At 40.9% G+C, this 72,089-nt stretch overlaps 1 protein-coding gene across 2 annotated transcripts; it reads right to left on the bottom strand.

Moving 5' to 3' along the window:
- Positions 1 to 21,145: 21,145 nt before the first annotated feature.
- PLP1 (proteolipid protein 1) lies at positions 21,146 to 61,015 on the bottom strand. Of its 2 annotated transcripts, none has more exons than XM_075184605.1 (7): positions 60,855 to 61,015; positions 42,195 to 42,381; positions 38,287 to 38,551; positions 33,088 to 33,256; positions 32,602 to 32,675; positions 27,593 to 27,658; positions 21,146 to 22,723 (listed from the first exon to the last, which is right to left on the bottom strand). In XM_075184605.1, exons 1-7 carry the CDS (start codon positions 60,856 to 60,858, stop codon positions 22,571 to 22,573), a joined length of 918 nt encoding a protein of 305 aa, XP_075040706.1. In that variant the 5' UTR covers positions 60,859 to 61,015; the 3' UTR covers positions 21,146 to 22,570. The 2 variants fall into 2 exon arrangements, with proteins under 2 accessions (XP_075040706.1, XP_075040708.1); XM_075184607.1 differs by lacking the exon at positions 21,146 to 22,723 and adding an exon at positions 23,960 to 26,382 and having other exon boundaries at positions 60,855 to 61,009.
- Between the last annotated feature and the right edge of the window lie 11,074 nt (positions 61,016 to 72,089).

Raw genomic sequence — 72,089 nt, 5'->3', positions numbered from 1 at the left:
TCCTGCCATTTTACTATACAGTCTCTTTTGGAACCTGTTATCCGTGGATTTGAGTTATCTTTGTTAATATATTTACCTGAATAAAGACACTTTGCCTCACTCTTCCGTTGCACTTTGTGAATGCACTGGGATTCATAACACACATGTGCAGATTCAGTGTGTCAGTGCAGGGTGGTGGAGTGAGGTGATGGCTCCACTTACTTCCTGACTTCCTTTACAGGAAGAAATGTACAGCACATAGCAGGTATGTTAAATCTGGCACCAATCACATACTAGAACCATATGTACACTATAAATGCATATTTTATACCAGGCTATACAGTCATGGCACAGAATGACACAAGTATTGGTTTTCACAAAGTTTTCTGCTTCAGTGTTTTTAGACCTTTTTGTCAGATGTTGCTATGGTATACTGAAGTAAAATTACAAGTATTTCATAAGTGTCAAAGGCTTTTATTGACAATTACATTAAATTTATGCAAAGAGTCAATATTTGCAGTGTTGACCCTTCTTTTTGAACACCTCTGCAATTCGCCCTGGCATGCTGTCAATCAAATTCTGGGCCACATACTGACTGGTGGCCGCCCATTCTTGCCTAATTATTGCTTGGAGTTTGTCAGAATTTGTGCATTTTTGTTTGTCCACCTGCCTCTTGAGGATTGACCACAATTTTTCAATGGGATTAAGGTCTTGGGGAGTTTCCTGGCCATAGACCAAAAAATTTAATGTTTTGATCCCCAAGCCACTTAGTTATCACTTTTGCCTTATGGCAAGGTGTTTCCTCATGCGGCCAATGACAGCGCTGCCGCCTCCCTCCTTCCTATTGGCTGCCCAGGGTTTATAAGGCAGCTCCTGTCATCCCTCTGTGCCAGAGTATCAGGTATTCCTCCTGCTCCAGCGTTCCTGTGACCAATTGGCTAGTTTGACTACTCTGCTTTCCTGTGCCCTTATTACTCGGATTGAGACGACTCAGGCCCACCTACTTCAGTGCGCCTATGGAATGGTTACCCGCTTTGACGCTCTGCAGAGTTCTCCCCGCTTGTAAACCTCCTCTGCGGCAGCATCCTCCAGTGTGGACACAGTCTCCACTTCCTCTTCCAGTCTGCGCATTGCCGCTCCAGAGAAATTCGATGGAGACCCCAAACGGTGCAAAGGCTTTCTGAATCAGTGCACCATCCGGTTAGAATGTAACCCCGGGGCATTCCCTTCTGAACGGACCAAAGTGGCTTTCATAATTTCCCTTTTAAGCGGTCAAGCCCTTGCCTGGGCCTCCCCCCCTCTGGGAACAGAATGACGCCCTTCTTGGTAGTTCCGCATCTTTCATTGAAGCCTTCAGAAAGGTTTTTGACGAGCCTGGGAGAGTGTCTTCTGCTGCCGCAAGTCTGCTAAGTTTTCGCCAAGGTAATCTTTCCGTGGGACAATACGCGGTACAGTTCCGGACCCTGGCATCAGAATTAAAGTGGAATAATGAGGCTCTGGTAGCAACTTTTTGGCAAGGCCTGGCTGAACGGATCAAGGACGAACTTGTTTCTAGGGATCTCCCTCCAGACCTTGATACCCTCATTTCCCTATGTATCAAGGTGCATTTGCGTTATCAAGAACGCACCCAAGAACGCTCTTCTACCAGGCGTTTTTGTTCCACGATTGGCACCCCAATTTAAAAATCCCGTCCTGCCCCAGGAGGAACCCATGCAAATTGGATGTTCCCGGCTGTCGCAAGAAGAGCAGGAGAGACATTTCAAGCAGCGACTCTGCCTCTACTGTGGAGATTCTGGTCACCTTCACAGGGCATGTGCTATGGGACAGGGAAACCCCTCTTCCTAAACGGTGGTAGGGAGGCCGCTTTACGGTACAGTTGCTCCCTATTCGAAAAACACTTCAGAACTCCTCATGATTTTACCCTTAGCACCCCTAAAGGATCCTTCCCCACCACGGCCTTTGTGGATTCTGGCTCCTCCGGGAACTTTATCTCGACAGTTCTCGCTTCCTGGCTCCGAATTCCTTTAATATCTTTGCCTCAGCAGCTGTCGCTTACGGCAGTAGACGGCAATCGTGTCAGCAATGGTTCCATCTCCTTTGTCACTTCACTAGTCCGGCTGATGGTAGGAGCTCTACACAGTGAGACTATTCAGTTCCTAGTATTGCCTAAATCCATTAACCACCTAGTCTTGGGGTTACCATGGCTCTGGATACATTTGCCACAATTGGATTGGGATCGTGCTCAGGTTACAGTTTGTGGTTCAGATTGTCATCATAGATGTATGTCCAGGGTTCCTTCCCTATGCCTGGTAGTAGGCCATTCCACGTTGACTGAATATACTCTTCCTTCTGTGTATGCAGATTTCCAGGATGTTTTTAGTAAGGTTGAAGCTGAAAGTCTGCCTCCTCATCGTTCCTGGGATTGCTCAATCTTATTAACACCTGGCAATCCCATTCCCAAGGGTCGGACCTACCCGTTGTCTCGACCTGAGACATTGACCGTGTCCCAAATATTGCGGAGAATTTAATTTGAATCGTGGTTTCATTCACAAGTCTTCTTCTGCAGCTGGGGCAGGGTTTTTCTTTGTCAAGAAGAAGGATGGTTCACTACGCCCATGTATTGATATCCGTACCCTCAACCGCATCACCATCAAGAATCGTTACCCACTACCCTTTGTCTCTGACCTGTTTGATATTTACCAAACTCGACCTTCGAGGAGCCTACAATTTGATTCGTATTAAGAGTGGTGATGAATGGAAGACGGCTTTCAATACCAGGGACTCCCATCGTGAACAAGTCAAAGAAGTCTTATTCTGATTATGAGAATACCATCTTTACTGCAAACTATAAAAATGTGTCTTTGAAGTGTCACAAGTATCTTTTCTTGGGTTCATTGTGTCTGGCGAGGGGCTGCGGATGGATCCCACGAATGTATCTGCCATCATGGAGTAGCCCCAACCTCAGGGTCTTAAAGCTATTCAGAGATTCATATCACGGCATTAACTAGGAAATCCGCTAACCCCAAAGTTTGGTCTCCGGAGGCCATTGCCGCCTTTGCCACTTTAAAAAAGGCATTTTCCTCTGCACCAGTCCTTGCCCAACCAGATCAGGAGCGACCCTTCTTCTTAGAAGTTGATGCCTCCTCTGTTGGTATCGGAGATGTGCTTTTTCAAAAATCCTCCTCTGGTACTCACAGCCCTTGTGGGGTTTTCTCCAGACGGTTCCATCCTAGTGAAAGCATCTATGGAATTGGAAATAAGGAGCTTCTTGCCATTAAAGCCGCACTTGAGGAATGGCGCCATTTACTGGAGGGTGCTCTTTACCCCTTTATTGTATTTACGGATCATCGAAACCTGGTGTTAATCCAAGGCTCATTGCCTCAACCCCCGGCAAGCCCGATGAGCATCCTTTTTTGCACAGTTCAATATGACCCTTACATTCTGTCCAGGCGCCAAGAATGTGCAGGCTGATGCCTTATCTCGGTCCTTTGATTATTCAGATCACCTAGCCCTGTTGGTACCTCAATGCATCATTGACCCCTCCAGTATTGTAGCTCTCATCAGAATGGAGACCCGTACTCCTCCACCTGGTCGAACCTTTGCGGAACCCCACTTATGACTTAAAACCTTACATTGGGCCCACTCCTCTTGCATTGCTGGACATGCCAGGATTAAGAAGACCACTGCACTACTTTGTCGCCGGTTCTGGTGGCCCACTGTCCGTACTGACATTTGTAAATTCATTGCGTCCTGTACCATCTGTGCACAACACAAATCTTCCAGAAGAGATCCCGCTGCTCTGCTTCGCCTTCTACCTATTCCCAACGCTCCCTGGGAGAGTATTGCCATAGATTTTATCACCCACCTTCCCTCGACTACTGGATTTAACACCATCTGGGTCGTCATTGACAGATTTTCCAAAATGGCGCACATTGTCCCCCTCTGTATTTTACCTACTGCCAGTGGCCTAGCTGACATTTTCATCAAAGAAATTTTCAATATCCATGGCTGTCCTAAAGAGATCATCTCAGACTGAGGGGTCCACTTCACTTCCCGCTTCTGGAGAGCCTTTTGTAAGAACCTAGGTACTGATTTAAAATTCTCCTCTGGGTACCACCCCAAAACTAATGGTCAGACCGAATGAGTAAACCAAGACCTGGAGACCTTCCTTCAGTGTTTCCTGCAACCAATTGGCTAGTTTGACTTCTCTGCTTTCCTGTGCCCTTATTACCTGGATTGTCTTGACCACTCTTTTGGATCTCTCACGTGTATTATTGTTCTGACTGTTACCGACCTGGCTCATCTGACATCTAAATTTTTCGCTTTTACCTCGTTGCCAGCACCCTACCGAACCAGCTAGTCTGACAATTCTCATCTATGCCTTACTATACGACTCGGGGACAGTGACCTGCGTGTCTCCTGCGGCAGAGTCCAATCCTCCTTGCTGGGGTCCCTGTTGAAAACCAGGGGCACATTAGATTCCGCACCTTCCTTCTAAGTTGTGCCAATGTTTAGCAGGTACTCAACATTCAGTTGTGACACTCTTGGAGGATGTTTTGGTACCATTTTTTATTCATGGCTGTGTTTTTAGGCAAAATTTTGAGTGAGCCCACTACCTTGGCTTAGAGGCAACACCACACATGAATAGTCTCAGGATGCTTTACTGTTGGCATGACACAGGACTGATGGTAGCGCTCACCTTTCCTTCTCTGGACAAGCATTTTTCCAGATGCCCCAAACAATCTGAAAAAGGATTCATCAGAGAAAATGACTTTACCTCAGTCCTCAGCATTCCAATCCCTGTACCTTTTGGAGAATATCAGTCTGTCCCTGATGTTTTTCCTGGAGAGAAGTGGCTTCTCTGCTGACCTTCTTGACACCAGGCCATCCTCCTAAAGTGTTCGCCTCACTGGGCGTGTAGATGCACTCACACCTGCCTGCTGCCATTCCTGAGCAAGTTCTGCACTGGTGGTGCCCCAATCCCGCAGCTGATTCAACTTTAGGAGACTGTCCTGGCGCTTACTGGATGTTCTTGGGTACCCTGAAGCCTTCTTCACAACTATTGAACTTCTCTCCTTGAAGATATTGATGATCCCATAACTGGTTGATTTAGGTGCAATCTTACTAGCAGCAATATTTTGAAACCGACACACTGTATGGCGATCATAGGAATGCTCTCTGTATTGTATGACAGTCACTAGGATGCTCTTTGCATTGTATGACGGTCACTAGGATGTTGTTTGAATTGTATGACGGTCACCAGGATACTCTTTGTAACGTGTGGCTGTCATTAGGATGCTCTTTATATTGTGTAAGTATCACTAATACTGGCTACATTATCATGCACAACAGTGCAGAATTTGCAATTCAATTGGTATGGTGGATCCATGGAAGAATTGTTTTTATTTAATTGGGGGAAAAAAAAAAATTGTAATTGTTCCTGCTAGTGTATGCAAATAATCACAGTTGTATTTAAAAGATTGTGGTCTTTATATTTGAAATCCCACTACTATCCCCAAGAAGAGTGGATTGGGAGGAATAGAAGACATTGGGAGGGTGGAACCTCTTCTTGGGGGTTAAGGACACACAGCCATAGTTAGGACATCCTAATTTTTGCATACAGGTAAGCAGAAGCAGCGTGGTGTCTTTTTTATTTATTTTATTTTATACTGTTAAGTAGATGTCTGAACTGGTGGGAGACCCAACTACTATTAAATTAATGTTAACCCTGGGATTTCCCTGCTGTTGAATTAAGCTGCTCCACTCACACAACCAATATATGTACTCCATCCACTGGTGTCTTGACTCTGCCTACTTGTGTTTGCTCCAGGTACATGAGCAAACTGTGACAGACGGATTATGCCTACCATTGCCTATTGCATTTGCCTTGCCTAAAAACCGATATGCCTAGGGCTAATGGAGTGCTTGCTCTGCCTACTATTTGCCCTGCTAACCATTTATTTGGTCCCGCCTACATGCGGCCACTTTCAGAATTTTTTCAAGGGTCATTTTAAGTTCCCAATCCGCCCCTGTCTGTGTGGATGCTCATGTGACTTGGTTCCATAACAGTACCTACATGAGACTCTAGACGACTATACTGATTTGATCAAGTTTTTCTACAATTCACCCCGAACTTCCCCGTTCATCAATGGCATGATGGAAGATTGGCTTAAGGTGACCAGAGTCTGTCAGGTATCCTCATTGGTCTTTAATTTAGTTTTAGACCCTATGCTTAGAGCATTATAGAATTGCAATTTACAAGGTATCTAAACAAGGAGATACAGATAACATCTCTTGATGACATTATGTTGAATTATAACTCCAATCCTGAAGTTTCTCTTAGGCCCCTCATGAGTAAGATTGCTGTATTTAGATCCATTTCAAGCTTCACTATTAATTTTGAAAAATTAATGGCACTGTACCTGAGAAAAGGATCCACACGTCCACTTTGGGAAAAAGATGTTAACATTGCATTGGCAAAATCAACAATCCCATATTTTGGCATACAAGGACCAAAAAATATAATTAAGACAATTACAAAAATAGAGAGCGAGGTGAAGGGCTGGGATTATCTGTGTCTCTCCTATGGTGGTAGTGCAAATCTACTGAAAATAATAATATTTTCAAAATTACTTCCTCTATGTTTTGCCTCTGTTGTTAATGAGAAAAGACACCACTAAAATAGTCGCAATCTTCTGCTGCTTTATTTATGGAAACAAAAAACCCAGACTAAGACTCAAGCAATCCAAAGCAAATGGAGGGATTAATGTACAGTACTGAAATCTACACTCCTTCATCTTTATATAAAAGTTTCATCCCTGAACTCAATTTAGTAGGGAATGCGGCCAAGAAGTCCTGATCACATACTAAATAATCCTCTTATGTACACATTCAAATTTTGGCAACCACCTCCCTCTCCTAGGAACCCCAAACTTCCAGGACTGCAGGGCTTCCTATACTTTAACTCTATGGGACAGAGAGTGTATTAAAACTATTACACACCTAATAGACAAAACTGCTGAAAGACCATTGACATTTGCTCAAGCATCAGTTGTGAAGTAATTAGATATTTTAACTTGGCCATTTAACATTGCCAACATTATATTAGCATGTCTATAAGAAAGTTCTCTCATTATAGTTGGGATAACCCGCTGCCACGAGCTGCGGCAGCACAGCGCATCCTGGCGTGATCTTGCAGCCGGGCGCGTGCTTTACTTTCTATGCTCTGTTATTATTCTTTGGGATTATCCTTGTGGCATAGATGTAGGAGGGTGTAGGGACATCCTCCAACTCCAGGGGGAGCTCTCATATGATTTAAACTGGTTCATTTATATTTTTATACATGCTTCCTGGTTTATGTTATTACCTATGCCAGTTCTAGCTAGTAATTAATTAGCAGCCTCCTGAGGCTGATTGTCAGCCCTGTCCTCCTCTGTCCTGATTGTCTTAGTACTATTTAAGGCAGTGAGGTCTGAGCCTCACTGCCGATTATAGCGTTCTGTTCACAGTACTGCTGCCTGCTTCTGAGCCCTGTTGGAGTTTAACCTCTGTTTAACCTCTGATTTTTCCGTTGTGTATGACCTCTTCCTGTTCCTGGATTCTGAATATTTGCCTGTGACCCTGATCTTTTGCCTGTACTCGGATTCTGAGCATTTTCCTGTGACCCTTATCTAGCTAGCACCTGTCATCTCCACCTGTGCTTGGCCACTCCGCAGATCTCTGACCGGACCCTTCTCTGTGTATTACCTCATGTACCTGTGCGCCGCCGTGTGGACATAAACTTGTACTACACTGAGTGTAAGTCCTGGGGGCATCCGAGTACCTGTGAGCGCATATAGTCTCTACGGGAAAGGCGGCTGCTATAGGTGAAGACCTCTACCGCATAGTTCTACAAGTTTATGCCGCATTGGTGGCCATAACATTATAACCGGCCCGTGAAGATTGGAGGTAATTCTGTCATGGACGACAGCGGCCCGAACCTTTCTCCAGCCCAGATCCTGGCTAATCAGATCCAGGCTATATCCCAAGTTGTACAGGGTTTATCTCATCACCTGTCAGCACAAGAAGAGTCCTCCAGAAACCCGCAGCTTCAACAGGCCTCCTCTGGCGTCTTTACGGAGCCGAAACTGAACTTGCCCGATCGTTTTTCGGGAAGCAGACCTGCCTTCCGCAACTTCAAGGAGAGTTGCAAGTTATACTTTCCCCAGAGACCGCGCTCCTTTGGTTCGGAACAGCTGAGAGATTGTAATCTCTCTGCTCCAGGGTGATCCCCAGTCCTGAGCCTTCTCTCTTCAGTCAACGAGCCCATCCTTGCAAACCGTGGATGCCTTCTTCCGGGCCTTGGGTCTGCTATATGATGACCCAGACAGAGTGGCCTCAGCGGAGTCTCATCTCCGGGCATTAAGGCAAGGACGCCGTACTGCTGAGGAGTATTGTGCAGAATTCCGGCAATGGTCACCTGATAGTGAGTGGAATGATCCAGCGCTGCGGAGTCAGTTCCGCTTAGGCCTTACTGAGCAAATCAAGGACTCAATGGTTCAGTATCCTCCACCTACCTCACTTGAAGATTCGAAACAACTTGCAATCAAAAATTGATCGCCGAATCAGAGAGATTAAGACTGAAAGAGAGTCATCTGTACTTCCTTGCTCACCACCCAAGTCTGGTTCTACCTTCCTGGACTCCCCTGAACCTATGCAGTTTGGCACTTACCGTCTGTCTTTGGAGGAACGTTCCAGATGATGCTTTATTGGTCTTTGTTTGTATTGTGGCCAATCAGGCCACCTAGTTCGTTCCTGTCCAAGCAAATCGGGAAACTCCTACACCTAAGCGCTGGTGAAGAGGTGCGCTTAGGTCTCCAAGTAATCTCTTCAGAAAATTCTTTGTTAGTCCCTGCTCCCCTAGCTTTCAGACATCATTCTACTGAGTGGTCGGCCTTCCTCGATAGTGGTGCAGCAGGTAACTTTCTGGACATCCTCTTGGTTTAAGCACTTGGGATTCCTGAAGTCAAACTGGATTTGAGCATTACCGTCTGCGGCTTGGATGGTAATCCCATGGTTGGGGGCCGAATACTCGCTAAGACTCCATTGGTTCCCTTATCCGTAGGCGCTCTCCATACTGAAGAGCTCACATTCTTCCTGATCACCTGTCCCTCCGCTCCTTTAATTTTGGGGTATCTGTGGCTGCAAAGTCATAATCCCCTTATTGATTGGAAAAGGGGGGAGATTATCCGTTGGAGTCCAGAGTGCTCTTCCTCATGTCTGACCCTACCACTCAGAACTCTACAGTCTATTCCAGAATTGTTGCCTGCACCTTACCAGAACTTCAGTGATTTGTTCTGTAAATAGAAGGCTGACTCTCTCCCGCCTCATCGGGACTTTGACTGCGCTATCAATGTTGCACCAGGTTCAAAATTGCCCAAAGGGTGTCTGTATTCTTTGTCTGCCCCAGAGACTCAGGCTATGGAGCAATACGTAGAGGAAAATCTAAAGAAAGGATTTATCCGTCTCGCCAAATCCCCAGTAGGTGCCGGATGTTTCTTCATGGCCACAATAGATGACAGTCTGAGACCCTGCATAGACTACTGAGGCCTGAATAAAATCACAGTTAAAAACACTTACCCGCTGCCCTTGATTTCTGTTTTGTTTGAGCAGCTCAAGTCAGCCACCATATTCTCTAAGATCGACCTGCGGGGTGCTTATAATCTGATCCGCATCAGACAGGGAGACGAGTGGAAGACGGCCTTTCTGGGGATTATGAATATCTCGTGATGGCATTCGGATTGTTCAACGCCCCGGCAGTCTTCCAAGATCTCATCAATGATGTCTTACGTGAATTCCTGGGTAAGACCGTGGTGGTTTACTTGGACGATATTTTAATTTAATCTCAGTCCTTTTTTTCAGCACCACCAACAGGTTCGAGAAAGTCTGGAGAAGTTACGCCAATACCACCTCACCGCGATATTTGAGAAGAGCGAGTTTGAGGTCTCCAAGTTGGCCTTCTTAGGTTATTTTATTTCTTCATCCAGTTTCTCTATGGACCCCAGTAAAGTTCAAGCAATTCAGGACTGGGTCCTTCCTACAAACCTCAATTCAATTCAAAGATTCCTTGGCTTCCCCAATTATTGTCGGAGGTTCATGCGCTCATTTTCTTCACCTGGTGGCTCCTATCACTGCCCTCACCTGGAAGGATGCAGACACGGCTAATTGGTCTTTAGAAGCCTTGGCAAGCTTTACTGCCCTTAAAGTCGCCTTCACATCTGCACCCATTCTCAGACACCCAGACCCTGGGCTACCGTTTATTGTAGAAGTGGATGCCTCAGATGTAGGAGGGGGCACCATTCTTTCTCAAAGAGATCCACAAAGCAAAAAATTGCATTCCATGTGCATATCTGTCCAGAAAATTCTTGCCTACTGAAAGTAATTATGATGTCGGAAACCGTGAATTGTTGGCCATCAAGTGGGCCCTCGCAGAGTGGCAGCATTGGTTAGAAGGAGCAACCCATGTTATAATAATCTTCACTGACCACAATAACCTTCTGTGTATTCAGACCGCCAAAACTCTAAATCCTCGGCAGGTCCGCTGGGCTTTGTTTTTCACCCGGTTCAACTTTGTCATCACTTACTATCCAGGATCAAAGAATACCAAGGCTGACTCTCTGTCCTGGAGCTTATGGCAAGCCATCCTCAATCTCCTGACCCGCAACCTATTATTCCTTCGACCCCTATTCATATCGGTCTAACCCAAGATCTTGGGGCCACACTCTGCCACTTCCAGCTCGGACTACTGATAATAAATTGTTTGTTCCGGTTCATCTGAGGAAGTCTGTCCTTATTGAATGCCACGATAATAGCTCAGCTGGTCATCCTGGAATCTATAGTACCATAGAATTACTTTCCCGCCGGCTTTGGTGGCCGACCTTGTCTTCCTATGTGGAAAGGTACGTCCGCTCCTGCCAGAATCCCTTCTCCTGGTCAACTGCTACCCTTGCCAACTCCAAGCAGGCCTTGGACCCATATTTCTATGGATTTTATAGTCGACCTCCCATTGTCCTCAGGTCATAACGCCATTTGTGTAATCATTGATCGATTCAGCAAGATGGCACACTTTGTTCCCTTACCCAAGTTGCCGGATGCCAGAAGTTTGGCCACCTTGTTCATCACTCATATCTTCCATCTCCACGGCCTCCCAGAGGACATTGTCTTGGACCGAGGGTCCCAGTTCATTGCACAGTTTTGGAAGTCTTTCTGCAATTCCCTTGGATTCAAGATCAGTTTGTCATCAGCTTACCACCCTTAGTCAAATGGTCAGACGGTAAGAAACAATAAATCCCTGGAACAGTTCCTGCGCATTTATGTTTCCAAGTTCCATGATAACTGGTCCTCTCTCTTACCTTGGGCAGAGTTTTCTTATAACAATTCTTGCTATTCTGCAACATGTACCTCCCTGTTCTTCTGCAATCTCGAGTTTCACCTGAAAGCTAACTCTTTTTCATCTGCTGTTACCGTTGGTGATTCAGGGACACCTACTATTATATCCCAGTTGAAGTCCGTCTGGAAGAAGGTGCATTCCGTACTATGTCAAGCCTCCCTCAGATCCAAAACCTTCGCTGATCGTCATCGTGGTCCGTGTTCTTTGAAAGTGGGGCATCAAGTCTGGTTGTGCACACGGAACAACAAATTGAGACAACCCTGCAGGAAACTAGGGCCTGATACATTGGACGATTTTCAATTTAGAAAAGGATAAACCCAGTGGCGTTCAGGCTTAAACTACCACCTTCTTTAAAAATACCTGCACATTCCATTGCTCTCTTCTGAAAAAAGCTGTCTCTCCTGGCACGTTCAATCGACCTTCTTCAAATAGGCCTCAGCCTCTTCTTGTGAATGGTGATCGTAAGTTTATCGTTGAAAAAATTCTGGACTCAAGAAAAGTTCAAGGTCAGGTCCAGTTCTTAGTCCATTGGAAGAGTTACGGCCCAGAGGAGCAATGTTGGATACCACAGAAGCGTCTCCATGCTCAGAGACTCATAAAGGAATTCTTTAAGAAATTTCCCACTAAACCAGGGTGTCGGGGTGCCTTGACCCCTCCTCAAGGGGAGGGAACTGTCACGAGCCGCGGCGGTCCTGGCGTGATCCAGCAGCCGGGCGCGTGCTTTACTTTCTATGCTCTGTTATTATTCTTTGGGATTATCCTTGCGGCATAGATGTAAGAGGGTGTAGGGGCATCCTCCAACTCCAGGGGGAGCTCTCATATGATTTAAACTGGTTAATTTATATTTTTATACATGCTTCCTGGTTTATGTTATTACCTATGCCAGTTCTAGCTAGTAATTAATTAGCAGCCTCCTGAGGCTGATTGTCAGCCCTGTCCTCCTCTGTCCTGATTGGTTCTTAGTACTATTTACGGCAGTGAGGTCTGAGCCTCACTGCCGGCTATAGCAATCTGTTCACAGTACTGCTGCCTGCTTCTGAGCCCTGTTGATGTTTAACCTCTGATTGTTCCGTCGTGTATGACCTCTGCCTGCACCTGGATTCTGAACATTTGCCTGTGACCCTTATCTAGCTAGCACCTGTCATCTCCACCTGTGCTTGACCACTCCGCAGATCTCTGACCGAACCCTACTCAATGTATTACCTCCTGTACCTGTGCACCGCCGTGTGGACATAAATTTGTACTACACTGAGTGTAAGTTATGGGGGCATCCGAGTACCTGTGAGCACATCTAGTCTCTACGGGAAAGGTGGCTGCTATAGGTGAAGACCTCTACCGCATAGTTCTACAAGTTTATGACGCATTGGTGGCCATAACACCCGCTTGCCATCAGGGCCGGATTAAGGGAATGGAGGCCCCTGGGCTAAGGGCGTCTCCATTCCCCCGTGAGGCCCCCAATGCGAGCCGCCCCCCCAAAGCGAGCCACCCGCCGCCCCCCCAAGCGCTTACCTGTCAGTTCAGTCCTCCGTCCCCGGCGCGCTGTAAGCTCCTTACTGAGGAGATCTCGCGAGAGTTCACTCGCGAGATCTCCTCAGTAAACAGATTACTGAGCACCGGGGACGGAGGACTGAACTGACTGTGCTCAGCAGCATTGATCGGGCTGGGGGCGCCCCCGCCCCCCGGACCGATCAATAATGCTGCTGAAAACTTTGAAGGGCCCCCTGGATGCCCGAGGCCCCTTGGCTGTAGCCCAGTTAGACCTCGGGTTAATCCGGCCCTGCTTGCCATAGCATATCAACTAGTTACAAAACATAAAGCCATCTCAACCCATTATTTTCTGTTACGCCAACAATTTAATTATGATAAATCAAAGACAGGATTATCACAATGGACAGAATGTTTCCCAACTGCTACCTTATTACATGCAGTTTCAGACTCAATTAAAATTCTACTAGCGATGACATATGCAGAGATGTTTTTAAATAGATTTCATAGGGCTAATCTTTCGCCCTCTAGTAAATTTCAGATTGGTTTAGACTCAACTCATTTATGTTGAATCTTATCGGAATGTCCACTAATTAAAAGATTTTGTATCCAGGTCTGGAGATTCTCTAATGACCATCTGATGATTTTTTTATGCTGTCCACAGAGTGGGCAATATTCAAAATCTTACCTGAAGAGTATAAGGTACAGAACGGTGGGAAAAAAAACTAATTTTTGCAATCTCAGCCGCAGCAAGAACTCCAGGTCTCAACCAAGAACACTCCCACCCATCTTTCACTGTTTAGACATAAGCTTTTACAAGTGTTTTGCATGGACTGGATTGAAACCTCATTGCAAAAAGAAACTAGAGTTAAAAAGTTTTTCACAACTTGGGAAAGTTTTATAGATATTCTTTCAGGGACAGTTAAAGCACAGATATGGAAATGCTTCTCCCATAACAGGTGGTATGACGTTTGAGAATGTACCATAATCCACCAATAGTACTATTGTCAAATAAGAGAGAATGTTATAAAATTTTAGGCCAAAATACCCACATTTCTCCTTGTCAGTTTGTTCATAAAGAAATTAGATATTATTATTATTTATTATTTTTTTTTATTGCTATAACAATCGCTATAATATTGATTTTCAACAATTGTATTATGTATGTTTTATTTTTTATGCTTCAATAAAAATATTTTTTTTAAAAACACACCTGATTTTTTTCATTGGATTTCTGCTTTTAAAACTATTAATAAATGTACATTTTAAGTAAGCGTTTCATGGAATTGTTTATTCAATTTTCAAAATATTGTATGTCTACCTATCTGCCCCATGTGTGCCTCTGTCCCCCTTTGTATGTGCATCTGTCTCCTCTTTGCATGTGCCTTTCTTTCCCCCCTCTATGTGTGTCTGTCTATAATTTGTACCTGCACTTCTATCTCCCAATCCATCTCCATTTGTTGTTCATCCTATGTATTTGTGTGTCTCGGTCTCTGTATTGCAGGAGTCTGTCCTTTCTAACTCCCTCATCCCTCTTACCGTATCTATCAACCACCTTATTCTACCATTTCACCCACCACACACTTTTCCCCTGTACCACTAACAACCCACTATTCCTCTTACCCTTCTCCCACCTCCCCCTTATTCCATCTCACCCTTCTCACCCCTTATGTGCTTCTCTTCTGCTGGTGTTCTGCTGGCTGCCAATCAGAAGCGATGTCAATGAACCTGAGAATGGCAAATAAGCACAACCCTCTGATTTTAATTATTTTTGTCCTATAACCGTTCTATCTCTGGCAATTACTCTGGGTTGGGTAAGATTATGCCAGTGAATGATTCCCCAAGTGAATTGCACTAGTGTTGTGGCAGTACTTGTACTTGCAATACTTATTCTGTTGATAGATTAAAATAAATTAATTATGTAAAAAATGCTTTATTCCTTGAATTAATCATTTTTTTATGTATAAACGTTTTAACGTATGTATTTTTTATTTATTTTTTTACTTTAGAGCAAATGAAAGCCCAAATCTGGCAAACTGACTCAAAGACTGGACTGGCAAAGCAGTAAATGAACCCTTACCACTTTGGGACAGTATCACTGGGGCAGCTGTGTACTGCTGAGCTACCACGGTTAAATTTTTAAAAAGAATTATGGTGTTAAAGAATATATTTGACAGCATGATAAATGGCGATAAAAAGTCACATATTAATACAAAGGGGTTGTGCATGATAAATAGGCCCTTATATCTTTAAAATGGATCTTGATAACGCTAGTTTAGGCAAGTGGTATAAAAATGACTGTACTATAAAAACAGAAATAATCATAAAATATTTTTTTTTAAAATTCAGTTCTTGTGGAGTTTTTTAGTATAACAAGATACCTTAAAATATAAGATGTGATAGCATTTTTACTTTGTATAGCAATACAACCTTCTAGCATGAATTGTCTCCACTCCCCTGCACTGCTCCAGACAAGCTACAGTGGAGAAGTAGACAGGCGAGAACACCAACTTTACTTTACTTTTATCAGTTCCTCTGGCTCTTTAGTTTTATGGGAAAGCCAGAGGGCAAGCTGGGACTTGTAGCTTCAAAATAGTTGGAGAGCCATAGGTTACACTGTCAGCCAGACACATAATGTTGATGGCTTACACTGGTCCAAAGAACTATTTTTGATATGTTGCCACTAAATAACTTAGTCTTATTGGGAGACTGTGAGGGAAGGAGGTGACTGCGGAATATAAAACATATACTTTTTCTAGCCCTCTGGTTCCCCCATATTTGTCAGTCATATTTTTGCCTGTGTATATTCTATTTTGATTTGGCTAGCATAGGAAAAGGGTCCACAGACAGAGCTCTATGTTTAATTACAGAGGACAGCATTGTGTATTCAAATGTAAGTGTGTCTGGAGTGTGATCTTTCCTGTTTACGCAAACTCTGCTGTATAGTCACATAATAATACCTGTTCCTAATTAAATCAGGAGTGATTCATCTGCTATTTCCTTGTCTGTATGTTTACCTGTCAAAAGGTAAACACACGAATAGGAGCAATCAGGCTGGTCCTGGAATTGTTGATGAGGTCATATCTGGGCTTAAAAGACACCTAGAGAGGGCAGCAAATCAGCATTCACTACAAAGTGATAGCTGAGGTCAGGCTGGCTTTGAGATATATTAATCTCCGCCCCTGACAGGAAAGGGACAATTGGTCCCTGGAGTACTGCCGTGCCTTGATCTACCTCTCCAGGTATTGGGGAGCTGTGTGTCCGCCGAAAGCGGAGTAACAGTGACTTAAGGCCACTACGTTTGCTGGTAGTCTTAAGGGAGAGAGGGGAGAAGCTTGGTTTGATAGACAGCAGTCCCTGAAAGTGACAAGGACACTGGCGAGGTGTTTTCATTATACCCTGTATGTTGTCTATGCCAGACTGTAGTGTTATGTGTTTCAAGTTATTATTCAAATATGTTTTATGCTATTTGTTTCTACCATTTTGTTAAATAAACTTATTTGTGTTATTTTGGATATTTGCCTGGGTGATTTTGAACCTTGGATAGGTACCGGGTAGGCCAGCTGTGCGGTGCAGAAGGTTACGTTAAACTCTGTATCCTCACATTTGGTGGCAAGCAGTGGGATCTCCCAGTTCTCGGTAGGCGAGCCGGGCAGAGCTGCAGAGGATCACACACAAGGTGTGGTCCAGGGCTCTATGAATATTCAAAGAACCAGCCCTGCACACTACAGTCTGTCGCATAGTTGCTTGGGTACCAGTAACCAGTAGTTGAGAGCTACAAAAGGATTCAATAGCATGAAGGGTACTGTCTCGGGGTCGGTGCGTTCACCCTTTGGGCAGTACAGAATAGTGGGCCGTGTCTCACAAGGAGGATCACAGACAGGTGACCTCGGCATTAGGCTAGGATTATGGTCCGCCTAGATGCGAGGTAAGGGTGGCACTTGGGCGTAATCCAGGGCGTGAAAAGTACTGGCACCGTGAGGGTGCAAACGCCTACTGGCAGTACTGAGTGTGGGACCGTGTGCCCAGGAAAAAGACACTGGGCCTAGAGTGGTAATGTTGATCCTTCTAGGTGCAGGCTTGATGAGGATTGGTACACCCTACAAGTCGGTGTGAGGAGAGTGCTCCTGTAAGTAAAGAACTGAGTAAAGTGTCGGTCAGGTGTTCATCGGGGAGTAACAGTGGCCCCCGGGAACTACCAAGTATTATCTGAGTGAGAAGACTGGGAATGCACAGCGAAGTGGCCCCGACAGGGAGAGCGGGACATAACCCCGCAGTGGAGCACCCAACACAGGGGCCCCAAGAAGGCACAAGTGAAGGCTATTGTACCGCATGCCCACTCAGAGGTACTAAGTGAAGTGAGAGCAGTACAGAACCCTGCTGCAGATACTGTTCAAGGCCCGGAAGCCCTTTGAGCAGATTGCGTGTAGTGGGTCCCAGCCCCACCGTGTATGAGAGTTGGTAGGAACCCCACTGAGGAAGTGTGACGTCTGCAGTAGATTGGAGCTATACTACAGAGCAGCTTGGCAGTGGGTCCATGCACCCAGCCAACAGTGTGAGATTTTGGGCCAAGGCCTTGAGATTTGGGAGTGAGTAGTGGGTCTCAGCACCACAGATTACGCAGTGGTGGGTCATAACCCCACAGCAAGTAGAGTGGGTCCCAGTCCCACAGAGTACACTGCAGTGGGTCCCAGCCCCACAGCAAGTAGAGTGGGTTCCAGGCCCACATCAAGTAGAGTGGGTCCCAGCCCCCCAGCAAGTAGAGTGGGTCCCAGCCCCACAGCAAACAGAGTGGATAACAGTCCCACCATAAAAATGCCCCTGAAGAGGGGAAGAAAGGGCCATAGCACTAACAGTGAAAAGACCAGCATAAATGGGGGCAGCTCATTATACCTCCAGGACCCAGAGCTGCCGCTGTCCTCCAGGGATGAATGGGTCTGTTCACCCTGGGAGTGCCTCTACATGGTCTGGAATGAGGTCAGCAGCTGGAAAGGATTTCACAAGCAGGAAATTGGGACTTCTGTTTGATGTGTTTGGGAAATGTCAGGGAGAGGCAAGAGCACTGCACATGGTGAAACTGCCTGAGTGGAAGAAGGCATTGGAGTGGACAGCCCATGAGATGCTACAATTGGACCAAGAGACTCAAGCGCTTAGTTCAGAGGTTCCAGGGCAACAGGGAGAGGAGGCTGACCTCTTCCAGGTGGATGATAGGAAGCGACACCTGCTATCCCTTCTCTCCTCACTGGGGGAAGGTCACAGCGAAACGCTCAGTGAGCAGCCTGAGCTGTGTTACGACTGGCCATTTGCGGACTTGGATTATGAAGAGTTGGTAAGTGAATTCCAACTATACTGGTGGAACCAAGCATTGAACAGGTGAATACCAGGTTACACAGACTGCAAACCCTCCCGTCCAAGAGAGAAGGACGCAGAATAGACAGTATGGAACCTGCAGGGAACACTTGCCCTGATCATGTGGGCATCAGGAGTTGTCACTTGCAAACTCTTCTGTCATTTCGGGAAGAAGCCACCTTGTCAGAGACCATGGAAGATTTCCAGGAGGTGGTCAGTACGTCCACAAAAGAAATATTAGAGCCTGTCCTTGCCATGACATCTGCAGCTGTCCAGCATGCTCAGCCGGGGAAGGTCCTAAGTGAAGTTAGGCTGGCAGGAATAAGAACAGAGGAGGCTCAGCTTATTGTCGCCGCCGGGCCATAGGATGTGTTACATTGGCGGGAAGAGAGTTGGAGTGATACTGTAACCTCCCTGCAGCCTGCTGTAAACCTGTGTACCCCGAGATTCCAACAGAGTTGCACTCAGGATTTGGCACTGGTTTCCCCAGTTCAGTTAACCCTCCCTCTGTGGATGAAATGCTCCCTCCAGATGCACAAGAGGTGATGGAGGTGAGTACGGGCAGTGAAAAGCCCCTATGTACCCCAACTCTTGTTGCAGGTTATTTTGGATGTTTTGGGAAGGAGAACTCAGACCCAGATTTCTTGGATGGCAGTCTGCTGCAACCGCTCAATGTTTTAACTTTAAACAGTGGAAACTTGGCTTTTGAGGGGGGAGAGATGACTACAGAACCCTTAGTTCTGTTTACTCCTCTGCAGCCAACCAGGACTTATTGGGTGGGAAGGGCCAGTGGGGAATGCTGTGCAGTAACCCTGTTTCCCCATATAGATTTGCTGGGGGGTGTGAGTTCCGTGAACACAGACCAGTGGAGAAAGAAATGGTGCTTTTGGAGTTTGCCCCAGTGCTGCTCAGTGACTGCACTGGCTGAGTCTTGTGTAGTGCCATCGGACATATTGACATGTATTGTTTCTCTTGATGCTTGTCCAATCAAGAAGGCCCTTCCACCATGGGATTTGTTTGGCCCAATTCCCTGGGACACCGGTGGGGAGCTCAGAAGCTTAGGCTAGAGACTTTGGACTTGGAGGAGGTAGGTTGCTTGTGGCAGACCACAGCCACCCTGGAACAAGGGCTAAAAAAAGTGGGGAAGGAATGTGAGGGAAGGAGGGGACTGCAGACTATAAAACATATACTTTTTCTAGCCCCATATTTGTCAGTCATATTTTTGCCTGTGTATATTCTATTTTGAAAGTAGTTAAAATAACTGCCAGCTTTTATCGTTAGCATGCAGACTAGTCCATTGTTTCAGTCTAGGCAAAAACGATTATTGTCCACCAGTCCTGTATAAATGTACATCACACCAGGGGGTCTCTTATCTTTGTTTAACAGTGGGTCTAGGTGTGCTAGCATAGGAAAAGGGTCCACAGACAGAGCTCTATGTTTAATTACAGAGGACGGCATTGTGTATTCAAATGTAAGTGTCTCTGGAGTGTGATCTTTTCTGTTTACGTAAACTCTTCTGTATAGTCACATAATAATACCTGTTCCTAATTAAATCAGGAGTGATTCATCTGCTATCTCCTTGTCTGTATGTTTACCTGTCAAAAGGTAAACACACAAAAAGGACCAATCATGCTGGTCCTGGAATTGCTGATGAGGTCATTTCTGGGCTTAAAAGTCACCTAGAGAGGACAGCAAATCGGCATTCACTACAAAGTGATAGCTGAGGTCAGGCTGGCATTGAGATATATTAATCTCTGAACCTGACAGGAAAGGAACAATCAGTCCCTGGAGTACTGCCGTGTCTTGATCTATCTCTCCAGGTCTTGGAGAGCTGTGTGTCCGCCGAAAGCAGAGTGACAGTAACTTAAGGCCACTACGTTTGCTGGTAGTCTTAAGGGAGAGAGGGGAGAAGCTTGGTTTGATAGACAGCAGTCACTGAGAGTGAAAAGGATACTGGTGAGGTGTTTTCATTATACCCTGTATGTTGTCTATGCCAGACTGTAGTGTTATGTGTTTCAAGTTATTATTCAAATATGTTTTATGCTGATTGTTGCTACCATTTTGTTAAATAAGCTTATTTGTGTTATTTCGGATATTTGCCTGGGTGATTTTAAACCTTGGATAGGTAGCGGGTAGGCCAGCTGTGCGACGCAGAAGGTTACGTTAAACCCTGTATCCTCACAGAGACAATGATTCATATTCTGCTATCTCTGTAATAGTACAACATTTATTGTTTAGATCATAAATAATAAAAGTGTATTACATAAAAAAAATGTATGAGAATAGAAGGTATGTGAGAAATAAATTACATTTTTTTTGCATGCCTTGTTTGGGGGATAGGTTTTCTGCCAATCAGAAAACAACTGGCTTCAATTCAAAAACTCCCAACCCTACCATGTAAATTATTAATACATTTGTTGTGTCAATATCCTATGTATTGTCATCCCACAGCTGCCTGGTAAATAGTTTTACCCAATAATGTGCAAGACAGTATTACTATAATTGTTGCAGAGGTTATGACCTTATTTATTTAAAACATTATTTTGCAGGTTCTTGGATTGGCATAGCAGATGTGCCAAACAAAAAAATAATATTAATATTTTATATTCCATGTCATGCTTTCAGCATGACGCATAAATCAAACTTAAAGTATTACTTTTTAACTACCCAAAACAGACATATGCTCAAAAGCAACCAACCTGCAAAATACCCACTCTGAAAACTTTCTTCCAAACTCTCTCCCTTTGCCAACACCACATCTTTGAAAGTGACTGTTCCCTCTATATCAGTGTTGACTTCCCTAATCAGACAGATATTTTCCCTTTTATTGCCATCATGGTTTGAGCCATGCATGACATTTTGATGATAACATCAAAATAAGAATAATCAGGATACTCCAATATGTGACGGATCAGGAATAGTTTATTCCAACACAAAAGCAATCTACAACATTTCCAACATTATCTACCTGACAGGTCAACTTTGAGTTTCATATGAAAATTTAGCATTTTCCCAACAAAGTGACATTTTGGGAGGGCAAAATTAATAATTTTGTGAACCAAATCATGACCTGCTTGCTTAGCTTTATTCAATTAAGCCACTATTTGACACCATTATATAGCAAACACTGTGTTTTATTGAGCTGAATATGATAAATTAAATAAATTAACTCTTTATACTTAACTAAATATGCTTAGCATGCTCTCTTTCAACCCTTTAGAACATGATGCCATGTTAGGAAGGAGTTGCTTCTATAACAGAGTACACAGAGTGCCAGATAGGCTTTCAGAAACAAACAGTATGGATTGGATTATTTATGGACAGTGACTGCAGTTTCAGCCTTTTGACAAGCACCAGATTTTATTAGGACAACATGTTCAAGATGTGAGAGGGGCTTCAGCTGTCTTTAATGGGGTGGAGCATTAACACTTTTTTTTTTAAAACACCAATGCAGTGATAAGTCAGGTTTACACTGAACAATGCAACTTATCTTCATAGGTTATAACTAGAAATTACAATTTTGTGATTTAGTGGTCTTTGATTGTAGCGGTTTTAGTTATTTCCTACATTTTGTTATGTTTTATCAGTTAATCAGTAAGAGTTTACTAAAAACACAAATGGGATTGAGGGATAACCATATCACTCTGACACATTTCCACAAGTAGTTATACAGCTTAACCTTTAATAATTAATCTAGCAAGTTCTTAGTGGGTTTATGCGACAAATCAATATTCTTTTGTTGTCCTTCTGCAGCAGATGCATGCAAATCAAATATGGACCTGATATAGGGTACTATTACATCACAGTTTATTTTGCATTACACATTTGCATATTTTTATGCATTAGTTGATGGTTCTTTTTAGACTTGGTTTTCTGTTCATTTTGTAAATTATGGATCCAAGAGTGTACATATTTGTTGACATTTGGTAAAATTATGTTGCACAAGAGCCCATTTTTAGCTAGAATAGTCAGCAATATCTTACTTCTACCATTGAATAAACTTAACTTTTGTGAAAATCTGTATATAAAATAAACAAGTTCATATTCAACCTGTTGAACAATCACAATCTACAGACATGGTAATAAGATATATAATTCACACACAAGTGTTTCAGTGTACAATGGGACAGCAAATATTGTGGGAAAATGGGGAAGATAGATTTTTGGAATGAAAACTATGAGTGAACAAAACCATTATCCTAGAAAATAATACAAGTGATGTACACCATCAATAAAACTGGTACATGACAAAGAAAAATTCCCTATGCAATACAACTGGGAATAAAATGTATGCTCCCAAACTGGGACACCCCAAACAAAACAGGCATTTTACACCAGGTTCTCTGCGCTTCTTTGTGGGAGCTCCGGAAGGATCTCAGTGAGTTCTGAGCTATCAGCCTGTGGAGTCTCCCGACTTTTCCCCGTCTCTAGGGCTTGCTGGTGATAGACCCTGTTGGCCGACAGACACATGAGGGAGTGTATCTGAAAGAAAAGGGAGACTAATGTCTGCCTTTGGGTTAAAAAAAAGCCTAACAAAAAGCTGCTTCATTTTTTCCTATTTTATTGACTTACCAAACTGGAGGTCCCAGGAGAAACACATGTGACTAACACCCACCAGCCATTGCAAGAAAATTTCACCAGATGATGAAAAGTGTAGCGACAACATACAACGACATTCAAATGCTTTCGCTTGGTTTAACTACATTAGAATCCCTACTGAATTTCTCAGAAATAGGATTCTCTGGAGTCGTTAATAAGCTGTGTTTTTCCTCTAAAATGATCATCAGGATTTAAAAAAAAAACTGTGGTGGCTGGAATCAAATTTGAATTTAAAGGCTAAGCCTGATTTGTTATTTATTTTCTCTGCATACATCGCAATATGTATCCACAAGGTGGACCCACTCCAACTAGCATATTTTGTGCATCCTCATTTATAGAATCTAAATATTCAAAATTCAATATGTACAACATTTCCATTCTTTCCACATACCAACTTTGGTAGAATTTTGTTTTCTTCTATGTGTTAAAATATAATTCAGAAATATGAATATTTTTACTTGGAATCTGCTGGCGCTATATAAATAAATGTTGATGATGATGATGATTTATGATTTCTTCAATGTGTTCTAGATGTTTGAACAGTCACATATAGCACTGACATTTTATCAAATTTAAATAAATGTGCTTATACATTCAAAAAATGTGTCCCAAAAGCAAACAATCACCCCCATCCCCCAGCACACACCTACACCACATGAGTTTCTTTGGACAATAGATTTACACATTATTATTAGATTAGCTACATTAATGCATTTTCAATACAGACATCTTAGTAATAAGATACTATAACTATGTTTTTGTAATTATCAAAATCAAGGCTTCCTAGTTCGAATTCAAAACAACAACTTGACAAACATCTACAGTATTTGACCCAAGGGATGACCTAAACTAAGGCAGAGGGAAATGAATGAGTATAGACAGAGTTGCATCCTCAGCAGAGTGTTTAGGTACGCCAACTTTTTGGGAGTTGTCTGACAAATGTAACTCTTGGCTAAATACACTGATGGATCATTTTGCATAAGTTATGTTTCATACTTATGTATAGTGAGTAATGTAAAACTATGTTGCTAATTTAATTTTATACACCAGACACCAAATTATATAACTTTACATTCATAAAAAAGTTATTTATGACACATTAATAAATTCACCCAGAAAGACACATAAGGACTTTAATAAAAGAAACATTTAATTACTTTATAAGCTCTTACATTTCACAATTAGTGATTCACAGCAAAATCAAAATAATAAAAAATGTCAAATGATTTAAAGGAAAATAATATCTAATTGCCCATTGTCTGCTTTAGACCCCTGGATGTGTGTTGGGTTGTGGGTGTGTTTATATATGATATATAGACCTACACACATGCATATATTCAGGAAGAGCTCCAGTACGAAGCTCCAATAAGGACATTTTACTGTTAATGAACTGCCATTAAATTTTATAAACTGTATGGGTGCTTGTCTGCTATTCATTCCAGATATACAAGAGCAGTTCAGTTTGGAGATGTACTGATTAGTCTGCACTGTAACATATTGACTTTGACCAAGCCTATTTCTTGGTCTTATACTAACATTGAACTTAATATATCAATACCGTGTATTGTTTTTCTATGATGTGTAACTATAGGGTCATATTAAGGCTATATATTAAAAGCAAGTTAATGGTAAGGGATAAAATAGTGCAGAGATTTAGGGCTCACCTCTTACAAAGAGATTCCTGGCCCCAAGTCTGTAATTCCCTGCCCCACTGAGCTAAAATTACCTTGTGTCTGCCCTTAATTTCTCTTGTCTTTTTCTTGCAATGTAAAAGGTAAAGCATTTCCTGAAGGAATATACAATCTAGGGCTAGGATAAAAACATAATAATCCAAACAAATTATTTCTTCAGTTATAATAGAACAGTTGCTCCCTTTTATATAAGGGACAAAAGCAAAAAAATTCTTAGAGCTGTCCATAAAAATCACATAAACTAAGATTTAAATATACATTGAAAAACAATATAGCTCTCACCAGTTTTATAAGGTGATGGATATAATTTGTGGACAACCAATGTGTTTGTGAACTCATGTATATTTATTTAAATGATATTGCTAATTTATTGTAAAATATACTATATAAATAAACTATACATTTTAATGTATTTTATATAATTTACATGTTTTTCTCTACTACATATTCCTCTAAAAACTTACAATAAGTTAACGCTATATGGATTTTACAATCTATGATCGAATCATTCTATGAACATTTGTGATCGACATTTGCCTCTAATTCTTTCAATTTTCTTTCAGGCTATTACTCTCTGTAAATGTTGTTGAACTGCATATACCATATAGTCTGTCAGCCATTAGGCAAAAGTCAATGCTGGGTTTGTAGTTCAAAAACATCAGGCTTGTTACCTACGCCAACACTATCTATATCATAGTGTGCAGGAAATGTCTTATTGATAAAGAAAGTAATGTGGATGTTTTTTAAACAGCTGAACCTTACTACCTTTCAACTGTTGTACTAGCGGTTCCTATAATTTGATTTCAGAAAAACTACTTTTACCTACAAAATCATGTGTGATTTGCTTTGTGGTGCTGGCATATTTCTTCAAAATTCTGTCAAAATCTTATGTTACCAAGTTAAATATATATGATTTCAGTATTTCAGGATACAACATAATTTTAGATTCTTTTTTTTTTATCTCTGTTTTTCACTAAAAATAAATAATCAGGGCCGAGTATAGCTATTATCATAGTATATCCAATTCAGTTTCCATTCAGTATCACTTTAGATTGCTGAATTATTGAAATCAGAGTATATTTCCTATGAACTGTTGTCACTTCAGTGACAATTCAGACTTGGTAGAGAAAATAGTTGATGTACAACAAGATTAGTGTTTCAGTGGCAAGTCTCAGGTATCTTATCTTGTTTATGTCATACCCGATTATCTGCTAATAACTGTGCTATTATTGTGCCAATTACAAACCTCCTTTTAGATTATTCATATAATGATAATATACAGTATTGTTTTGTTCTACATAATAAAATATAATAACATATGAATATTTCGATTTTTCAGTGGTGAGTTAGCTTTAACAATATGAGAATTAATGTTTTAATAAAATACAGAGTTCATGTAACACAATTTTTGAACGTGATTTTCCTCCATTTCCAAACCCCTATATTATAGAATACCCTCCATTGTTCCCTCTTCAAAAAAAACTAAAGTGGTTTTCAAATGTAGTAATTTACATTAAGTTGACAACTTTTTTTAATTTTAGGAAAACAGAGTATAGTTGAAAAGATTCCTGAGTTAAACATAGCAATGAAATAAGATGAAAAGCTTATCAACAAGAAAAAGACTTTAAAAGCTAGAAATAAAGGGCAGACTAGCTACGGAAGCCACAAGTCAAGTTATTAAAACTCTGACATTAAATAAAAAAATAATCAAGATAATATATAATGAACATAAAATGGTGAACACAGTTTTTTACTCAGTCCCCAGCTCGGAGTCTAAAACTTTGAACGTTCGCTTCGGCCAGTAACTCGAAGCACAGCATAGTTGAAAGATGCACCTATCATATATGTGAGCTGCAAAGGAACATACAGAAGAGAGAACACGAATTGTATAAACATCAACGTTCCATCTATTATTGTTTATAATATACCATGCCTTACAATAATGTTGCGCAACATTAGTGATTGCATTGGAAAAGTACTAGAGCACTTCTAACTACAGAGAAAAATCAGCAATTGATTAATCTGATAAGCTCACGTTTGTCTGAAATCTTAGAGGTATATTTACTAAAACTTCTATAAAAAGTTGAGGTGTTGGCTATAGCAATCAATCAGATTTTAGCTATCATTTTATAGAATGTACTAGACAAATGATAGCTATAATCTGCTTATTTGCTGTGGACAAAATCTCCATTTTTCCTTTTTAGAAGTTTTAGTAAATATACACCTTCAGCTCTAAATATCTAGCTGTTAAAGGTATGATATATACGATGTAGCTGTAATCTGTAAAGATATCTTAGTTTAGTGAATTAAATTACACACAGAATTTATATTGAGTGTGTTTGTTCTTAGATTATAGGCCTCAAATCAACCTGTTAATTTCTGCAAAAGAATGAGCAATAGAATTTATACCAGTGATATTGCTAGGAAAAAAACTATTTTGGGACCTATGCTGTACACAACATACACACTTCATTTTATCATAGTAGTTTCCTAGGTAAATAGCAATTAAAAAGACCAATACATTATTTAATATACTATCTTTGATGTATAAATGGAGCAGATAAAGACTTGAGACTTAGGAGTCCATTTATCATTGATGGGCAGTCAGCGGCAGGGAGAATCATCTTGAATACCTGCATATTATTACAGCGATAAAAAAGGTAGGAGAAATATCTGATGTCTCCTGCTTTAACCCCTTGATAAATTAAAAGAAGGGCTGCGGTGGCCTTTCTCTGGAGCAAACAGCTGTCTTCTCCAGATGTTTGGCTCATTGCAGCTTCAAAAATAGACCCCTTATGCTCCTACTTCAAGTTAAACCTATGTAAGGTGTAGGGATAGGAAAATGTTAAGAAAATTCATTCCTAATTGGTAAGCTGCTCTATTAGTATTCACATGCTTTCTAAAACCCTATACTACGGGAAAACATCTTTATTTGAAGTAGTTGGAATATGAAAACCTATTTTCAATGTCAACATGTCCATGTCCAAATAGTGAGGAACTAATAAAGTTACTTTTTAAGGTATATCTTTGCCACATAATTAATAGCACCAGTTTAACTCACCAGAGCCACAAGAGTTACAGCTGCACCCACAAAGGCAGCAATGAAAAGGTGGAATGTCATTTGAAACTGAAAGACAAAAAAATTGTGAAGATATGTCAAACAATGTGATGTTTTTTTATAATTTTACCCTAAAATCAACATATGCCTGCACAACTAGGAATAAGGGTATACATCTATTGTGAGGTCTTATGTCTATTTTTGTGTGCATTTTTAGGAAGAGTGCACAAATAAGAATGTCAAAATGGCAGCATCCGTGGGGAGTGCAAAAAATTTACATCTGCTGATAGGAGGAGAGGTTAGAAAGTGGACATATCAGAGAGTTCCATGGTGACCCATGGCGAGGTGTACATTGTCATGCACCTATATACAAAAACAAGATTTTGTATTGTGGGACAAGATTTAAAATGAGCGTCAGGGGAGATAGAATGAGCATCTATGGAAGTATTCTCAGGATAGCAGGGGGCTGAAGATTACCTTTGCCCCTGCAAAATGTTTTGATATTTTCACATTGGATCAGCCGACGCTTACACTCCAGGTTCACTTTATACCTTAAAATACATTTACAATTCTTCTAATATAATAAAAAGCATTCAAATGTAATTTAATGAAATTCATTATAGAGACAGCGCAAATTTCCCCTCACTCTCATAAATTAAAATGAGACTTGAGCTGACCAGTATATAAGAAGAATGAATGAAAATAAATAGGTGGTTCTAAAAGGATAATAGGTAGAACAAAAATTCCTAAGGCACCCATTGCTAAAATAATAATAAATAGCTACATTTAAAACAAGTGTCAAGTATAAACATTTGTTTCATAGAGAAGGGAGGAACCATAATCTTCCCATAATCTCATCAGTTTGACAAGAGTATGGCTCTCATCATTTTCAAACAAATAACCATGATGCCCATGCAACCTGGGCTAGACCTGAGGCCATACACCACACCTTATAATTCATAAGGTCCCAAATTAATTCAATCAATTATAGGCACTTATTCCAACTTCTTATTTTGGGTTTATTAGGACTTTAATGCAATTATGGTAAAATAAGTATTGTGAGCTTAAAATGAGAGTTTGTAGGGGAGCCTGGCAACACTACTCTGTTGTTTTAGGGAAGCAACTCTCTGATGCTCAATTTGCAGCTTCCCCTTTACTTCTTTTTACAATTATCTTCAATAGCCTGTGCTTTTTTTGAGCTTATTGATGATCTGATTGGGTATAGAATAACATGTAACCAAACACTGCAAAATTAAAGACATGAAAGACTAGCAAATAATGAAGAGTAAATGCAGAAAGGGGGCTGTGGGCCTAGTAAAATGTACAATTATAGATATTAAACATCCTGGAGTATATATATATAATTGTTATTCCACTACCTGATGTATGAATTGTTTTCCAAACCTCTCAGAATATAACGTCTTTACCTTCTGTTTCATGGCATTGTATTTTATTTTTTTGCATCATGATCCTCTTAATGTACAGCACTGTGTAATATATTGGCACTTTATAAATAAGAAGATAATAATAATAATAATAATAATAATAACTCCTAAACTTTTCATGACAATGTGTCTGTTAAAGTAAGAGATTCTGGACTACTCTCAGAAAATCTATTGCTTAACTATTGTGAAGGGGCCGGGGGGCCGTGGTGTGCGCGCACACATACATAGTTCAACTGCGCATGCGCAACTTGTACAGTACATACACTGCACGCGCCTACCTCGGCGCATGCATGGCCGCAATGCAAATGTGCAGTTACATAACAGAACCCCACTGTGTGTGCCGACTTTAGTGGGGAGAGACAATGATGTCATCACCCCTGGCCACACACACAACGTCCACATGTGTGTGGTGAATCACCACACACACGTTGCCACTGGGTAGACTGGGAAACTGCCTGCCACTGGACAATGAGAACTACACTACACTACAGAAAAGATACACTACACTACACTACTATAGGCATACACTATTCTATACTATACTACACTATAGAAAATATATATTACAGCACCATACTACAGAAATACACTATTCTATAGGGATACACTATACTACAGAAAATATATATTACAATCGAGAAAATATACACTACGCTACAGAAAAGGATTATATACTACAGGAACGTTCCCTACATTGCAGACAAATAATTGGATCCAGGATACAAGGATTTGATAAGTATCATTATTAGTATATATCTATAAATCTGTATATGTTTGTAATGTTGATTTAACTATTTATATACATATAACTGTGGTCCTGTTATGATAAATGTGTGAACTGTGAATTCAGGGTTTTCTGTGTTAACAGAAATACTTTGATTTGAATACATACATATGTTGTGAGAACTGGTTATTTATAACGAATATATATATAGTGAAGTACTGCTGAGATACAGTGGTTATTGGATAAATAATTCTATAAAGCTTAAGGGCTAGATTTACTAAGCTGCGGGTTTGAAAAAGTGGGGATGTTGCCTATAGCAACCAATCAGATTCTAGCTTTCATTTATTTAGTACCTTCTTCAAAATGATAGCTAGAATCTGATTGGTTGCTATAGGCAACATCCCCACTTTTTCAAACCCGCAGCTTAGTAAATCTAGCCCTAAGTGTTATTTAGTGTAGTTAAAGGACTGAGTAAGGCAACATTGTGTAAGGAAAAGTGCATAAAAGTGCGAGTTTTAAAACGAGTGTATCTGAGAACAGAATAAGAGAATAACGTGTGCAACAAAGGCGCAAACACGGGTCCTTTTACAACTATTAACTGCTTACTTTTTTAAAAGTATTGAACAATTCCTGTTATGCTGATCTTGCTTAATGGCTTGCTCACTCTTTGGGTTCCTGTGTTTAATTGTGAGTAGGGCGATTACCTGCTCCTGAACCCTTGTCTGGCTAATCAACTTTTTAGATTGCTGTCTCCAATATTTAAACTGAGAGATCATACTCCTGCTCCACAAGCAATCATACAGTACTCCCTGTATAATATATATCTATATCTATGTACATCTGGGAGGACAGAGCACTAATATTTCCAGTTTTGCTTTTGACCCAGTGCTACAATAAATTCAGCCTGAAGGGATCGGTTGAAAAAGACATATCTCAGTATTCTTATTGATGCTTCAATAAATTGCTTTGGGGCGGTACTGAGGTTCCGTTACAATATGTAGAATTATGTAAATTTCCTACATTTAAGAACTAGGATCACAAGTGAATGATTCAAGCATGTGCACATGGTATATAATTCATAATATGGCCCCTGTGATTTATAAAAATTATATTCTTCATTTATTAATCACAAAACAATAAACAATCCACACAATTTCTTCAAAGGTATTACAAAGTTCAATGTAGAAAATGTTTAACAATGGTGTGACATAAAATCCAGCATAAATTGTTGTTTCTGGAGGCATATGGAAAGGTCTGAGGGGCATGTAAAAGGCATGGTGGATAGGTCTGATGGCATATGGTGGAGTTTTGGAGTACATGTGGGATATGAGGGCTTGTGGGAGTCTGAGTGCATGTGGATGCATTTTGTAGCATGTGGGGTCTAAAAGAATGTGGGTCTATTTTAGAGACTGTGAGAGGTCTAATTTGGCTCTGGTGGACTTTTAGAGGAAGTGGCATGTGGGGGCATTTTGGGATGATTGATGTGGGTGTGTCCATGTCATTATTAGGCTGTTTTTTCATTTTAAAAATTAAGGGTAATGTGTGGTCCTTTTGAAGGCTGGATGTATGTATTATATACTGTGTGATCTGTGTTATGCACTGTGTTGAATTATTGCTCAGCTTTTCATATTTCATGTATCCATACATTTTTCAAACAGGCCCCAACAGTCCAGGTTCCAGAGAAGAAACCAGAAGCAAGTTGTGAAAGTTGCAATAAGGAGAGAAGAACACAGTCCACCAACAGTCTCATCCTACTCTCCATCGTTTGCTTTTCCTCCCCCTCTCTCTTGCTGTCCTCTATCTCTCACCTTTTTCAATGTCCTGTACATCCTCCTGCTCTGTTTCTACCTTCCATCTTACCTCATCCCTTCTTTCTACCTTTTTCACATCTCCTCATTCTCTTCAATCTCACCCTCTCACCACAAACTTTCAGGACAGCGAGAATGGGCTCTAGGCACAATGAGCAGATGCTAGCCATTAATCTTAATCATGTAAGTGAAAACTTTATATTCCAGCTGACATTTGTCAGAATACAACTATTGTTTTTCTTCCACTTCAAACTTGCCCCCACATGCTAGCCACACAATGTTCCCCTGGCACATTTCTGTACTGGAGGGGGCCAGGGCAATATAGTATGTGCTTGCTCCGCACTCCATGGCTCCACGCTACACCTCTGCATATAGCAGACATAGCAACAGGATAACACAGATGGTTTCCATAAAATATATAAAATGATTAGTACAAAAATGGGTTAGAAGTAGCAATGCTTAGTACAACACTTAGAATCATATTCAATTGGCCGGTTTACCATCAAAATAACACAGCCAGCACATCATTACCTTTACTACGGTAATAGTGCGCATGATTACCTTTAGTACAGTAATCTTTAACACTGATTTCTGCTCACGGCTCCCTGCGTCCGGATTAAAATTACTGTAATAACAGCAATGGTGTGCCGGCCACGTTACTTTTGATAGTAATGCAGCCAATCTAATATGCCCCTTGTAATGTGCATACAGAACAAAATAATAATTTGTGCCAAATTAAACAATATTAGTTATTCTGAGAAAATAATATGCCAAGTCCCTACTGAGTAAATTATGTGGAATATAGTAAGACTTTATATTATTTCATATAATAGCATATAATGCAACAGTAAATATTATTTACTTCAGAATGGTGCACACACTCCCTAGTTATATAATGCAACACAATTAATAAAGGTATAACAGACTAGAAGTTAAGTGATTGTTGTGAAAAAATATGGGAGGCTCAATGAAATCCATAAAAATAAAAATATAAAAATGTTTAAAGAATGATATTTCAGGGAGTGATTTTCTAACCTCACTTGTCTTGCAGATGGCAAGCAGACTGGCTCCACATACTTTCCCGGGAAAAGAATTCCATGGCAGAACCCCTATGAAAGGAGAACCATTAGTGATGATTACTTTGTACATAAATATACAGAAACAGGAACAAGATTTATGGCTTTACATTTAAATTGCTTTTTTAATGCATTGAGAATTTGGACAGAATTAAGGAAATTGAGGAAAAACATAATATATGAAAAGAATGGTATTGGAGCGCTGAAATAGTGGCTGCCTCAGGAGCGGAAGTGAATTACACCCACTAATCCACTAATATAATAGACCAAATATGAGGAAAAATATAACAATTTATTTAAATAACTGAAAAGTCTGTTCTCTATTTTCTGGAAAGGAGAGTGTCTGCAAATCACTTAAAGAGTAGTGAAGTTGTGCTTTTTACAAACTAAACTGATGTCATATTACCACTAGTAATTAATTGGAGGGTTTGATCTCCTCACTTACCATACATGCGTGCATCAGCACATAGGTTACTAATGCCAGCTGAAGTCTTTGCAGGAAATGCAATAGACTGACAGGTGACCCAAGTGTTGAAATAAATGTAGACAGGAACAGCAGAGCAGGCAAAGATCAATATCCATAGGATGGTGACAGCATAGGTAACACCAACAAACTACATAGAAAACACCAATATAGTTCCATAATAAACAAGAGACACAATGAAGCAGTTACATAAATATTGCAAATTATAGAGTACATAGTATTTTTTTACAGTGATGAATATCAGTTATTAATAAGGTGTTTTTTCTTTAAGGACACAAAAGACAGAACGGTAACAACAGTGGTCAAAGTGGGCTGGTATATAGTGGTATGCCATTTCACCACTTTTCCTATTGGTTTAATTGTAAAACCATCTAATTCCATCTAAATTTATACTTTGACCACTATTATTCCGCTTTAATATGGGTTTACAACTTTTACAAATACAAACAATGTTATAACATTTTAAACATGAAAGATGCAGTGCATTATAGAAAATAATATAAATCAAAGTATTACAAAATCTAAAATAAAACATGTTTTTATATTATGCTGTTCATAGAGCTAATACATGAAAGAGACAGAGAGAAAGCAGAATAAGACAGTGGGGACAAAATTGCTAAATCAAAAGGAAAAAGCAGTCAGGCAACTGAGAGAGAAGTGTCCAGCAGAGTGTGCAGAGTATAGAGAATGCCTGTTTAGTTGGTGAGTGAAATATACCAGAGACTGTGAGAGTGACAAGAAAGGAAAGGATTGTAAATTATTGCTCTGAATGGGAATTGTTTAATGGCAACTTTTTAGTTGCAGAGTGAGACACTGTACCATATAGCTCAGACTGTGGGGAGTGTTTAAATTACAGTCAGTCAGCATTGAGCAACTTGTGAGTGTATACTACTGACAGGCCCGGCGCTCCCATTAGGCAAGGTTAGGCAGTTGCCTAGGGCGCCGGGCTCTGGAGGGCGCCACAGAATGAAAATTACTTTAAAACTGTGCTGCAACCCCTGACCATACCTTTCACGGCCGCCGCACAGCATTCAGATAAATCCACGGGGAGGGGGGGGAAGAGGCTATTGATCAACACTGCCGCCTCTCTGCTCCATCTCCTCCCCTCCACTCACTGACTGTCGGGCGTGACATCATCATCACGGCCCGGACAAAGAAAGACGTGGGGAGGGGGGGAGGAGGGAGGAGTGACAGTGTGCGGGGCGCCGATTTTCAAAGTGTTCCTGCGGCGGGAGGGGGGGGCGCCGATTTTGACAAAGTGCCTAGGGCGCCAAGGACCCTAGCACCGGCCCTGACTACTGAGAGTCTACAACGACTCCCTGATCAGAGAGGAAGGCTTCTGACCTGGGTGAATAGCATGTGAGCTGGGAGGACTGCAAGCAAGATCAAGTTTATTTGCAGAACTCTGTTGTTCCCTTCCATCATTGCTGAATCGCTGCTGACAGATAAGTTGATCCTTTGTGTAATACAGTGTCAGATGTTAAATTCACAGAGACTGAGCTAAGCAGACTCCTGCACACATCTGAGGGTTATTGCTATTGATTCACCTATGAAAGAGTTTCTAGAGACAGCACATATACCTTTGGAGTGGTGCCCACCATCAGGGGCCTAACAAGCATGCCAACAGAGGTTAACCTACTTATCATCAGTGATTTAGTGGGTTACATTGGAGTATTGCTTAAGTGTGTAAGAACTTCTTATACATCTGGCAAGTCTAAGTAATCTGGGTAACCAACATTAAGTGCACCAACAGAACACAATGTTAACAGTATTATTTTATTATTAATATTGATATTGCCTAGTTAGCCATGAAGGGGTTTGTATGCGTGTGAACCCACACTGTTGAGTTGCAATTGTGTTAGAAAATTCTAATGTTAAAGTAACCTACTGTGGCAATAGGGGCAGTGTGTCTCATACTATTAAAGAAAATGCTAATAGTTTCCCTGGGAATCTGCAGGCTTAGACTACAGACAGGCAGGTTGACTTTGCACACTCTTCCACACACAGTACAGGAACACATTTGGGCACCTGGGTGTAATTGATTAAGGGAACAGCCTGTGTAGTGTATGGGAGGAAGCTTAAATAGCTGGACTTGTGCTGCAGGTGGTGCGACCGATGCCAATGAGTGGCTGGTGTCCAGTTAGGGGACTATCTGTCTAGTTAGCGTTAGGGTCGCATGACTTTGTAAATATTTTTGGTGTGATTCCTTAAACTACTACAGTAGCTGTTCATTCCATCCTGACAAACCTGAATAAAACAGTAAAGTGGTTCAGCAATCCTGTGTCAGCAGCATTTGTCTGGCATGCTTTTCATACTTTGAAAGTCTAAACTGGTCAAGTATTTTGTATTGAAAACCTTACTTGTGTATTGTGTAACAAATGCTTGCATTGCTTTCTTTTACAGCACTGTTTATGCTTATTTGTTCGTGGTTGCTACCCATCTATTTTCAGATTTATACTCCACTGCCTATGTTCATCCCACTTTAATAAATGTGCAGAGGTGGTTTTTATGAAAATTGAGGGGTAAATGTATCAAAATATATTTAAAGTGGCGCTGCCTTGTAAAGGGAAGTTTCCCATTACAAGGCAGCTCCGCTTTAAATTTGAGCGCTGAAGACGCTGATCTCGCCGGAGTTGAAGAATCCGGACATTGATACATTTACCCCTGAGTGTTTGTGTATGCCTAATGTGCTGCTTTTATCAGGTACAAGGGGTCTTTCGAGTCATACCGTGGCTGAAGAGCCCTCTGTCCATATCTCTACAAGTGGGAGACTTGCAGACACAACACACTCCTCAGGGCCAGAGTAAGAGGGTATAAAACATATGATAATCCATTTCTTTTTTTTATTGTGGGCTCAAGCTAAAATTCTGATTGTGCTGCACAATAACGAGGGGACATTGATTATTTCAATAGAACATTCTATAGACTGAATACATAATATACATTAAAAAGAAGTTTGATGAATGGGTATTATTCATTAGGGGAAAAGAACGTTAAGTCCCCAGGATTTATGTATCACAGAAGCTGATGTGACTAAAAGCTGGTGTGATTATGAGGAGCGGAATTGTGTTCCTGCACATAGAAGAGATGGCCATCACTCAGTATTAGGAGGTATGGAGTCAATGACTGACATTGTGTGAGGAGAGGAGTGGTATTGGTGTAGTGTCGATAGAAGGTTAGTGTTAGTGCAGTGTAGGGATAGGGGTGGTATTGTGGCAGTGTGTTGAGAAGGGTGGTATTGGGGCAGTGTGTTGCGAGAGACGTGGCATTAATGCAGTTTGTGGATAGAGGGGTGGTGGTATTACAGTCTGTTGGGGTGGTATTGCTGTAGTGTGGGCTGGTTTATCTGATTTCTGTAAACTGGAAGTGGGGTTGCTGTATTGTGGAGGACCTGGGGCATTTCTGTAATGTGGAGGGGTTAGAGGGCTTAACTGCAAGCTGAATGGGGCTGGGGAGCATTTCTGTAATGTGGAGGTGATGTAGCCAAATGCTGCAATGTAGGGGAGGAGATGCTGTAATTTCGGAATTTAGATGTAATATGGGGGTTTTGCTGATTTTTGTAATGAGGAAGATTTTGCTGTAGTATGTTGGTGGTATTCATGTAGTGTGTGTGGTGGCTATTTATTAATGTAGTGAGGGTGCTAATTATGTGTTAGTTAAGAGATATAGGCCCATTTATTTATTGTAAATGCTGTATAGTTTTATTGTTTGAGCTGCTGAGGGTGTATATTTGTTGCTTGGCTCTCCAGTAGGTAAATAGAAGCTATGCATTTTCCATACAGGGCTCAACATTCCAGGATCCGGCTTATGAAATCAGCAGGTAGTGGAAGCTGCAAGAACAGGTAAAGAAAGACTGTATTGTATGTGTTGGGACTGTCTTGCACACTCTGGACTTTGGTCATGACTATAGAGTAAGTTGGGTATGTATGTTCCTCTACACGGTGCTCTGCTTGAATGGCAAGCCACATACAACAAACAGTTCAGTGTGCAGCATTGTCAGTGTGTTTTAAGAGGAAGTGGTTAGAGAATGGCCTAGCACTATCTAAAGTGATAGCTGCACCCGTTGTATGCTGATTACTTCTACAACCAGCTACATCGTACCCACACCATTAGGCGCCTCCTTTTGGTTTTATCCCACCTAGTGACAATTTGGCCACAATTACCACATGAGACCATTTTCAGGATGATTTCCAGGACCACTTTAATTTCTGAATCCGCCCCTTTTGGAGGTTATAGTACAGATTATAAAGAGGCTGGAACAGTGCTGCTGTGCATGTCCAGTGGCAGCAGCTCCAACTACTTAATTGGGTCTTCACATATCAGACAGTGACAGATGTGAAAATACAGTACGCAGAGTGTTTAGTAGTAATACGTTTAAGGGGATGGGCAATGGTGCACATTATCCATAAAGATTCTAGAAGTAAGGCCTGTAGTTAATGTATTAATGTAGAACACAAGAAAATAATTCATAACAACACAAAATTGTTGGCACACCATATATTTAGAACAATGTTCACAATTAAGTGACTAATAAAGTACTAGTTAGTTTGACAATTCACCAAACATTGCCCTTTTAAAAATCCTGCATTTGCCCTGACATGAAAGCTATAAAGGAGGTGTAAAGAAACAAAGGGAGGCATTACGGAAAGTTGAAGGGACACAAGACATATGAGGGAAAATGTAAATACACAAAGCAGACATTATGGATGTAGGAAAAGAGGATATATTAAATGAAGGTGAAGTAGAGGAGATATGAATGAAATAAGGAGCAATACAGGGAAGAAGTTGTTGGGCACAGGGCGATTAACCTTGCATCATGTAATATGTTTATATTTTACTCTATAGTGTTAAAAAGCATCTAATATTAATTTCATCCTACCAAAATCCTCTGGCCCCTGGTCATTTGCTTTAAATTTCCATACCACCACTTCGACCACTGCTACTATCATATTGATTAACAATTGTATTAATGTTTTTGCCTGTTTTATTACTATTATATTTGCTTATATAGTGTATACAGTGCAATATTGATTGCTTTGGCAATAATATTTTTTAGAAAAAGACATATAGTTATAGCTTCAGCGTCATTCTCTAGAGTTGGCATTGCAGAGTCAGTACATGTGTTCATTTTTGCAATGGCATTAATAAAATTATAATTACCTTGTCAGGGTGCCCCAGCCACCTCCCCAAGCAACGACAAAGCAGCTCTAATGTGTGGACTGGTTGCCTAGCTCTGGAACTTCTACTTTTAGGTGGTCCACCTGTAACTGTAGAGATAAGACCACCTTTTAAAGCCGGTGGCTTAAACTCCCCTAGGATGTGTTTGATTGCAGTGGTGGTGTAAAAGCCCTCAGCCAGGAGCAGTATTCCAAACAAGAAGAAGAAAATGGCTATGCCATAAATCACATATTGGAAGCCATTAATCCTGCAAAGAGAAGAAATTAATTAGTGACATAGCAAAGGTTAAATATTTCAATGAGGCACCATTTAATGAAATTGGAGATCATATAACTGCAAGGGCATAATTTTACCTTTGCCTAGTATAGCTAGATGAAAATAAAGTAAAGAAACCCTGTATTTTCACTTAATTATCGCCACTGATAGTCTGTATTGACTGACGTTCTCATTCACACAGTTGTCCAGTAAAGTTCAAACAAGCACAAGAATGAAGGAGAAGCTTATAAAAAAATACAAGACAATACATTTTCTTCTTTGCATGGTATACCAAGGTCTACACTTCAATGTGGAAAATCACAAAAGTAACATGACACATCACTCAAATGGGAAAGATAGGGATCACATACTAAAAGCATTGCAGACACAGTGGGTCTGATTCATCAAGGTATGTATCTGCTGATTTTGAGCGTATCATACGCAACATCACTCTGCATATGCCCAGAACTGGTCCGTAAACACAGCCCTGTCCGCTTCAAACACAAAGGACACTTACTTCAGCCTACGATACCAAAATACGTGTGTTTAATACCAAACACAGTTTGCACTCAGTATGCATGCCCTGATGCAGCAGGCTCATTGTATTGATGGAGTTATAAGGCATTTAACATGAGGTATTGGGGTCAAACATTATTTATTGTTTTATGAAAGTCTGGTACTTTAATTTGTTAAATACATTAAGGTTAATTTTCTAGCCTCAAAACATGTGCATAGGCAGTACATTTCATTATGTCTAAGAGTGCCTATTTGACTAACATGCTTGTAACCACATGCACACCCATATTCTGGTTTGAAAAGTGCCCCATGCCAATGCTTTGTATGACCATTAACTTATTGCTCACATGGAAATGTGCATGCCAGCAAAAGACAAAAAGACACTTAAAAGCTCTACATACTAGCACTTCAGAACCACTCCTTTATTCAATTAATACTGCTCATATATACCTGATTTAAATCTCAAGCATGTATTAAGAGTAAAGGAACATCAAGACTGTCTTTACTACTTGAGCCACTTTTCTACATTTGTTTTTTAAAATGAATTTACAGTTATGAAAACATGATTTAAAACATTAAGTGCATGTGGAATGGTGTCCTTTGGAATGTATCTGCCATTATCTAATGTCCACTTCTGAGGATATGTAAAAATCAAGTCTGTTTGCAAGGGCACAAAAAACCCAGAAAACACCTCAATAAAAACTCTCTCGCCATACCTTTAAGTTCATTCAGATATATAAAATTTCAAAACAAAATCATGTTTTTAATATGTTTGCTCAATATAGGATTCAGGAGTGTACTGCATTCAGCGAGGAACACCTTTATCAGCTTTTAACTAGGGATGAGCGGGCTCGGATTTTAGAAATCAGAACATCACCGAACAGTGCCGATCCGAGCACTGTTCGGGTATTCCCGCCGATCGCAAAACTCAAAACGAGGCAAAACGTCATAATCCCGCTGTCGGATCTCGCGAGATACGGATTCATATTAGTCCCCGCTTTCCGCCGCCATCTTCATTTGGGCATTGATCAGGGAAGAGGGAGGGTGTGTTAGTGGTGTCCTCTGTCCTGCTCATTCCAGTGGTGCTGCCCTGCTCAGTTCAGTGGTGCTGTCCTGTGCTCTGTCCTGCTCAGTCCAGTGGTGGTGCTGCCATAATTACAGTGGTGCTGTCCTGTGTCCAGTCCAGTGGTACTGCTATATAAGTTCACTGATCCTGCAGTATAAGTCCAGTGGTACTGCAATACAACTAAGTTCACTGATCCTGCAGTATAAGTCCAGTGGTACTGCAATACAACTAAGTTCACTGATCCTGCAGTATAAGTCCAGTGGTACTGCAATATAACTAAGTTCACTGATCCTGCAGTATAAGTCCAGTGGTACTGCTATATCACTAAGTTCACTGATCCTGCAGTATAAGTCCAGTGGTACTGCTATATAACTAAGTTCACTGATCCTGCAGTATAAGTCCAGTGGTACTGCAATATAACTAAGTTCACTGATCCTGCAGTATAAGTCCAGTGGTACTGCTATATAACTAAGTTCACTGATCCTGCCATATAAGTCTAGTGGTACTGCTATATAAGTTCACGGATCCTGCCGTATAAGTGCAGTGGTACTACTATATAAGTTCACTGATCCTGCCGTATAAGTCCAGTGGTACTGCTATATAACTAAGTTCACTGATCCTGCAGTATAAGTCCAGTGGTACTGCTATATAACTAAGTTCACTGATCCTGCAGTATAAGTCCAGTGGTACTGCTATATAAGTTCACGGATTCCGCCGTATAAGTCCAGTGGTACTGCTATATAAGTTCACTGATCCTGCCGTAGAAGTCCAGTGGTACTGCTATATAACTAAGTTCACTGATCCTGCAGTATAAGTCCAGTGGTACTGATATATATCTAAATTCACTGATCCTGCCGTATAAGTCCAGTGGTACTGCTATATAAGTTCACTGATCCTGCCGTATAAGTCCAGTGGTACTGCTATATAAGTTCACTGATCCTGCCATATAAGTCCAGTGGTACTGCTATATAAGTTCACTGATCCTGCCATATAAGTCCATTGGTACTGCTATATAAGTTCACTGATCCTGCCGTATAAGTCCAGTGGTACTGCTATATAGGTTCACTGATCCTGCCGTATAATTCCAGTGGTACTGCTATATAAGTTCACGGATCCTGCCGTATAAGTGCAGTGGTACTACTATATAAGTTCACTGATCCTGCCGTATAAGTCCAGTGGTACTGCTATATAACTAAGTTCACTGATCCTGCAGTATAAGTCCAGTGGTACTGCTATATAACTAAGTTCACTGATCCTGCAGTATAAGTCCAGTGGTACTGCTATATAACTAAGTTCACTGATCCTGCCGTATAAGTCCAGTGGTACTGCTATATAAGTTCACGGATTCCGCCGTATAAGTCCAGTGGTACTGCTATATAAGTTCACTGATCCTGCCGTATAAGTCCAGTGGTACTGCTATATAACTAAGTTCACTGATCCTGCAGTATAAGTCCAGTGGTACTGCTATATAACTAAATTCACTGATCCTGCCGTATAAGTCCAGTGGTACTGCTATATAAGTCCACTGATCCTGCCGTATAAGTCCAGTGGTACTGCTATATAAGTAATAGCTATATAATAGCGTAGGAGTGAAAACAAACCAAAAAAGAGGATTTTAGCAGTTTTTATGCTTTTAAAAAAAAAAATCAGAACCCAAAACCCAAAACCTTGAGGGGGTGGTTTTGGCAAAAACCCATTAGAACCCAAAACCTTAAGGTAATCAGAACCCAAAACCCAAAACACGAAAAGTGGCCGGTGCACATCCCTACTTTTAACTCTCACAAGTTTGTCCTTCTCTACCTCCTATTTCATCATCCTCTTTCTAAAGTTTCCTTTGTTCTCGCTGTGTCTTCTTATGTAGTTGCTTTCTTTATAGTATATTATATTGATTTTTACTGAATCTATTGTTTGGCTGGTCCATTACTTAACTGTATTTTCTTCTGTGACTTGCTAAACAGCATGATCCATAAAGAATAGCCATTTTTTGCAGAGCTTTGCAAAATTTTTACCATTGGGCCACATTTTCACAGCTCTGAAGCACTGAGATACTCACACATGAATTAGGAATTCATATTCCTGATAGTTCTTGGAGAAGTATGTCTCAATCAATTTCTCTGTTCCACTGAGGGCTTCATGGCCACATCCACAAAAGAGAGCCACACCAGCAAAACAAAGGACAGTGGCAATGACTGAAGCAACTGGAACTCCAACCATACAACGAACACAGCCATCATGCCAGCCTAGAATCAGGAAACAGAGAAGTGGAAGAGAAATGAAACATTAGGTTGAGGAAGGAAGTGGGGGTGGAGTGGGGAGATCAGGAAAATACGTATGAAAACAAAATAGTAATTGGAGGTTCTCAATTTAGGATATATTTTGAGGAAAATATTACAGCTTTAAATGAAATGCCTGAATGGAATATGTCTGCACTTGCCATTTGTAGACAGACACAACACACTGCAGGATATGTACACTGCATATTGTCATGACCATAGAGAACTTATAGTTATAAGGGTTAACCCATTACATAATAGTGGGGAATAAGGTCTAAATCGTAACTGCAGTGGAATCATGGTATACCAAATGAATCAGTGGATAAATGGAGCTACCAAAGTATAAAATGTGAAGTCAGAGAGTGTGTGTGTATTCGGTGGCTCTGCACATTCCAGTGTTAGAAGATAGCAGTGTCACCTGTAGCAGCTTCAAAGGCCCCTGCGGTGAGCTATATCCTGGCCTAGGATGGAGTTTTGCCACCTGAATAGACTTTTAGGAACCACTCAGCATGGTGTCTGGCTCAAGGAGACCATGTGCTGACTTGGTTACATTTTATATAGACAAAAATAATTCAGTTTCAAATGTGCCACCTAAAATCAATAAAAGTAGTGATCAACCACATATTCCTCAAAAGCAAGTTGCAGGGTAGCTCATATGTCAAATTAAAAATTCTGCCACACAGAAAAGTTGAGGAAATGTATATAAGCTCAACTGATACCCTGTACCTAGGCCTGTTTGGTGTCAATAAATGGGTAAATTCATAGGGGATCTATTAATAATAAAATTGGGACTGTGTGACACTCCACAGAAAAGTTAGGTCACATAGTAGAATTGGGTAGTAAATCAGGCAACATGCAAATGATTACTGTAAAATGTGTCACATACCACAAACCCCCTGGAGGTGGGGAGAGATGTAAAGGTGTCTTTAAAAAGCTGAGACCAGTTACAACAAATTGTCATCTTCTTGGGATCAATCTAATTGAAGGACTGTCCATCTTTTCTGCCTAGCCCAAGGCATACAGATTATTATATGTAAGTTATGCTCTGTACTTTCATCCCATTTGTTTTTATAATTGTTTGCAATTTTTTTATTTGTATGACAAATCTTCATGTAATTGTTTTTTATTATCTGTAAGCATTATACCTTTTGTATATTAAATATAACAATTTAATACTTCTGTCATTATTGCCTAAATGAATCCACTGCCTGTTTAGATTGGAAGACTGGGGTTAACTCTTTAGAATCCAGAGTGTGCAGGGTTAACTGTTTAGCTACCAGAGTACCGAGTGTGCGCAATTGAATATTTGAGTCATAGGTTTGCTACAGGCCTTATACATAGCTGGTGGCAGTTGGCAGAGAGGTGTGGAAGCAGGTGTCTGTGTTGGGAAAGGGACCAGTAAATCTGTAGCCTTAGAGAAAGAGATGAGTGTGAGATTTGGGCTGGAATCCTGTGTGTTCCCTTACAGTAGCTTCCAAGTCAAGAGTGCGCAGAGGGTGGTTTGTGACAGATAAAGGGGTTCAGGAGCGGTTTCATGACAAAATAGAAGTGATATATTGTATGACTGTTGGAATATATGATAAGATATTAAATCAGGGAGTAGCCAGAGGGGCCTATCTCTGACACATATGTATAAAGTCCCATCAGATTGCACAGATAAAAAACAAAATGATCAAACCATTAACACCTGTTAACAATATAATCATTAATATAAGAACATAAAAAAGTTGTTTCCTTATTTTTTTTCAGATGAAATACATTTATCAAGATGTTATTAATGCCTACTGTACATAAAAATACATTTTACAGTTGCTTTTGATTGCACACATATGTTTTAGCATGTCTACGTGACTCTCATTACTATTAATCGACACATACACCTGCCCTGTAGCTGGTACAAGTGATGCAGCTGAAAATCATGTACCTGAGAGATGCCCAGAGCTTGAATCGGGCAGATGTGTGTGCGCTCAACCTTAGCATACCCTTATGTACATTGACTATGTGCATATCCCCCTTCCCTTCTCCCATTTCACCCTCATAGACTGGCGAAAGTATCCTTTGCATTTGAAGATGACTTGAATATACTGACGTATAGTCCATTTCTGAGCAAGCGCAGAGCAATTTTGCGCAAAATATGGCACAAATTGTCACTTATGATCCCTAATGAATTAGCACCACAATGTTTGTTCCATTATCAGCAACGAGGAATACTGAGGAGAGTATTAGAGGGTTGAGCCATTTTCCTATGACATTCCTGAGTTTTTCAAACAAGTTGACACTGGTATGCTTCTTAGTGACAACAAAACAGAGAGTAAAATGGCTGTGAATGACATAGTATTGTGTGCTAGCACTACTATGCTGAAAGGATGAGGAAGATGATGGTGAGAAACCTACCTATCAAGATTATGTATTTTTTTGTTTGGCCAGTATCTCTTGTCCACATATCCATAGTTAAGTGGAAGGTCGGTACAATTGTAATACCCTGCAAATCACAGGTACATTACTACATATACTGATTCAGAAAATACACTTCCCAGACTGCTTCTGGGAAGTTCATTGCTAATTACATCAGCTATTTTGGGGTGGACAAACTGCAAACTACAGCCCCTGGCTGCTCAGGAGAGCCCCAGACCGCAGTAAACGCATGAGGATACAGTAAGACACTGCAGTAAGTTACAAAAAGCTCACAAAATCTGGTATTTTGGCGCCAAATTGTACTAGAAGGCTTACCTTGCTTTTCTTCAGACACTGCTCCACAATATCATTCAAATTTATACAATTGGATATTAAAGAAAATGGTGTGCGCTGTTCAGAGTCAAAGAGCACTCTGTTTTTTGGCTGCTTAGTAGTAAAGATGTCAGTGATACTGCCTCTCACACAATTGCCAACACAAACACTTGGATTTTAAAAGCAGGAAATAATTTTTTCCAGGTGTGCCGACTGCCCGTCATACAATTGCGTTCAGATTGAAACACTTTAATTTTAAAAGCAAGAAACATATGTATATTTTTTTGGGTGTGTTGATCAAACAGTTCTCTTGTTTTGGACCATTAAATGGTTCAGATGTCACTGATAATGGCCGTCACACAATTGTATTTCAAATTGAAATCATTTGGATTTTAAAAGCCAGAAATATTTTTGTGTGTGTGCTTCTAAGAGTAAAACAGCACCCTGTTTCTTGTCCACTAAATAGTTCAGATGTCAGTGATGCTGGACCTTGCACAACCGCTTTCAGATTTAAACACTTAGGGGCATATTTAATTACGATTCCGACCCGGGGGATCGCGCCGGAACGGCCCACGAAGTTAATCCATGGTACCGCAGTAACGTGGATTTTTGTTCGAAGCCCATAGGGTTGCATACAAAAATCTGCGTTATTGTGATACCGTATTACCGGCAATAACACGCACTTTACACGGTAACGCGCGTTACCGCGGACCGGAACCCTAATTGAATATGTGCCTTTGATTTTAAAAGCAAGAAACAATATGTTTTATCTAAAATTAGTTAACTAATATACTATTAATACCAGTAGCCACTGGTTGTCTGCTCTTGACTTTCTCACAGCCAATTTATCAGCACACATTTTCAGCAGACTAATCTGTTAAGATTTGTTCAGTAAAATCCCTGCTATCTCATTATATAATGCCACTCTCATTCTGTCCAACATTCTATAAGCTACTTTATGAGCACTTAATTGGAGCAAGCGTCAAACCCTATGTTATCAATCCTAAAATGGCAGCTGGGAACAGGAGGGAGTGCTATGTATAGAAGATCTCATTCCAAAACTCACAAGATCTGACATTTTCCCAGAAATAACGCTTTGCCTTGTTTTCAGACCTTTATTTTTGGTTTAAATAAAGTATAGGATTTTACTTTTAACAAACAGTTCATTCAAGCCTAAACTTAGAAACATATCTTTGTTTTAATTTCTCCAAATTTTAGATAAATGATTTGTATTTTTATTTATTTTTTTATTTTAGAAGTCACACTCCATGTATTGTTCTCTTTTCATAAAATAGCTACAATCCTTATATAACACTTAGCTAGAAGTCACTGATCAGTAACTGAGGGAGAACAGAATCCCAGTGCAGAAACTAACATAAAAGGTTAGGACAGGAAAAGATTATATAGACAAGGACTATCATGAGACAAACTAGCAAAAATAGAGACTTCCAGCATTGAGATTAACAGCTAGTGTATAAGATTGTTAGGAGCCCATTAAGATAAATATAACCATTGGGAGAACCATCAATGTCCAATATAGGAAGGAAACCACCAGGTACCAAATAGCCATTCGAGGACCCTCAGATACCAGAGGCAACTGGGATGCCATAGGCATCACAGACTGTTAGTACAGGCACTAGAGGCAACTAGGGGACCACTGGCATCAATGGCAACTAAGAAACAGTGGTGTCTACAAGAGCAAAAACCATTGAGAATAATTTACGCAGAGTCCAGGAAACAATTATTTCTGAAGCATAGAGATCCTGGGCTCATTCCCAGGCAGAACCCATTGCCCTACTATGATAATGATTAACCACCCCTACACAAATTATGTTATTTTTTTCTATCTTGCAGCCTTTGAGAAAATCATTTGCTCTCAAGTGTACCACAGACCTTCAGCAACATATACAATAATGTTATAATAATTGTGCATATTACCCAGTGAAAGTGTATCTACCCATTAAACACTTTTTTTTTTATTATGTTACCTGTTGTAATCTTTACCTTATCATGTAATACTAGGATATGTGATGGTTCAAGGTATTGATTGATGTTGCCCAAGCCATCATTCCTGTAAGTAACTATTCTACAATTTAATGGAGAGCTGAGTAAGACCTTTTACCATTTATCGAACAATGTAAGTTTAGTGTGGTAGTAGGGTTTAGATTAAAAGCGATTCTTTTGGTTGAATGAGGGACTTGTGCATACATAGCAAATTTGATAACATTTTAAGACAGTTTTCACACTGGATCACAGTAGTGCAATTGATATATCCGGATTTTACAAATGTGTTCCATACAATTTCCACATAACAGACTGGTGCACAAGATAAGAATAAAAGTTCTAGGGAAAAAAAAGTATGTAGCTGAGTGCGACGACGTGGTCCTTCATCTAAGTTTACACCATCTGCCTCTCATCTTTAAAACATGAGACTTGTGGATTTATTTTTACTTGGATAAAGTGTTCACTAGCTTATCAAAAGTTAGAGAATCTCCTTGTCGCTGGTATCCTCATTTCCATCATCGCTGTTACACCTGGGCATGTATATGGATTTACTTAGGGAAGCAGATAATGCTGCTATGTGGGTTGTCACACTGTGGCCTACCGGGTTTCTGTTGCCCTGTTTTGTGTACTCCTGTGGATAACAACATACCAGTTATAATGACATTGGACAGGGACTCTGCATATTAGGGCATAGATCTGTATACAAGGTTTATCTAGGACATTATAAATACATTGGAATATTATCACCCAATGGTCTTAAATACAGCCAAGTCAGGACCAGATGCTATACCTGCCGACTCAGATACCTGTCCCCTTCCATCATGAGAACAAGAAGCTAGCATCAGCTGAAGTATCTTTACCTTAACAATGGGAGGGGTTAAAACCAGAAGCCTCTCTTCATTAGGGAAGCCAAATCTCCTCATTACCATGAGTAAGTGACTTGTTTTCCCATGGACTAGAATAGATAAGGGGGCACCAAGAGAGACCAATGTGGTGCTGTATTTCCTCAACTCCCCTAGCCAACCCCTAAGAGTGTCATGGCCAATCAGATCCAGTGGGAATATGAAATAACTTTGCAGAGTGGAGTCCCACACGTAGGAATTTTGGATTGCTTAAAAGAAGCCTGCAAGACTCATGGAGGTGTTCCAGTTTGGGCAGAGCATGGTGTTGCTGTTCCATCTTCTATCAGATCTGTTGAAAGGATCAAGTGCATATGAACCTTTGGTTTCATGTATATCGCTCTATCAGGAGAAGTTTGTGGATCCATCTACCTGGTGAACCTACAGGACTAGGGAGACTGGAATTTAGATCCTTATCATACTGGTGGAGAGCCTATTGGCTCAGCGGCCGAGATCCTCAAGGGACAGGAGTACTTCAACATCTGGCCATAAATCACTACATTCTAGACTTTACCTACTGACAACTTGGTTGAAGATTACTAACAACTTGGCCAGAAACTGTTTACTGCCACAACACCAGTCACTTCGGAGACAGTTTGGGTAGGGAACTTCAACAGCTTGGCCAAAATAAATATTACCCGGGACTTGGAATTTCCACAAAAGCTTGGCCAGAGCTAAAACACTCTCATCATGCTGGTGTACCACTATTGGAGTTCCTATAACAATTGCATCAGGAACTGTTACAGAACAGCTTGGCATGGAGTCCAGTAACAGTTTTGCCAGACACTTTCCTACAACTTGGCAGAAGTTTCAGAGTCATTGCAGTACGGTTTTTTCAAGTCGTCGGAAATTGGCGAGTTTACAGCTAAAATTTAAAGCGGCGCTGGCTTGTAAAGGCAAACTTGCCTTTACAAGCCAGCGCCGCTTTAAATTTTAGCTGTAAACTCGCCGATTTCCAGCGACTTGAAAAAACCAGACCATGATACATTTACCCCTTGGTGTAACATCATTGCTGGTACCCCTAGCAACTGCCTCAGGACCATTTTTAGCTGCAGCTTAGCCTGGGACTTAAAGAGCATTGCCTGGCAAAATTATTATAGGAAAGCTAATAGTGGTTAACAGTGGGCAGTTTGAGGGAATTTATTATTGTTCTGGCTGTCGATAATCTTTGTTTTTGTACATAGTTGCTATTGATTTAAAGTTTATGTCTTATTCTGTAATAAAGATACCATTGTATATTTCTACCTCTCCTTGCCTTAGTGATCCAAGAACCCAAAGGTAACAGATTTACTCTGAGAGCCTAGGCTCTAACATCTCAGTATACTGACAATGACTTGAGACCTGATTGAAATGAACAATACAAAAGATAGTTATAAGAAGAGCATATTCTGACTGATCTTATTATTAGCTGTGTTCTACAGATATCAGTATTAGTCCCTGTACTTTTCAATTTTGTTATTAATGCCATTGTAGATGGCCTAAGAATGTTTGTCAAAAAGGAGCATATTGCCACTTGATATGGAATAAGACAAAACAAATTTCTCATCAGCGTAGGAAGGGGTTCCTTACTGTAAATGTGATTAAGCTGTGGAATTCAATGCACTTTTTTTTAAGATATTGATTCTGTGGGGGGGGGGGGGTAACCTGGACGCCATAGTGAGCAGACATACCTTCCCGCTGCTCTGCTTTATGCTGTGCATATATCCATGGGAATCAGCCCCCCCCCTTTCCCAAATTAGAGACCAGCCTGACCTGTTTTGCACCCCTGGCAGCTGACATACCGCAACATCCTAGTTACGGCCTGCTCCACAGTCTGGCCCGACCGCACTGTGGTCTCTTCTGCATACTGTGCGGCTCTCCCAGAACCATTCCCAGTACCATTACTGTGTGGCTCTCCCAGTACCATATGGACTGTATGTATTATCCAGTATTGTTTTATTACTGTTTAAAGCGCTACAGAATCTGCTGGCACTATATAAATAAATGTTGATGATGACGATGTACATCTTCCACACCGTTCCCTATATAGTCCCCAAATGATTTATCGCCCAGTTTCACACTTTAATGATGTCTTATGCCTGAAAAAAGAAATGCCCTCTTCTCACTCACAAACACCTGGCCTTACCAAAACCAAGAGGAGGCCTAATGCTCCCTAATTGTATGCAGTATCAGGAAGCTTGTATACCAGGGCAGCTTGATTGCGCACTCCCTCCACCTCCAAGTCCTGGGTAGATCTCCAAAGTGCCTAGTGCTCGGATTACTCAGTGCCCGACCTTCTCTGGACTTCTAAGACTGCCCGTCCCCCACCCGCACGTAGACTCCTCTCCATTTTGGATACCTTGCAGATCTGGGATAGGATGATGGGGTTATATATGGATCTAACGCTCCACACCTGTAATTTATCTCCTTTCGACATACCGGACCTGAGTCTTTCCCCTTAGCGCATTAATGATTTGTTTGCCCAGGACTTTCTCCTACCCTTTACTTTTTTCCAAGACTGCTTTAATATCCCTCATACAGATGGGTATAACTATTTGCAATGTCAGAATTGGGTTACATAAACCTCCAAGACACCTCAATCCCTGTCCCTCCCATTGGCCCAATTGGTGGACAGATTAATAAAGGGCTTAAACAGGGGAGTGATAATGTTTTGGCACCAATATCTCCACTCTATGGTCTCCTCCCACAAGACTCATTCCCAGCTCTGTTGAGAGTCAGACCTCCACTTGACTTTCACTCCATGACAATGGGAAGCTATTTTTTCCACCTCTCATTGTATGTCTACATGCATTAACCCCACTGAAATGCAAATCAAACTTCTAAACCAGCTATACCTTACTTCCGATAGGCTACACACTGCTTGCCCATGTCAATCGAAATTTTGGGGTTAGGTTTTCCATGCTTAGCCAGCCAATAGAATGCTATGGTTAGTTTTCTAGCCTCCACTATAAATGAAACTCCCAAAGGATGCTGGGGTCTCTTGTTTCCTGGATCTTTGAGATAATAGGAAGCAGCTCCATTACAGTCCTTGCCTTGTTATTATAATTACTTTCTCTTGCCTGTGTTTCTCTGCTCTGTCTTGCCTTTATTCTTCCCTATCTATTCACTGTTTTTCTATTTTCAACTCTTTCTCTTTTCCAACACCCTACCCACAGCCATTCCCTTCACCCACCGACCCTATACCATCCCAACTATCCCTTGACTGTCGTTATGCCCAGTCCCTGTTGCCAGGTTATTTCCTCTGCTTGTTTGCTGGATGGCTCCCATGTCTTTGTCGGGAGCCATCTGATTGCTATGCCCCTTTCCGCTCGCGGCCATCTTACCTGGCTCTAGACCCGAGACTACAGACAGCCAGCAGGTCGCTTACACAGCATCAGAAAAAGGGCAGGCTGGGGTGACGCAGAAGGGAATGCCCTGCCCCTTCCACCTCCCAGCATGCAACTATCAGACAGAATGAAGTTTCCTTAGCCTCCCCTCCCAGCACCCCACAGTCAAGCTATAATAAGGGAGCACACGGTTACCACCCCAACATCTGTACAACAAGATAGGCGCAGTGCGCAGGCTCCTATATGACCACTATAATCATAACATGATGAGTGTCAGGGACTCAATCTCCCCACACCCGAGTCCCTGGCAGTGTACCCATCCTGGCCCTCTCCCACCTTCCATTACATCCAATATGCCCCTCCCATGCATGCCCGAGGGATGGAAGAAGCACAGGATTCTTCAGCGGATGGCTGCCCCCCCCCCCCCAGTTATGCCTCGCCACCTATCACTGGTGTCAGGGCCCCCATCACAAAATTCTCTACTTGTAATAAAGAAATGAACTAGGAATCAAACAGGCGCAGTGTAGAGCAAAGCAGCCCTTTCCTTTCAATGTAGTGAAACCTACCACATCACACATCACATTTACCTGCTTTTCTCCACATGTACCTGTCTCCTTTGGCCCCTCATCAAACCTCCTGCCATCTAGTTAAGCCATATAAAGTTGCACCAGCCACCGTAGCGCCTCGCACAGTTTCAGGAGGAGCAATGGTGCACTGCGATAACACAGCATTTGACAGGAGTATGGCCCTGTGTTTAAGATACAATTAAAAAAGTTATATAAGTAGATATGTTCTCCCTGATAGACATGGCTAAGAAAGAGATTATGGCAGCTGGGAGTAGGGGGGGGGGCATAGGCAAAGAGTCATATCGGACATTCCCAAATTGATTGGTAGATATTGTGTTTTTGCCCATCTTATTTAGAAACCAGACCAAGTGCTCTCATAAACATCTGGCGCTACTCCACTTGATCACCTATATGGTGATTAATGATGCGGCCAGCTTTTGGTGCACATATGATAAGAGCGTAAGAGTAGCAGGCAGGAATTTATCCCTTTTAAATGTGAGGACGTGGAAACATAGATGGCGCTAAGGCGTCCCACAGGAGGTGCCAATCAAGCCCCAGTAGTAAGCAATAGGTTTCCAGGATCGTTAAGGCGTGGCACTCCACATAGAAATCAGAACCAATGCTTTGCGTTCAATTTCACCATAAGCACCTGAGATTCTCTACATGTGCATGCAGATATTGACTAAGTGTCCAATTTTAGCCTATTAGTTAAGTATCCAACCATACTCTGGAGCTTTACACAGATGCCTCTGGGGCCCATGGCTTCAGGGTTTTCTGTCAGGGAGATTGGTGTGCCACACCCTGGCCTGCAGACTGGCTGGCGGCTCAGCGACTTCATAAAGAATTTGTTGGTACTAGAACTTTTTCCCATAAACTTATCCCTGGAATTGTGGTCCCGCTGTCTTGCTGGCCAGCATGTTGTATTCTGGGTAGTGCAGGCGATTTATCGCCAAAGCGACCCCTCCTTACACGTGGTATCGGCTGGATTTTGGTAATGTGGTCCTAAGTGTTGATAGGGATCCGCTTGATATTCTACCTCTTTTCTGTTGAGGATATGAGATCCACATTCGGGTGCTTGGGTATTCATATGTTGTCTGGGTGACCTTGCCCTCGATTGGTCTTCATTTCCCTGCCCTGTGGACATCAGGTGGGTGGGGAAGAGCGGCCTTAGATGGCCTTCTCTCATGTTCTTATTAGTGGCTGAAATAGAGGATTCTTACCTCCACTGACATACCCGGCAGAGGCAAATCCTTAGCATTAATTATAACCATGAGCAAGGATTTACAGGCCATGCACACCGGCAATGAAGATATCCTGGTCTTACATAATTCCCAGGCTTTCCTGGAGGGTACCCATCATTGCCCCCATTTTGTGGGTCATTCTCTGAAAGATCAACAGGGTCACATGGGGAGTAATAATTTGCCCTGGGGGTATGGTGATAGCCCACCCGATGATTACAACTGACTAGAGACACCTGTTGAGACCTCATGGTGTACACCTCACAGCAGAAGGTTAAGAGATTTTTATTGGGCAGTTATACAGGCAGTTTGGGGTTGCTCGCGATCCCAATGGTGAGCAGGAGGGCAACACAGTCAGCAACTAATCAAAGGTACCATCGCTGATTGGCCGCGCGTCACTTCCCTTTTCAAAGTAACATGACTGTTGGTCCTTTTGTGTGGAGGATCCCTTGACCTGCTATGTGTGGGCACGTCAATGTCACGTCCAGACAGGGAGCAGTCACGCTGATGCCAGATTTAGCAATGGCCAATGGTAAACATTGATTCTTGGTCCAGTGGTATGAGGAGTTTACCGTCGACTGTTTTGGCTTAAAGATTAGTTATTAGCTGCCACCAGAATATAGAAATATTACTATAATTAATAATAAACTGCAACTTTTTTTGCCAAAAGTTAAAATCGTGTCAGTGTGTTTATTTCAGGTTAAGTTATGATAACACAGAAACTTCTAAAGGTCATTAAATTGCATGAAACAAGAGACATTAACACTATGCATTTTATTGTGTTACTTATAGAAAAACACAAACAACTCAATTAAAGCTCTTGAAAGTTTGAATTCTATGGCCTTTTATTTAACCTTGCTAACTATGTAACATGTACTTTAGGTTTAGTGAGGGTAAGCCATTCCTTTCAGTAAGCTTTTTTAGAATGGGGACTGGCAGCGCTACATATACCGATCAGGCACAATATTAACTCCACTGAAAAGTGAAATGAATAACATTGATTATCTTGTTACAATGACACCTGTCAAGGGGTGGGATATAATAGGCAGCAAGTGAACAACCAGTTCTTGAAGTTGATGTGTTGGAAGTAGGGAAAAAGGGCAAGCGTAAAGATCTGAGTGACAAGGGCCGAATTATGATGCCTTGACTGGGTCAGAGCGTCTCCAAAATGGGGGGTCTTGTGGGGCATTACAATTATGCAGTGGCGGAGGAGAGCAAAGGCTAGCCCACCTGGTCCTGTCTTACAGAAGAGCTAAAAAAGTTAATGTTGGCTATGATAGAAAGGTATTAGAACACACAGTGCATCGCCGCTTTCTGCATATAGGGAGTGCCAATGCTGACCCTGTCCAATGATAAAAGAGCCTACAATGGGCATGTGAGTGCCAGAATTTGACATGGAGCTATGGAACAAGGCGGCCTTGTGTGATGAATCACATTTTCTCTTACATCATGTGTGCGCCATTTTACCTGGGGAAAAGATGGCACCAGAATGCACTGTGGGAAGAAGGCAATTCGACAGAGGCAGAGTGAAGCTCTCGGCAATATTCTGATGTTCTGCTGGCATTCATGTATAAATTTCTTTGACATGTATCACATCATTAAACATTGTTGCTGACACCCCTTCATGGCAATGGTATTCCCTGATGGTAACAACCATTTTCAGTGAAAAAATGCATCCTGCCACACTGCAAAAATTGTTGAGGAATGCTGTGAGAAACATGACAAAGAGTTCTAGATAATGACTTGGCCAACAAAGTCCCCAGATCTCAATCAGATCAAGCATCTGTGGGATGTGCTGGAAAAACAAGTCGGAGACTGAGGCCCCACCTAGCAACCTACAGCACTTATAGCATCTAAAACAAAAAGACAGTTGTCAGCGCTTATCCTTTCCACTGCATATCTGTGTGTGTCTAGCACAATAAAAACATGAGGTATTAGTTCATATTTTGATCAAAAGATTTAAGCCTGCATCCCAACGTCAAGGGAACCTCATTATATGCAGGTCCTACACTGACCTATATGCTTTAAACACCATTAAAATGCAGTTAAAATCAGATGCACTCACCTCCCAGGTATAGGGGTTTACATCTAGCAAGGACTGGCTTGTAACCCACACCCAAATGTGCCTTTTTGTTTTGTATACATATATGGGCATTTATATTGCCATGCAGTCGGTACCATATATAATGTGGAATATACCGAGCACAGGCTTGTTTTCTCTGGTTTTGTTTCAAAATATTGCCTTTTTGTCATAGCAGCTGTCCATCAAGCCTATTTAAGGCACATTTGGGTGTGGCTCACAAGCCAGCCCTTGCTAGATGTAAAACCCTATACCTGGGAGGTGAGTGCATCTGATTTTAACTGCATTTTAATGGTGTTTAAAGCATATAGGTCAGTGTATGACTTATAGCATCTGCTGCTAATTTTGGTGCCAGATACCATGGAACACCTTCAGAGGACTTAGAGTCTGTGCCTTTATGGGTCAGCGCTGTTTTCGTGGCACAAGGGGGGGGGCACAATATTAGGAAGGTGGTTATTATGTTGTGGCTGATCAGTGTCAGTAGTCACATTTATGGCAAATCTGAGAGGATTACATTCCACTAGATAAGCAATAAGAAATAAAATGTTCAAGTAGCAGTAAAAGTTAATTCTATATAGCCTTGATTAAAAGTCTATTTCATAGCACCTGAGCGTTAACTTCACCTGAATGCAGATCCAGATCTAAAAAGCAAGCAATCAAATCAATAACTAAAAAATACACTATTTAATCCTATAGAGAAAAAAAACTAACAATGATTGTTAGAAAAGACCCAATATATATTATTTTGCTATTGTCTTCTCTAATGGTGCGAAGCTGATGTATTTGAACAATTTGACACTAAACTGTAATCCACTTGTTTTCATGTAGATTTCACTTCATATACTTAAGTACTCACTGGAATATACATATTAGTATACAAAAAATATATTCATAACCTGTATACAATACACAACACACCCACATGCAGTCAAATAAACACACAATTAGCCTCTGTATTACAAACAAATGACCATGGTGATGAGGGCCTGGTATGTCTTGACACTGGTTACCTCCCATTTCACCCACTCAGTTACAGGAACACAAAGATTATTGTGCAATTAATTATGTTGATAAACATGCTTCATTGTATATCAAGTGAATTTAAAAAAAAAAAAAGTAAAACAAAAACTTGTAACAGAGAGGCCTGGAACAGACAACAACTCTTTGTAACAAATAGCCAACAACCACTTAAATGATTTGTCTCTATACCAGTTATTCTCAAATACATTTGTATGTCACATAACTAGTTTGCATGTGACCTTGAAATTAAGAGAAATAGATAAGGTTTTTTAATTTTCTAATTTTCAAATTCATGCAATTATTTCATTTATTTTTATACAATGTCACAGTTGTAAAGCACAGGTATGAGTGTCTGTGCTTTTATTGGACATGTGTATGGTGGCTGCCAAGGTATGGGAAAAGTGGGGGGTGGGGGTTCCAGCCCTTCCAATTGTGATTATGCAGCAGTAATTCCCAATGTGCCTGTTAGTGTGTTATAACAAACATGAATGCAAGTCACAGAAATGTGGAACAAAATAATGTAATAAAGCAGTATTTCAGATAGTCAAAAAATCAATCCAAAATAGTAAATCTATCCAAAAAAGCATACCAGAATAATAAACTGTGGTGATAAAAAAGGTCTCTGAAGAGCTCTTGCTTCCGTAAGTATGTACACAATAGGTAATAATCCAAAAAGAAAGTCCTTCACGAAAAGAATGGTTAAATAAACCAATAGCCAAAGTTTCCTCTGAAGCGCCTTCCTATGGCATGCTTCCAGCAAAGACGTTATGGAGTAAGGTGTGTCATAACATGAAGATAGCTGGGATCCCTTGCTATGTAGTATTTAAACTTTAGCTGTGTAACTTTACAGAAATAGCCACATTTCAGTCATTTAAGTTGGCCTTTCACACACATGCAAGCAATACATAGGTCCATAAATTATAGCATCTGCAGTAGAAGAAAGGCTTGCACCACAGTCAGGTGTCGCGATCGTTTCTGAGATGTAATTTGCACAGCCTGGATTTATAAACTGTGCTCCAAGAATCAGCAAACTTTCTAATAAATAAAGCTCATAGGAACCTCAAATAAATATATACCCATATATATTTATATAAAGAAGTCCCATCAAATAATGTAAAAAGTGTTCTTTATAACTTAAACTCACCCAAAAAGGTGTGTTCTTGTGATATTTGTTTGGATATATTCAGTTGTTCCCTCAAATCCAAGGTATGAAAAAATTGAAAAAAAAAAACACTATAGTGTACTCGGTTTAAACAAATGTGTATTTGGTATTAAGTAACTTCAGTGCAACAAATGTTCTCCCTCCATGTGGATATTCAAACTGGTGAATGTGCTCAAATACAAAACAATATATAATTTGTATTGTCAATAAAAAAATTATAACAGTCTGTTACACTCATTTGAATGTAGTTTTTATTAGGGCATTCCAATTAAATCACTATAAGAGGCACCAAAAAGAATCCTTTATTCTATTAATATAATGAAAATCACAAACTGCAGCACAACTTCAAAATCAAATGGTGAAAGCAAGAGGAAGCACTCATATTTAAGAGATTAAAGCTAATTTTTAAATCAAGTCCCTGCAAATGCAGATTGAGAGGCCCATCAGATACACCATTCTGTACTCTGCATTTGCTGAGTCTCTGATGACTTGAAAAACACGTTTTATCCACCATAATATGAGTGCATGCTCTTGTTCTTACTGATTGATGTTTAAGTTGTACTGCACCATTTGTGGTTTTTATTTTATTCATAGAATAAAAGATTCATTTCTGTACTTTTTCTATTGAATTAATTGAAAAGCCCTAATTCAAGACAAAGTTCAGGTGGGTATAATCTTTACCTCACTTGTTTTCATAATTTTTTTATTGGCAAGAGCACACCTTTTTGGGTGAGTTTAATTTATAAAGAATACTTTTTATATTATTTGATGAGACTTTGAACACCAGATTAGGTTTATATTTATTTGAGGTTCTTATGCACTGTACCTATTGGGAATTTTGCATAAATCATAGCAGCCAATTAACAGTCATTCTGTAATGAACTTGATCATTGTTTGTATCTCTTTGGTTACTATGGGTTCTAGGATGTGATCAGTGCTACTTGCACCATGGTTTTTTCATGTCTGCAGAGGTATAGGTAAGTTTCTAAAGCTTATGGGGTTATACATTTTTAAGCTAAAGATAGGCTATCATAGTATGGAGAAGAACATGCTGGCAAGTGCAATTTAATCACAGATATAAAAGCCCGGGATGGACAACAAATTATATCAAAGAATTCTTACAAGATGAGCATAGAGCTAACTCAAGATCAAATGTTGTTTTGTCATGTTATGCTCAGGTTAGATTAACATGGCATTTATCTAAAAGGGATACTCACTTAGTTATATAATGGCTCATACATCTTCGCAAAAAAGAACAGGGATTATAAAAATGTAATGATAATAATAAGGATACTACTACCGCTGCTGCTACTACTACTAATAATAATTATCATCATCTAATGTTCTTTATTATGAATATCTTAAAATCAGTTTCATATGTAGAAGTTTAATGTGTAAAATCATGATTTTAGGTTTTCTTCTCATCTTTCCTTCAAAGAAAGACTGACACAGTAAATCAAAGTTTCTTCTCCAAGCAATTTTGCAGGGACATTTTTACAGAGATTTTAAAATGTGAACAACTTTATAATGTGTAGCTTGCTTAATATCGAGCAGGGTCAACCTACAAAAACACCCTTAAATCAACTATAATTATAACATTGTCATATTGTCTTAAATAGAAGATCTGAGATTGCATGGGTGGCTATCACCCAACTGTTGTCAGTGTGAGCCTTCAAAAGGAGTTACAGGCAGTCACTGTTACTATGGGCAATGCAAAAGCAAAAGTAATATTATATAATAACGGTGCAAGAAGCATCATTTATGTTCTGTAACCCACAGTGGTCACTCAGACATTCTTTCATTGGTCTAGCATCCCAATCAATAGTAATATTTAATTAGTAGCTATGGGTCAGATACTGTGAGTTGTGCTAATTATATCATGTTACATGATCTAAAATACTCCTTAACCCATTCAGCACAACAGACATATAATTTTTGTCTGTGCCACTCTTCTTCCAGAGTGTTGCTAGATTTTTAAATTTGACATCCTTGCAACACTCTCAGAGAATGCATCTAATCACTGTCATTGGCCATAAGTATAACCATTAGTGTGTCAGCAGGAAGCCAGCTCACATACAGAAAGCGATCAGGCATTTTTCCTGAGCACAAAGAAAGAGTTGTCTTTCTGGGACTGAAAGCGAGTGCTAATGTACAGGAGGAGACATCATAAAAGCGAGAGCAGTGCTACTACATTGTCTCTAGTATTGCATTGCATGTAGTGCATTCGTTCCCCTATGAGGAATAATTTCCCTATAAGAAATAAAATACTAATAAAACAAAACACAGAAAAATATATATTCTTCCTATATTATGACAAATTTGTAATAACGTATACATATTTAATATTCCTATAATTACCACAAGTGCAAAAAATTTTTGAAATATTTTGTGGTTTGCTTCATATTGTATAAAAGTTGCTAAGGGAAGAGTCCCTTTTAATTACCTGTTTTGCCATATATAATGCCTATAAACACAATACAAAGGTCACTTGGGTGGAGAAAAAAGAAAAAAGTTATTCCTGGTAAAAACAACGCAGCACTAAATCGAGAAAATCAGCCTAGTCTATTGACACATCAAGTCCAAACAAAGTTCTAGTGCTTAAAATGTTGAGTATAAATGTGGTTAAATTAGAGTTCTTAAACTGAAATAATAATATTAATAATAGTGATAATAATAAATAATTGTATATAACGCTTCTCTCAGAATAGACTGCAGAATGAACATTTGCAAACGATAAACACTTCATACAAAATAAACATATAAAATATTAACTGAATACAGAAAAGAGAGCTACGTTATGAATGTAGCAGTTATTAATGAAATGCTTGAGTAACAGGTAATTCTGAGGCCTCTCATACTGTGCAAGGCAGCGAATTCCAAATAGTAGGAGCCGCAAAGCTAAAAGCAAGAGCACCATATGAGATTCTAGCTACTGTCAGTAGTCCTTTATCTGCGAATCAAAGTGACAGAGTGGGAACTTAGGAAATCAGAAGCTACTTCGAGTGTTATTATTTCAGAAAATTAACGGTACTATCTAATACTGCATCACTTCTTTTAATTGTGTGTTTATATTGTATTCTACTATATAAAGTATAATAATGCCTAGCACAATATTAAACCACCTGTTATTTTGCATAATTTTTTAAAATAGAAACACACAGCATGACAGAGAGCACTAAATGTAAATATGTATACCTTTGAGCAAGCAACTGTTCATGTCTGCTACAGGCAGTAAATTACACTGTATATACAAATTAAAATATTATAGTAATATTATAATAGTATTTTTAATTCAATAAGTAATCCCTATGTACAAATGTCATATGCATTGTCACATTTAACAGTTCCTTATCATTTTGATTCCAACATGATGAATTGACCAGAGCAACTACAAAGATAGATAGATAGATAGACTTACCCATGATATCAAAAACTTTGTAGGGAACTTCTTAGTTGTCTGTCACCTTTCCTGACTGTTACTTGTTACTGACTGACCCCAAAGTATGTGTCCACACAGTTTCATTTGAATACTTTGTATTTCCCTGCCAAGCCCCTTAACACATTCCTTTCTACATTGGTCTAGTACTGGGCCATAAGATGTTCCACAGAGTGGCAGCTAGCACCCAATGTGCCAATACATTGGTTAAAATATAATGAGGGCGGGTGTTTGCCCATAAATGGAAACTCTCCCCATTTCACTGACTTGTTCATAATATAAAGACCTATTATAATTGAAAGGAGACGGCTAGAGATTAAATATTCATAAAACTGCCTAAGCAACTCTGGAATGTGGGGTACATTCCAAATAGCAATAAACAATTTTCATAAGCACTGCATACAATGCCATACAAACACAAGGCATGTACCAAGAGAGTACTGTAGCAATAGTTAGTCTTTTATTACAATAACATTTTTAATAAATAAAAAAAAAATAGGACAAGCAAAAAATATATAGCTAAATTTGGTAGAACAACTCAGCTGATTCAATTGCCATATTTTTTTCAAGCTAAATAATATATTTGTGCAGTATTTTTAGTTACTATGGACCATTTAATTTAGTAATTTCTGTACCGTATTGCTAATGTACCATTATGTTGAGAGGGTGAAAGTGTTAATATTTGTTTCTTACATGAGTCTTGGCTCCATTATAAAAGGAACGGTCAGCCCCTGGCACTGCATAGCACCCATCACTATGGATAGACCAGCTGCAGCTAAATAAAAGGCCAGAATAATTTAGACAGAAAAGAAAAAAGGCATTAAAAAATATAGAGCATCCATCAAATCTGTTTACTGTTATGTTATACTTTATATACAAATATGTACATAAGCAAATATTGAATGCTGCAAATGCATATAATGACCTCAAATTTGTTTGATGTTTTTGATGTGAACGGTGAGTCTTATTTATGGTTAGGAGAAAATCCATATATAAAAGTGCAATTTTGCGCCTTGGCAAAACCATGTTACACTGCAGTGGTGCAAATTTAAAATGTGTAGATGGATTAAAAATGGGAATAGAACGCATGCTAGATAAATTCTAAACCTCAATGCAAAAATAATGTTGTCCAGAGTTTCTCTGCTACATGCAAAGGCAGGCAGAATTTTCTCTGCCACAAAAAATTGCAATTGTAACCACTGTATTATTACATGGGTTGTCCAGGTGCAAATTTGTATAATTTAGTTGGATTTCCTCCTGCCTCTAAATGAGGCCCAATAAGAAGCATGCTTCATTTATTTAAATTTTTTATTATTGTTTTTTAATATATCAACGGCCATTTTAATGTAAGATAAACAAGAGTTACAAATTATAGCAGTCAAACCTGACAATTTAATGTGTCCTCTGGTTACCATATTTTCCAGCAGCTTATCTGGACAGCTGGAACAAGCAGAGTTTTTCATCCATCTACCTGTTGAGCTTTGCTGTGTTTAATGTGTCTCATGATAGTGAATTCTGTTCACATATGTAAATGGAATAAAAAACAGCAAATTTTTAACTCATGTAACAGATATTTACCAAACACATAGCGCTTTCCCACATAAAGAGGAGGAAGGCTATGTGGTGCAGACTGAACATCCCTCCTCCTCTGATGTCAGATGTGCTGCGTTACCTTCCTGCGTTGTACAGAGGAGATCATGCGATGCAGAAGTTGGCAGCTCCGTATAAAGAATTTGATCAAGTTCAGTCATGTCTGTGTTAAGACTTGTTGAGCTTGACCAGTGTTAGGAACCCCTCAAACCAGTACAGCAAAACCTGGAGTCTGCTCTGAGAATCTGGTATTCACTGTTGCCCCTAGTGGTGGGGACAGACTTGGCTTCAGACTAAGAGAGTGTCGTGAGATGCGTACCGGCTGGGGGGAACCCAGGAAGGCAGAGTGAAGTCCAGGCAAGGGTCGAGGGCAGGCAGCAAACAGAGAATTCAATAAACAAGCCGAGGTCAGAGGTCACAGGCAGAACAGCAGCATGAGAGTCCAGGCAAAAGATCAAGGGGCACAGGCAAGCAATCGTAGTCAGATATTCAGTCAAAGGTCGGCAACAATAATCAGAATCCAAATAGCAGAGAGCAAGGGACACAGCAGGCTAGTATGCAGCAAGCAGGACATATAACCGGCAGTGAGGCCCGGTACTCACTGCCTTAAATACTATAATGGGCAAATCAGAAAGGAGGAGGACAGGGCTGATAATCAGCCTCAGGAGGCTGCTGATTAATTACTAGCTGGGAACTAGCATAGGTCATATTACAACCAGGAACATGTATGAATGACAAATAGAATCATGCGAAAGCTCCCCCTGGAGTTGGAGAATGTCCCTACAACCTCTTTAAATATAACAGTGCATTGAAACTAATGCACGTGCTCGGCTGCTACCTCACCCCAGGATGCGGCGTAGCGCTGCAGCTCATAACAACCAGCTTCCCATCATTCAATAAGCGCTGGGTCCCTGGGTGAAGCTCATTGGTGCATAAAGTAGAGAATAAGAGCTGGGACCTATAGGGCATAAAGTTGACAAGGAAAGAGCTGGGGATCCAGGCCTATTGTGACCTACAACACATCATTGCTTTATATGGTATACTATATTGCAGAGTTCTTTGAAATATACTTTTACTGAAAATGTATTCCAAAAATTTAAATTGGGGAGGGAGGAGGGGTACAGAAAAAATAAATATTGGCATGTTGGAATAGGGAAACAGTAAATAGTCATGCATCAACCTGATCGTATTATCAAAATACGAAGCAAGGCAGATGCACCGCTGAAGAATATTGTGCAGAGTTTAGGAAATGGTCCACTGATAGTGAGTGGAATGATCCGGTGCTCCAGAGTCAATTTAGCTTAGGTCTATTTGAACAAATCAAGGACTCTTTGGTGCAATGCCCTTTACCAACTACCCTGGAGAACATGATGCAGATGGTAATCAAGATTGATCGTAGTATCAAGGAAAGAAAAGCAGAAAGGGATACATCTGCCTCTTCTGACTCTCTGCCAATTTCTTACTCTGCATCATTGGACATTCCTGAGCTTATGCAGTTGGGCGCCTGCCGTCTTCCCTTGGAGGAACGTTCCAGGCGACGCTCCTTGGGTCTCTGCATGTATTGTGGCAACAAGGGACACCTACTTCATGCCTGTCCTAACAAGCCCGGAAAAGAACAGGCCTAGAGAATGAGGAGGAGGTTCATCTTGGCCTGCAAATAATATCTTCCAAAAATGCACTTCTAGTTCCTGCTGTGATCTCTTTGCATTCATAGTCTACCTCTGTCTCGGCCTTCTTGGACAGTGGTGCTGCTGGAAACTTCCTGGATATTGAATTCGCCCGGTCCTTAGGAATTCCTTCCGTGAAGATTGACCCGTCCATCCCAGTCTGTGGCCTGGACGGTGGTCCATTGGCTGGTGCAAAGATATGCTTTCAGACACCACTTTTGCAGCTCTCTGTGGGGTCTCTGCATACTGAGACTTTGTTTTTCAATCTTATCAGCTGTCCCTCTGTTCCAGTAATCTTGGGACATTCCTGGCTACAGCTCCACAATCCCGAAATCGCTTGGAACAAGGGTGAGATTCATTGAGCCCTCTAAGTCCCCAGTAGCACCTGGATTCTTCTTTGTTTCCAAGAAGGATGGAACTCTTCGACTTTGCATAGATTTCTGTGGCTTAACTAAAATCACCATAAAAAACACTTAACCACTTCTGCTCATATCAGTTCTTTTTGATCAACTCAGGGGTGCCTCTGTGTTTACAAAGATTGACTTACGCAATTTCACGAATTGGGGTCTTAGTCTTGCTTATACCACTCGGCGGTACCATATCACTGTATATCTCCCTTTTGGTCATATGCAGCATTCTATCCTGGGGCAAGCGTGACTTCTGTCTGCAGTACTGGAGGCTGCCATCATCATCATCATCATCATTTATTTATATAGCGCCAACATATTCCGTAGTGCTTTACAATTGGGGACAAACGTAATAAACTAATAAACAAACTGGGTAAAACAGACAAAGAGGTGAGAAGGCCCTGCTCGCAAGCTTACAATCTATGGGAGATTGACACATGAGGTTAAGTATACATTTTGCATCTTGGCCCAGCCAGACTGCAAAGGTAAGGTGACTCATAAGCTAAATGATCCTGTCACACAACAATGTTGGTCCGGGGGTAGTTGTCTTCTGTGAAATTGTGTAACAGGCTAAAGGTAGTGAGGTTAAGATGGTGGTTGAGGAATATTATAAGCTTGTCTGAATAGGTAGGTTTTCAGAGAACGCTTGAAAGTTTGTAGAACAGAGGAGAGTCTTATTGTGCGAGGGAGAGAGTTCCATAGAGTGGGTGCAGCCCGAAAAAAGTCCTGTAACCGGGAATGGGAGGATGTAATGAGGGTGGATGAGAGACGCAGATCTTTTGCAGAACGGAGTTGCCGAGTTGGGAGATATTTTGAGACAAGAGAGGAGATGTATGTTGGTGCAGCTTTGTTGATGGCCTTGTAGGTTAGTAAAAGTATTTTATATTGGATTCGGTAGAAGACAGGCAGCCAGTGTAGAGACATACAGAGTGATTCAACAGAGGAATAGCTATTTGCAAGGAAAATCAGTCCTGCTGAAGCATGCAAAATAGATTTTAGGGGTTTGAGTCTGTTTTTGGGAAGACCAGTAAGGAGGGAATTGCAATAGTCAATGCGGGAGATGATTAGTGCATGAATTAAGGTTTTAGCAGTGTCTTGTGTGAGATATGTGCGGATTCTGGAAATGTTCTTTAAATGTATGTAACATGATTTAGATATAGAGTCAATGTGGGGAACAAAGGATAGGTGTGAATCAAGGATTACACCTAGGCAGCAAGCTTGTGGGGTGGGATTTATGGTCATGTTATCAACAGAGATAGAAATGTCAGGTATGCTCTTGTTGGCGGGTGGGAATATTATTAACTCTGTTTTAGAAAGATTAAGTTTGAGTTGACGAGAGGACATCCAAGATGATATGGCAGAAAGACAGTCAGTTACACGGGACAACACAGATGTCGAGATATCAGGAGAGGATAGATAGATTTGGGTATCATCCGCATAGAGATGATACTGAAAGCCAAAGGAACTTATTAGATTTCCAAGAGAAGCGGTATAGATAGAGAACAGCAGAGGACCTAGCACCGAGCCTTGTGGTACTCCAACTAATAGGGGAAGCGGAGCAGAGGTGGCTCCAGAGAAATTAACAGTGAAAGAGCGATTAGAGAGGTAAGATGAGAACCAGGATAGAACTGTGTCTTGAAGACCTAGGGATTGCAGCGTTTGTATGAGAAGAGAGTGGTCAACGGTGTCAAATGCAGCCGAGAGATCCAGGAGAATTAGGAGAGAGTAGTGGCGTTCAGTCTTAGCAGTGATCAGATCATTAACAACCTTGGTCAACGCAGTCTCTGTGGAGTGTTGAGAACGAAAGCCAGACTGAAGAGGATCCAACAGGTTGTTTGCGGAAAGAAAGCGTGTGAGGCGAGTGTAGGCAAGTCTCTCTAGAAGCTTGGAGGGGCAAGGGAGCTGAGAGATGGGACGGTAATTTGAGAGAGAGTTTGGGTCGGAGTTTTGTTTTTTTAGAATAGGAGTAATCACTGCATGCTTGTATAGTGATAGAAAGATGCCAGTAGAGAGTGAGAGATTACAGATTTGAGTTAGAGGTGAAATGAGCACAGAAGACAGGGATCTACCAATTTGCGAGGGAATAGGATCAAGAGGACAGGAGGTAGAGTAGGAAGATAAGAAGAGCGTAGAAATTTCCTCTTCATTTGTGGGGTCAAATGAAGAGAGGGTGTCAGAGGGTAGTGGGAAGGAATTGAGCTGATGGCCTGTTGAGGAAGAGGATACCATTTCTAGTCTGATCTTGTCAATCTTGTCCTTGAAGTAGGAAGCAAGATCCTGAGCACTGATAGTAGATGGAGGGTTCGGGTGGGGGGATTGAGAAGATGATTAAATGTATTGAAAAGGCGTTTGGGGTTAGAAGCCTGAGCATAGATAAGAGATTGAAAGTATGTTTGTTTTGCAGTGTCCAGAGCATTTCGATAGGAGTGGTAGACAGAAGTATATGTGAAGAAGTCATTAGAGCTTCGAGATTTACGCCAGTGACGTTCTGCTTTACGGGACAGTTTTTGAAGATTTCGTGTTGCTTTGGTGTGCCACGGTTGACATCGAAGTCGACGTGTAGTATGAAGTGTCGCTGGAGCCACTTGATCAAGGGCCGTTGCTAAGGTTAGGTGAAAATGAGGTACTGCCATCTCAGGGGATGAGAATGTAGAGATAGGGGAGATAAGGTGTTGGAGAGAGGTGGAAAATTGTTGAAGATTAATAGAATTAAGATTTCTACGAGTATGAGGAGGCTTGGTTGAGTTAGACAGTAGAGAGGTTAGAGCAGTGGGGGTGAGAGTGTAGCTGATAAGATGATGATCCGAGAGGGGGAAGGGTGTGTTAATAAAATTAGAAACTGAGCATAGTCTAGAGAAAACAAGATCAAGGCAGTGGCCATCCTTATGAGTAGATGATTCAATCCACTGGGAGAGGTCAAGTGAGGATGTTAGAGAGAGTAGTTTGGAAGCAGCTTTGGAAGGTGGGTTATCAATGGGGATGTTGAAGTCACCCATGATGATGGTGGGGATGTCTGAAGATAAGAAGTGAGGGAGCCATGCAGAGAAATCCTCAATAAATTGTTGGTGTGCTCCAGGGGGACGATACCCATCTTGGGTAAGACATTTGCTGAACATCCTGCTAACTTTGAACACCTGATCTCATCCACAAATTAGCTTCCTCTGTAGACTATAAGAGTCTCCTCATACACTTATCAAATTGTCATTGCAACACTTTTCTAGTTCCTGTGTCCAGATTACCACCGTTGCTGTTTGTTTGCTGCTTCAATCCACTTGCTGTATACAGATTTCAAGCATCAACCCTTTATGTGAATTCAGCTTCATCCTGTTAGCTGTTATATGGACTTCTACCATTAACCCTCTGAGTGAGTTCACATTTACCCTGTTTGCTGTTATATGGATTTCTACCATTAACCCCTTTGTGTGAATTCAGCTTCATTCTGACTGCTGAAATGAGGACTTTGCTTATTTATTCCTTGTGGGGATTCACCTTCATTCTATCTGCTTGTGTACAGATTCCAGCTGTTATCTTCTGTGTAGATCCTTCTTTCACCAATCTATTCCTGTGGCAGCACGGTGTCTTAGTGGTTAACACTTCTGCCTCACAGCACTGGGGTCATGAGTTTGATTCCCGACCATGGCCTTATCTGAGTGTAGTTTGTATGTTCTCCCTGTGTTTGCGTGGGCTTCCTCTGGTTTCCTACCACAATCCAAAAACATACTAGTAGGTTAATTGGCTGCTATCAAAATTGACCCTAGTCTGTGTTTCTGTCTGTCTGTGTATGTTAGGGAATTTAGACTGTTAGCTCCAATGGTGCAGGGACTGATGGGAGTGCGTTCTCTGTACAGCGCTGCGGAATTAGTGTCGCTATATAAATGATGATGATGTCTCTCCTACTGGCTATCTTGGGTAGTAGGTTGTTGCTCTGAGTCATCCACTTTCTGCAGCCATCTCTGTGTCTCAGGGTACCAACTTTCAGTTCCAGGCCTAACTCAGTTTCTGAGTTCTGAGTTGTCCAGGGCCAGTCGTGGTATATCTGGATGACATCCTGATCTATTCGTCATCTTTAGATCTGCACTGCCTTCATGTTAAACAAGTCCTTTTGAAGCTCTGAGAGCATCAACTTATCGCTAAGTTGGAGAAGTGTGAATTTGAGGTCCAAAGGGTCTCGTTTTATTGGTACATCTCCTCAGATGGATCCTAACAAGGCCCAAGAACTCTTAGATTGGGTGCGCCCAACCAATCTGAAGGCCATCCAAAGATTTCTGGGCTTCGCAAACTACTAACGGAGATTTATACATACCTCCCCAGACTTAGTAGCTCCAATTACTGCTCTAAACTGCAAAGGAGCGGATACGGCCAATTGGACTCCTGAAGCAATAACTTCTTTTGAGGTCCTGAAGTCAGCGTTTGCCTCCACTCCCGTCCTGAAACATCCTAATCCTGAGTTGCCATTCATAGTTGAAGTGGATGCCTCCAATGTGGGTGCAGGCGCTGTTATATCTCAAAAGGATCTTTCGGATTGCAAGACGCATCCATGTGCCTATTTCTCGCGAATTTCTCTTCTGACTAAGTTAATTATGTTGTGGGTAATCACGAACTACTGAAAACAACAACTAAACTGTGCTCAACCAGACCTTGCAACACAAGCCTATTACAGCAGCAGTGGGACCAAGGTATCCTCCTTGAATAATCAATTTGAAAAATAATAGGATGTCCCTACTGCGCTTATACACAACTAAATAAATGATGTTAGTATTCAATAACAGATGGTGTCTTGTATGGATAACTCAAAACAACAGGCTATCAAGGACACATTGGTTTATGTTGTCATCTTTTTAGAGAGTCTGTTTTTCCAGTCAGATATAATGGATAACGATAAATAACACAAATGATGTTAGTATAGAGGAAAAAGACCCAATGGATGAAATATTGATGATACTGGTAATAATTGTGGACCAGGATCCACAAACAAAAGGCAGTCATATAGAGGGCAAGGGATTACTACATCATAGTTGGCTTAATCTGAAGGTGAATGGCGATAACTGTCCCAAAAGCAGTTTGAGACTGGAAAGATATCCTGAGGGGTGTTAGGAGGCTCTTGTTTGGGTGTTCATATGTTTCACAGGGTCACACTGTGGATATCCACAAACCTAAAACGAAACGAAAATGAAAAATCTGGGTCAGAAACCCAATTAGTAGGCAAATATAATCATGTGATGACTATCTAATAAATCAATCGGGGATATGCTAGTAAGGTCAAAAGGTGATTGAAATGCTGCTTAAAATGAACTTTAATACGATGGATAAGTAGAACAAGTCATATACATCACATTGGTGCAGAGGGTAACATCAAAGACACAGTACACAAGATTACTAATATTGAGGTAACAGTGCTGGGTGCTAACCCTATTGTAGCAAAAGTTGTTGTCCGATTAAAAATGTAAACAAAGGAAACCAAAGAAACAACCAGTAAATTTCCGCAGGTAGTGTGAGGATAGTGGTCAAGAATGCAGGGTGCTCCGTCTGCATAAACGACTCACCGTATGTTAGATGGACCAAGGAGTAAATCCTTGGAACGCGGTGATGCTGGTCATGGTGTTGTAAAGTCAGCTGCTCGCGGGCGTTCCACTGTGGAGCGCACGCACGTCACTTCCTACCTACAGGGTATGGGAGAGTTCACATTAGATTGTTCAACCAACCATTTCATCTCACAGGGAGACTTTTTCAAGGTTGAGTGGGTCTGGTAGTGCACTCAATATATACTGCTCTCTTGTACCTCATTGGATGACTCATATAAGATGGTATTAGCTATGTGTACGATTCATCCAGAATCATACACCATTGTCTGTATAATGTGTTTCATTCACCATAAACCCGCAGGTATTAAAATAAAACATTTTGAAATCGTATTAAGATTACATACATTAAAAAATCGCAAACTCCTGGCCATAAAATGGGCATTTCTGTTAGGAACCTCTCCAGCCAGTACAGCAAAACCCGGACTCTGCTCTGAAGTCTGGTGTTCACTGTTGCCCCTAGTGGTGGGGACAGACTTGGCTGCAGACAAACAGAGGGTCATGAGATGTGTACTGGCCAAGGAGAACCCAGGAAGAGAGTGCTATGGCAGACAGCAGCGTGGGGTACAGGCAAGGGTCAGCCAACAGCAGACAACGTATCCAAGGAACAAACCAAGGTCAGGGGTCACAGGCACAGGTTCTGAATCCAGAGACAAGTGTAAGATCAGGGTCACAAGCAGAGGTTCAAAATCCAGGTTCAAGCAATAGGTCGGGGTCAGAAGCAGAGATTCAAGGTTCAGAAACAGGCAAAGGTCATTCACAGTAGATCAGTCCAGAAGGTTTACACCAAACGGCACAGGAGCAGGTTAGCAGACAGGGAACTGGAAGCTATAACCGGCAGTGTAGCTCAGACCTCACTGCCTAAAATAGTTCTGAGAGCCAATCAGGACAGAGGAGAACAGGGCTGACAATCAGCCTCAGGAGGCTGCTAAATAATTACTAGCTAGAACTGGCATAGGTAATAACATAACCAGGAAGCATGTATAAAAATATAAATGAACCAGTTTAAATCATATGAGAGCTCCCCCTGGAGTTGGAGGATGTCCCTACACCCTCCTACATCCATGCAACAAGGATAATCCCAAAGAATAAAAACAGAGCATAGAAACTAGAGCACTCGCCCGGCTGCTAGATCACACCAGGATACGGCGTACCGCCACGGCTCATGACAATTTCAAGAGTGGCGACACTGTTTGGAAGGAGCAGTGCATACTATTTCTGTCATTACAGATCACAAAAATGTGTTATTCATTGAGTCTGCTAAACGTCTGAATGCCAGACAGGCACGCTGATCATTGTTTTCACTCAGTTCAAATTCATTATCTCCTTTAGACCTGGTTCAAAGAACATTAAAGCTGATGCTCTCTCCCGAAGCTTTGTTTCCTGCCACGCTCCGCCTGCTGAACCTCTGCCCATTATTCTTCCTTCTTCAATTCATGCCGGTATGACTCAAGACCTTGGGGTCCCACTTCGTCAATTGCAAAGAATTGCTCCTTCTGAGACCCCTACGAATAGATTGCTTGTTCCTGTTTATCTTAGGAAAACGGTCCTCACTGAATGCCATGATAACAATCTCGCCGACATCCAGGGATCTCTATGGCCACTGAGTTACTCTCACGCAGAGTCTGATGGCCCACTCTGTCCTCCAATGTTAAGAAATATGTCCTTTCTTGTGAAGAATGTGGCAGAGGCAAGTCCTCCAGGAGTCGTCCTTCGGGTCAATTAGTGCCTTTTTCCATTCCAGTTAAACCTTCTAAACATCTCTCAATGGACTTCATTGTAGAGCTACCTTTGTCATCGGGCCACAATCCTGTCTGGGTGGTCATGGATTGCTTCAGCAAAATGGCCCACTTCGTACCTTTGCCTAAACTACCTAATGTCCAAACTCTGGCTTCATTATTAGTCCAACATGTGTTTAATCTCCACAGCCTTCCTGAAGATATCATCTCTGCCCGGGGTTATCAATTCATTGCC

This window comes from Mixophyes fleayi, chromosome 9, assembly GCF_038048845.1.
Source record: "Mixophyes fleayi isolate aMixFle1 chromosome 9, aMixFle1.hap1, whole genome shotgun sequence".
NCBI classification, from domain to species: Eukaryota; Metazoa; Chordata; class Amphibia; order Anura; family Limnodynastidae; genus Mixophyes; species Mixophyes fleayi.
The sequence above is the reverse complement of the archived record's forward strand: the minus strand, read 5'-3'. Positions and strand labels throughout refer to the sequence as shown.

What these genes read in the sequence shown, in the direction of transcription:
- PLP1 (XM_075184605.1), bottom strand. An exon ending in TATGAATTCCTAATTCATGT is followed by an intron (nt 38,552 to 42,194) that starts GTGAGTATCTCA and finishes TTCTCTTTGCAG; the next exon opens with GATTAATGGCTTCCAATATG. An exon ending in CCATCTGCAAGACAAGTGAG is followed by an intron (nt 27,659 to 32,601) that starts GTTAGAAAATCA and finishes TTTGTCTTTCAG; the next exon opens with TTTCAAATGACATTCCACCT.